Source organism: Heterodontus francisci, chromosome 34 (assembly GCF_036365525.1).
Source record: "Heterodontus francisci isolate sHetFra1 chromosome 34, sHetFra1.hap1, whole genome shotgun sequence".
NCBI classification, from domain to species: domain Eukaryota; kingdom Metazoa; phylum Chordata; class Chondrichthyes; order Heterodontiformes; family Heterodontidae; genus Heterodontus; species Heterodontus francisci.
This window is the reverse complement of record NC_090404.1, coordinates 22,018,975-22,079,463: the sequence shown is the minus strand read 5'-3', so window position 1 is coordinate 22,079,463 and position 60,489 is coordinate 22,018,975. Positions and strand designations below refer to the sequence as shown.

The following is a 60,489-nucleotide window of genomic DNA, read 5'->3' as shown; positions in this document are numbered from 1 at the left end:
CCATTCGGCCCAGCGTGCTTCTTTAACAGAGCCATTGTGATTGGTTGATCAGGAATGATGTGTGTGCCAGTTTGAACAGCAGGCAGAAAAATGTGTCCCATTCACACCCACATTTTCCTTGCACCATCATCCCTTCAGTCAGTATATCACTCTGTCTTGCAACATTTCACAGCCCTTTGCTTGCCGTCTTCCACTCCCCACGCTCTGCCTCGAATTGTTTTCAACTTGTTGCATTTCTGACCTCTGCAGCTCTGAAGAATAATCGTTGACCTAAAATGTCAATTCTGCCTTTCATTCCACATCCTGACAGAGGAGCTGAGCATCTTCACTGTTTATTCAGCAAGGATCTCATGTTGGTTTTGACAGTTCGCACAGCAGCAAGACCAGAGCATCCCGTGAATGGGATTGAACGGCGACCACAGTGATAAAAGCATAAAATCCTAACCACTAGACCACCAGGAAAACTGTTCTCAACTCCTGCTAGTTAATGACCGAATCTATTTTTTCCCATTACTTCACTTCAAGACACTTTCGCCACAGACTTGTTTGTCACACAAAATGATCTGTTTGTTTAGATCACAGAAGTCTTGTTCAGCCAATGAAAGCTCCGGTTGCTGTCGGGAGGAACATGAAATGGACACTGAGGTGAATTAGAAGGACAAGCTTTGAATGTACAAGTTCCATTTTCCATATTGCACCAACCTACTCAATGAGGCTCCTGTGAAATGTGCAAGGCAATGCACGGCCATCATTATTCAATAGAAACAACTGAGAGACTTCAAACTCTGCCAGTTTCACGTAACATCTCCTCCTGCCTCTGTCACTGCTCTCCCTCTGCTCCGCCAGCTCCCAGGCGGATTACAGTTTGATGAAACCCAGTCGGGAGTGGGAATGAAAGATGTTGGACATTGAGAAGTGATGGGCTTTGCAGATAACAGGATAAATAGATAAATTCCTGCTTCTTCCAGTTACTGAATGCATTAATGTGCAAGAGTGGTTCCCATTATCACTTATCAACAGTCACACTCTCCTTCCAACCTCGGTCACATGGCTTAGCTTTGAAACTGTTCATATTTTCTCACTGGTTTTCAATGTGAAGGAAGTGGAGCTGTGAGAAGCTAATGTTGTTCAGCAGATGTAGCTCAGGAAGATACCGAACACGCCTGTGACAACAGTGAATGTTTTGATCAGGTGAGCTGCAGTGAAGGGTCGGCACATTTAAAATGGTATTCAGCGTCAGTGTCTTGACTTCAAAAGACCAGGACACAAGCTGCTGTTTCTGTATTATACGGGCCTGAAAGGGTTAATGTTTGGACAGTGAGAGTAAACATCTCCCACTTTAGTGTTCACGATGTTCTCGTCAGTTGGGTGCTCGGCTTTGGAAGAAGGTAGAAGCAACACCATGTGTGCTGGCTGGATAGGCTTGTGGAAAGTATAAATAATTATATGGATATAATAAACGAGTAATTCTTTAGCCCTACAGAGACTCCTGAGACTCTATAAACAATGCTCTACCTACAATACAGTCAAAACACAACAGCACCTACTAATAGAATGCAGAAAATAACCAGTCTTTACTGCATGAAAATGTATTTCTTCTTGATGGATCATCACACTTCCACATGCCTGTGCTTCAATCTCCAACATTCAAACCCGTCTCATCTCTCAGATTATTCCTTCCACCTTTAATACTGACTTGCTTCTATTTCATTTTCTGTGGCTTATCCGACTGTAACATTCACTTTCATGTTCTTAAAGCCTTTAACATTGCTCGGTTCCCACCGCTGTTTCTGGGTTGCACATGTTCCATTCGCACCAATTTGGGCCTTGAACTCAATCCATACATTTAGGTCTGAGTGACCGCTCGGCAGAGACACACTGCAGAAACAGGGCTCGGGCTTTGGAAGGACAACGGCGGGTTGTTGACAATATTTCTTTGAGGAATCTTCTGAGACAAGGGATGTGAACTGAGGAACTGGGTTTTGTTTTCATGGCAGTTCGTGCTTTTCTCATGAAATGTGTTCTTTGATGAAGTAACGGAGAAAGTTGATGAGGATAGCGGTCATGTGATTGATGCTTTGCACATGGACTTTCAAAAGGCATCCGGTGAAATACCACATAATCGAGCTGTTAGAAAAATTAAAGCTTTGGAATTAAAGGACCAGGGCCAGCGTGGTTACATAATTTGCTGAGGGACATAAAACGGAGAACAGCGACAAGAGAAGAGGATGAGTTTCCAGGGTGATGGGGAAAAAGCTGGATTGTGGGATTAAACTGACAGTTCTTTCAAAGAACCGGCACAGACTCGGAGTGTGGACAGGCTTCCTTCTGTGCTGTAAAATTCACTGATTCCATCATGTTCATTTTCACATCAACTGGAAGGTGCAACAGAACTCAAGGCTCAAAGACAATGATTCTCCACAATATGTCAAAATCACTAATGCTTTGTATGGACAATTTAATCACAGCTCCACAGCTGTGATGGCCGAGTGGTTAAGGCGTTGGACTTGAAATCCAATGGGGTTTCCCTGCGTAGGTTTGAGCCCTGCTCACAGCGAGTTTTTATCAGTTTTAAGCAGTTGGCTTTCTGGCGACATCACCAAATTTTTCACCAATGAAACATCCATGTGCTGCAGTCTGCTGACTTGACTGATCATTTCGCTGATTGGAAATATTCGCATTGATTGGCATCAGTGAGATATTGCAGATTTCTTCGAAACCAAAGGTAATATGGATGAGGAATGAAAATATCCAGAAAATGTCTTTTAATAGAGATCCTTGCAATGTGTTGAAGGCAATCGAACCTTCAGTGAATGAGTGGGAACGCCCTTTGGTTTCGTTAATTTGAACCAGATTTCTGTGTCAAATGACCACGGCAGAACTGGAATCTTCACAGAATCAGAGAAATTTCCTGCTAAAAGTGGAAAAATGGGAAAAGCAAATAACCTGAAAAGGCACTGCCGATCTTCACTCGTGCTCGAGTGGTTAGGATTGAGTGCACTTACTGCCAAAGCCTGGGTTTGATTCCTGATCAGAAAATGATACCTTTATGCTGCTATGGCAACTCTCACAAACATGATTTACTCGCGAAATGAAGGTACTCAGCACATCTGGCGCTAACAGTGGAGAGAAAAACACAATTAAAGCTCTAGATCAGTGATTATTCATCAGAGATGGAGAAGTCAGAGATGTAACAGATCGATAACAATTACAGAGAAAGAACAAGGGGACTGAATTGGAACACGTGAAGGGTTGTGAAAAGTTACAACACAGAGTGATGGACTGATAAAAGGGATGATGGTGCAAGGAAAATGTGGTTGGTAATGGGACAGCTATTTCTGCCTGCTGTTCCGTCTGCCAGACTTCACTGAAAGTTAGCTGATCCACGCTATTTTTGCTATTTCTTCACTTCAGGCCACTTTCACCACAGACTAGTTTCTCATTTTTAAAAAAAACTAACGTTTACCTCGACCACAAAAGTCAAGGACAGCACCGAGTGTGTTGACATGAGCATAAAACTGCAGGTGCACAAGTTTCAATTTCCAAAATGCACCAACCTAATCAATGTGGCTCCTGTGAAATGTGCAAGGCAATGCACGGCCATCAAACATCAATAGAAACAACTGACACACAGCAAATTCTACCACTTTCATGTGGCATCTCCTTCTGCTTCTGTCACTGCTTATCCTCCAGCTCCCTCTGCTCCTCCAGCTCCCAGGTGAATTAGCTGCTTTATGCAAACACACCGAATTCATGAAACCCAACTTTCCCTGGAAAGCAGGGAATGGGAATGAAAGATACAGGACATTGAGAAGGGATGGGTTTTGCAGATAACAGGATAAATAAACACTGTGATCTCATCTTCCTGCTACTTCCGGATACTGAATACAGGAATGTGCAAGAGTTGTTCCCATTCACAATTATCAACAGTCACACTCTCCTTCCAATCTTGTACACGTTGCTTCGATTTCAAACTGTGCATAATTTCTCACTGGTTTTCAATGTGAAGAAAGCGGAGCTACTTGAAGCTAATGTTGTTCAGCAGATACACCAGAATGTGCAAGAAGATACCGAACAGGCCGATGATAACAGTGAATGTTTTGTTGAGCTGAGCTGCAGTGAAGGGTTGGCACCATTTAAAATGTCATTCAGGAGGTCTGGTTCCAAATCTGGTGATAGAAATGACAAGAAAAACTCTCACTGAATTTCCTCAGAGTCATGAGATCAAAAGGCAATAATACAAGGTACGAAAGTGTATTTGTCTGTAATGGATTGTAAGATGTCAGAATGACTGTGAAGGCAGCAGCAGTGATGTTGAGAAACATACAATTATAGAAAAGTACAGCACAGAAGGAGGCCATTCGGCCCAGCGTGCTTCTTTAACAGAGCCATTGTGATTGGTTGATCAGGAATGATGTGTGTGCCAGTTTGAACAGCAGGCAGAAAAATGTGTCCCATTCACACCCACATTTTCCTTGCACCATCATCCCTTCAGTCAGTACATCACTCTGTCTTGCAACATTTCACAGCCCTTTGCTTGCCGTCTTCCACTCCCCACGCTCTGCCTCGAATTGTTTTCAACTTGTTGCATTTCTGACCTCTGCAGCTCTGAAGAATAATCGTTGACCTAAAATGTCAATTCTGCTTTTCATTCCACATCCTGACAGAGGAGCTGAGCATCTTCACTGTTTATTCAGCAAGGATCTCATGTTGGTTTTGACAGTTCGCACAGCAGCAAGACCAGAGCATCCCGTGAATGGGATTGAACAGAGATAAAAGCACCAAATCCTAACCACTAGACCACCAGGAAAACTGTTCTCAACTCCTGCTCGTTAATGACCGATGCTATTTTTTCCCATTACTTCACTTCAAGATACTTTCGCCACAGACTTGTTTGTCACACAAAATGATCTGTTTCGTTAGATCACAGAAGTCTTGTTCAGCCAATGAAAGCACCGAGTGCTGTCAGGAGGAACATGAAATGGACACTGAGGTAAAATAGAAGGACAAGCCTTGAATGTACAAATTTCAATTTCCATATTGCACCGACCTGCTCAATGAGGCTCCTGTGAAATGTGCAAGGCAATGCACGGCCATCATTATTCAATAGAAACAACTGAGAGACTTCAAACTCTGCCAGTTTCACGTGACATCTCCTCCTACCTCTGTCACTGCTCTCCCTCTGCTCCTCGAGCTCCCAGGCGGATTACAGTTTGATGAAACCCAGTCGGGAGTGGGAATGAAAGATGTTGGACATTGAGAAGTGATGGGCTTTGCAGATAACCGGATAAATAGATAAATTCCTGCTTCTTCCAGGTACTGAATGCATTAATGTGCAAGAGTTATTCCCATTAGCAATTATCAACCGTCACACTCTCCTTCCAATCTCGGACACGTGGCTTAGCTTTGAAACTGTTCATATTTTCTCACTGGTTTTCAATGTGAAGGAAGTGGAGCTGCGAGAAGCTAATGTTGTTCAGCAGATGTAGCTCAGGAAGATACCTAACAGGCCTGTGACAACAGTGAATGTTTTGATGAGGTGAGCTGCAGTGAAGGGTCGGCACATTTAAGATGGTATTCACTGTCAGTGTCTTGACTTCAAAAGACCAGGACACAAGCTGCTGTTTCTGTATTATAAGGGCCTGAAAGGGTTAATGGTTGGACAGTGGGAGTAAACATCTCCCACTTAGTGTTCATGATGTTACTGTCACTTGGGTGCTCGGCTTTGGAAGAAGGCAGAAGCAACACCATGTGTGCTGGCTGGATAGGCTTGTGGAAAGTATAAATAATTATATGGATATGATAAACGAGTAATTCTTTAGCCCTACAGAGACTCCTGTGACTCTATAAACAATGTTCTACCTACAATACAGTCAAAACACAACAGCACCTACTAATAGAATGCAGAAAATAACCAATCTTTACTGCATGAAAATGTATTTCTTCTCGATGGATCATCACACTTACACATGCCTGTGCTTCAAAGTCCAACATTCAAACCCGCCTCATCTCTCAGATTATTCCTTCCACCTTTCATACTGACTTGCTTCTATTTCATTTTCTGTGGCTCATCCGACTGTAACATTCACTTTCATGTTCTTAAAGCCTTTAACATTGCTCGGTTCCCACCGCTGTTTCTGGGTTGCACATGTTCCATTCGCACCAATTTGGGCCTTGAACTCAATCCATACATTTAGGTCTGAGTGACCGCTCGGCAGATACACACTGCAGAAACAGGGCTCGGGCTTTGGAAGGACAACGGCGGGTTGTTGACAATATTTCTTTGAGGAATCTTCTGGGACAAGGGATGTGAACTGAGGAACTGGGTTTTGTTTTCATGGCAGTTCGTGCTTTTCTCATGAAATGTGTTCTTTGATGAAGTAACGGAGAAAGTTGATGAGGATAGCGGTCATGTGATTGATGCTTTGCACATGGACTTTCAAAAGGCATCCGGTGAAATACCACATAATCGAGCTGTTGGAAAAATTAAAGCTTTGGAATTAAAGGACCAGGGCCAGTGTGGATACATAATTTGCTGAGGGATATAAAACAGAGAATAGCGACCAGAGAAGAGGATGAGTTTCCAGGGTGATGGGAAAAAGCTGGATTGTGGGATTAAACTGACAGATCTTTCAAAGAACCGGCACAGACTCGGCGGGTGGACAGGCTTCCTTCTGTGCTGTAAAATTCACTGATTCCATCATGTTCATTTTCACATCAACTGGGAGATGCAACAGAACTCAAGACTCAAAGACAATGATTCTCCACAATATGTCAAAATCACTAATGCTTTGTATGGACAATTTAATCATAGAGCCGCAGCTGTGATGGCCGAGTGGTTAAGGCGTTGGACTTGAAATCCAATGGGGTTTCCCCGCGCAGGTTCAAGCCCTGCTCACAGCGAGTTTCTATCAGTTTTAAGCAGTTGGCTTTCTGGCGACATCACTGACTTGTTCACCAATGAAACATCCATGTGCTGCAGTCTGCTGACTTGACTGATCATTTTGCTGATTGGAAATATTCGCTTTGATTGGCATCAGTGAGATATTGCAGATTTCTTCGAAACCAAAGGTAATATGAATGAGGAATGAAAATATCCAGAACAGGTCTTTTAATAGAGATCCTTGCAATGTGTTGAAGGCAATCGAACCTTCAGTGAATGAGTGGGAACGCCCTTTGGTTTTGTTAATTTGAACCAGATTTCTGTGTCAAATGACCACGGCAGAACTGGAATCTTCACAGAGTCAGAGAAATTTCCTACTGAAAGTGGAAAAATGGGAAAAGCAAATAACCTGAAAAGGCACTGCCGATCTTCACTGGTGCTCGAGTGGTTAGGATTGAGTGCACTTACTGCCATAGCCTGGGTTTGATTCCTGATCAGAAAATGATACCTTTATGCTGCTGTGGCAACTCTCACAAACATGATTTACTCGTGAAATGAAGGTATTCAGCACATCTGGCGCTAACAGTGGAGAGAAAAACACAATTAAAGCTCTAGATCAGTGATTATTCATCAGAGATGGAGAACAGATCGATAACAATTACAGAGAAAGAACAAGGGGACTGAATTGGAACACGTGAAGGGTTGTGAAAAGTTACAACACAGAGTGATGTACTGATAAAAGGGATGATGGTGCAAGGAAAATGTGGTTGGTAATGGGACAGCTATTTGTCCCTGCTGTTCCGTCTGCCAGACTTCACTGAAAGTTAGCTGATCCACGCTATTTTTGCTATTTCTTCACTTCAGGCCACTTTCACCACAGACTAGTTTCTCATTTTTAAAAAAAACTAACGTTTACCTCGACCACAAAAGTCAAAGACAGCACCGAGTGTGTTGACATGAGCATAAAACTGCAGGTGCACAAGTTTCAATTTCCAAAATGCACCAACCTAATCAATGTGGCTCCTGTGAAATGTGCAAGGCAATGCACGGCCATCAAACATCAATAGAAACAACTGACACACAGCAAATTCTACCACTTTCATGTGGCATCTCCTTCTGCTTCTGTCACTGCTTATCCTCCAGCTCCCTCTGCTCCTCCAGCTCCCAGGTGAATTAGCTGCTTTATGCAAACACACCGAATTCATGAAACCCAGCTTTCCCTGGAAAGCTTGGAATGGGAATGAAAGATACAGGACATTGAGAAGCGATGGGTTTTGCAGATAACAGGATAAATAAACACTGTGATCTCATCTTCCTGCTACTTCCGGATACTGAATACAGGAATGTGCAAGAGTTGTTCCCATTCACAATTATTAACAGTCACACTCTCCTTCCAATCTTGTACACGTTCCTTAGATTTCAAACTGTGCATAATTTCTCACTGGTTTTCAATGTGAAGAAAGCGGTGCTACTTGAAGCTAATGTTGTTCAGCAGATACACCAGAATGTGAAAGAAGATACCGAACAGGCCGATGATAACAGTGAATGTTTTGTTGAGCTGAGCTGCAGTGAAGGGTTGGCACCATTTAATATGTCATTCAGGAGGTCTGGTTCCAAATCTGGTGATAGAAATGACAAGAAAAACTCTCACTGAATTTCCTCAGAGTCATGAGATCAAAAGGCAATAATACAAGGTATGAAAGTGTATTTGTCTGTAATGGATTGTAAGATGTCAGAATGACTGTGAAGGCAGCAGCAGTGATGTTGAGAAACATACAATTATAGAAAAGTACAGCACAGAAGGAGGCCATTCGGCCCAGCGTGCTTCTTTAACAGAGCCATTGTGATTGGTTGATCAGGAATGATGTGTGTGCCAGTTTGAACAGCAGGCAGAAAAATGTGTCCCATTCACACCCACATTTTCCTTGCACCATTATCCCTTCAGTCAGTATATCACTCTGTCTTGCAACATTTCACAGCCCTTTGCTTGCCGTCTTCCACTCCCCACGCTCTGCCTCGAATTGTTTTCAACTTGTTGCATTTCTGACCTCTGCAGCTCTGAAGAATAATCGTTGACCTAAAATGTCAATTCTGCCTTTCATTCCACATCCTGACAGAGGAGCTGAGCATCTTCACTGTTTATTCAGCAAGGATCTCATGTTGGTTTTGACAGTTCGCACAGCAGCAAGACCAGAGCATCCCGTGAATGGGATTGAACAGAGATAAAAGCACCAAATCCTAACCACTAGACCACCAGGAAAACTGTTCTCAACTCCTGCTCGTTAATGACCGATGCTATTTTTTCCCATTACTTCACTTCAAGACACTTTCGCCACAGACTTGTTTGTCACACAAAATGATCTGTTTCGTTAGATCACAGAAGTCTTGTTCAGCCAATGAAAGCACCGAGTGCTGTCAGGAGGAACATGAAATGGACACTGAGGTAAAATAGAAGGACAAGCTGTGAATGTACAAGTTTCAATTTCCATATTGCACCGACCTACTCACTGAGGCTCCTGTGAAATGTGCAAGGCAATGCACGGCCATCATTATTCAATAGAAACAACTGAGAGACTTCAAACTCTGCCAGTTTCACATCTCCTCCTGCCTCTGTCACTGCTCTCCCTCTGCTCCGCCAGCTCCCAGGCGGATTACAGTTTGATGAAACCCAGTCGGGAGTGGGAATGAAAGATGTTGGACATTGAGAAGTGATGGGCTTTGCAGATAACAGGATAAATAGATAAATTCCTGCTTCTTCCAGTTACTGAATGCATTAATGTGCAAGAGTGGTTCCCATTATCAATTATCAACAGTCACACTCTCCTTCCAACCTCGGACACGTGGCTTAGCTTTGAAACTGTTCATATTTTCTCACTGGTTTTCAATGTGAAGGAAGTGGAGCTGCGAGAAGCTAATGTTGTTCAGCAGATGTAGCTCAGGAAGATACCGAACAGGCCTGTGACAACAGTGAATGTTTTGATGAGGTGAGCTGCAGTGAAGGGTCGGCACATTTAAAATGATATTCAGCGTCAGTGTCTTGACTTCAAAAGACCAGGACACAAGCTGCTGTTTCTGTATTATAAGGGCCTGAAAGGGTTAATGTTTGGACAGTGAGAGTAAACATCTCCCACTTTAGTGTTCACGATGTTCTCGTCAGTTGGGTGCTCGGCTTTGGAAGATGGTAGAAGCAACACTATGTGTGCTGGCTGGATAGGCTTGTGGAAAGTATAAATAATTATATGGATATAATAAACGAGTAATTCTTTAGCCCTACAGAGACTCCTGAGACTCTATCAACAATGCTCTACCTACAGTACAGTCAAAACACAACAGCACCTACTAATAGAATGCAGAAAATAACCAATCTTTACTGCATGAAAATGTATTTCTTCTTGATGGATCATCACATTTACACATGCCTGTGCTTCAATCTCCAACATTCAAACCCGCCTCATCTCTCAGATTATTCCTTCCACCTTTAATACTGACTTGCTTCTATTTCATTTTCTGTGGCTTATCCGACTGTAACATTCACTTTCATGTTCTTAAAGCCTTTAACATTGCTCGGTTCCCACCGCTGTTTCTGGGTTGCACATGTTCCATTCGCACCAATTTGGGCCTTGAACTCATTTAGGTCTGAGTGACCGCTCGGCACATGCACACTGCAGAAACAGGGCTCGGTCTTTGGAAGGACAACGGCGGGCTGTTGACAATATTTCTTTGAGGAATCTTCTGGGACAAGGGATGTGAACTGAGGAACTGGGTTTTGTTTTCATGGCAGTTCGTGCTTTTCTCATGAAATGTGTTCTTTGATGAAGTAACGGAGAAGGTTGATGAGGATAGCGGTCATGTGATTGATGCTTTGCACATGGAATTTCTAAAGGCGTCTGGTGAAATACCACATAATCGAGCTGTTAGAAAAATTAAAGCGGTGGAATTAAAGGACCAGGGCCAGCGTGGTTACATAATTTGCTGAGGGACATAAAACGGTGAATAGCGACCAGAGAAGAGGATGAGTTTCCAGGGTGATGGGGAAAAACTGGATTGTGGGATTTAACCTGACAGTTCTTTCAAAGAGCCGGCACAGGCTCGGCGGGTGGACAGGCTTCCTTCTGTGCTGTAAAATTCACTGATTCCATCATGTTCATTTTCACATCAACTGGGAGATGCAACAGAACTCAAGACTCAAAGACAATGATTCTCCACAATATGGCAAAATCACTAATGCTTTATATGGGCAATTTAATCATAGAGTCACAGCTGTGATGGCCGAGTGGTTAAGGCGTTGGACTTGAAATCCAATGGGGTTTCCCCGCGCAGGTTCGAACCCTGCTCACAGCGAGTTTCATTCAGTTTTAAGCAGTTGGCTTTCTGGCGACATCACTGACTTGTTCACCAATGAAACATCCATGTGCTGCAGTCTGCTGACTTGACTGATCATTTCGCTGATTGGAAATATTCGCATTGATTGGCATCAGTGAGATATTGCAGATTTCTTCGTAACCAAAGGTAATATGGATGAGGAATGAAAATATCCAGAAAATGTCTTTTAATAGAGATCCTTGCAATGTGTTGAAGGCAATCGAACCTTCAGTGAATGAGTGGGAACGCCCTTTGGTTTTGTTAATTTGAACCAGATTTCTGTGTAAAATGTCCACGGCAGAACTGGAATCTTCACAGAATCAGAGAAATTTCCGACTGAAAGTGGAAAAATGGGAAAAGCAAATAACCTGAAAAGGCACTGCCGATCTTCACTGGTGCTCGAGTGGTTAGGATTGAGTGCACTTACTGCCATAGCCTGGGTTTGATTCCTGATCAGAAAATGATACCTTTATGCTGCTATGGCAACTCTCACAAGCATGATTTACTCGCGAAATGAAGGTACTCAGCACATCTGGCGCTAACAGTGGAGAGAAAAACACAATTAAAGCTCTAGATCAGTGATTATTCATCAGAGATGGAGAACAGATCGATAACAATTACAGAGAAAGAACAAGGGGACTGAATTGGAACACGTGAAGGGTTGTGAAAAGTTACAACACAGAGTGATGTACTGATAAAAGGGATGATGGTGCAAGGAAAATGTGGTTGGTAATGGGACAGCTATTTGTGCCTGCTGTTCCGTCTGCCAGACTTCACTGAAAGTTAGCTGATCCACGCTATTTTTGCTATTTCTTCACTTCAGGCCACTTTCACCACAGACTAGTTTCTCATTTTTTAAAAAAACTAACGTTTACCTCGACCACAAAAGTCAAAGACAGCACCGAATGTGTTGACATGAGCATAAAACTGCAGGTGCACAAGTTTCAATTTCCAAAATGCACCAACCTAATCAATGTGGCTCCTGTGAAATGTGCAAGGCAATGCACGGCCATCAAACATCAATAGAAACAACTGACACACAGCAAATTCTACCACTTTCGTGTGGCATCTCCTTCTGCTTCTGTCACTGCTTATCCTCCAGCTCCCTCTGCTCCTCCAGCTCCCAGGTGAATTAGCTGCTTTATGCAAACACACCGAATTCATGAAACCCAACTTTCCCTGGAAAGCTTGGAATGGGAATGAAAGATACAGGACATTGAGAAGGGATGGGTTTTGCAGATAACAGGATAAATAAACACTGTGATCTCATCTTCCTGCTACTTCCGGATACTGAATACAGGAATGTGCAAGAGTTGTTCCCATTCACAATTATCAACAGTCACACTCTCCTTCCAATCTTGTACACGTTCCTTACATTTCAAACTGTGCATAATTTCTCACTGGTTTTCAATGTGAAGAAAGCGGAGCTACTTGAAGCTAATGTTGTTCAGCAGATACAGCAGAATGTGAAAGAAGATACCGAACAGGCCGATGATAACAGTGAATGTTTTGTTGAGCTGAGCTGCAGTGAAGGGTTGGCACCATTTAAAATGTCATTCAGGAGGTCTGGTTCCAAATCTGGTGATAGAAATGACAAGAAAAACTCTCACTGAATTTCCTCAGAGTCATGAGATCAAAAGGCAATAATACAAGGTACGAAAGTGTATTTGTCTGTAATGGATTGTAAGATGTCAGAATGACTGTGAAGGCAGCAGCAGTGATGTTGAGAAACATACAATTATAGAAAAGTACAGCACAGAAGGAGGCCATTCGGCCCAGCGTGCTTCTTTAACAGAGCCATTGTGATTGGTTGATCAGGAATGATGTGTGTGCCAGTTTGAACAGCAGGCAGAAAAATGTGTCCCATTCACACCCACATTTTCCTTGCACCATTATCCCTTCAGTCAGTATATCACTCTGTCTTGCAACATTTCACAGCCCTTTACTTGCCGTCTTCCACTCCCCACGCTCTGCCTCGAATTGTTTTCAACTTGTTGCATTTCTGACCTCTGCAGCTCTGAAGAATAATCGTTGACCTAAAATGTCAATTCTGCTTTTCATTCCACATCCTGACAGAGGAGCTGAGCATCTTCACTGTTTATTCAGCAAGGATCTCATGTTGGTTTTCACAGTTCGCACAGCAGCAAGACCAGAGCATCCCGTGAATGGGATTGAACAGAGATAAAAGCACCAAATCCTAACCACTAGACCACCAGGAAAACTGTTCTCAACTCCTGCTCGTTAATGACCGATGCTATTTTTTCCCATTACTTCACTTCAAGACACTTTCGCCACAGACTTGTTTGTCACACAAAATGATCTGTTTCTTTAGATCACAGAAGTCTTGTTCAGCCAATGAAAGCACCGAGTGCTGTCGGGAGGAACATGAAATGGACACTGAGGTAAAATAGAAGGACAAGCTGTGAATGTACAAGTTTCAATTTCCATATTGCACCGACCTACTCAATGAGGCTCCTGTGAAATGTGCAAGGCAATGCACGGCCATCATTATTCAATAGAAACAACTGAGAGACTTCAAACTCTGCCAGTTTCACATGACATCTCCTCCTGCCTCTGTCACTGCTCTCCCTCTGCTCCGCCAGCTCCCAGGCGGATTACAGTTTGATGAAACCCAGTCGGGAGTGGGAATGAAAGATGTTGGACATTGAGAAGTGATGGGCTTTGCAGATAACAGGATAAATAGATAAATTCCTGCTTCTTCCAGTTACTGAATGCATTAATGTGCAAGAGTGGTTCCCATTATCAATTATCAACAGTCACACACAGCCACATTGAGGGCCGAAGGGCTTGTACTGCGCTGTAATGTTCTAATTCCTTCCAATCTCGGACACGTGGCTTAACTTTGAAACTGTTCATATTTTCTCACTGGTTTTCAATGTGAAGGAAGTGGAGCTGTGAGAAGCTAATGTTGTTCAGCAGATGTAGCTCAGGAAGATACCGAACAGGCCTGTGACAACAGTGAATGTTTTGATGAGGTGAGCTGCAGTGAAGGGTCGGCACATTTAAAATGGAATTCAGCGTCAGTGTCTTGACTTCAAAAGACCAGGACACAAGCTGCTGTTTCTGTATTATAAGGGCCTGAAAGGGTTAATGTTTGGACAGTGAGAGTAAACATCTCCCACTTTAGTGTTCACGATGTTCTCTTCAGTTGGGTGCTCGGCTTTGGAAGAAGGTAGAAGCAACACCATGTGTGCTGGCTGGATAGGCTTGTGGAAAGTATAAATAATTATATGGATATAATAAACGAGTAATTCTTTAGCCCTACAGAGACTCCTGAGACTCTATAAACAATGCTCTACCTACAATACAGTCAAAACACAACAGCACCTACTAATAGAATGCAGAAAATAACCAATCTTTACTGCATGAAAATGTATTTCTTCTCGATGGATCATCACACTTACACATGCCTGTGCTTCAATCTCCAACATTCAAACCCACCTCTTCTCTCAGATTATTCCTTCCACCTTTAATACTGACTTGCTTCTATTTCATTTTCTGTGGCTTATCCGACTGTAACATTCACTTTCATGTTCTTAAAGCCTTTAACATTGCTCGGTTACCACCGCTGTTTCTGGGTTGCACATGTTCCATTCGCACCAATTTGGGCCTTGAACTCAATCCATACATTTAGGTCTGAGTGACCGCTCGGCAGAGACACACTGCAGAAACAGGGCTCGGTCTTTGGAAGGACAACGGCGGGTTGTTGACAATATTTCTTTGAGGAATCTTCTGAGACAAGGGATGTGAACTGAGGAACTGGGTTTTGTTTTCATGGCAGTTCGTGCTTTTCTCATGAAATGTGTTCTTTGATGAAGTAACGGAGAAAGTTGATGAGGATAGCGGTCATGTGATTGATGCTTTGCACATGGACTTTCAAAAGGCATCAGGTGAAATACCACATAATCGAGCTGTTAGAAAAATTAAAGCGGTGGAATTAAAGGACCAGGGCCAGCGTGGTTACATAATTTGCTGAGGGATATAAAACAGAGAATAGCGACCAGAGAAGAGGATGAGTTTCCAGGGTGATGGGGAAAAACTGGATTGTGGGATTAAACTGACAGTTCTATCAAAGAGCCGGCACAGGCTCGGCGGGTGGACAGGCTTCCTTCTGTGCTGCAAAATTCACTGATTCCATCATGTTGATTTTCACATCAACTGGGAGATGCAACAGAACTCAAGACTCAAAGACAATGATTCTCCACAATATGTCAAAATCACTAATGCTTTGTATGGACAATTTAATCATAGAGGCACAGCTGTGATGGCCGAGTGGTTAAGGCGTTGGACTTGAAATCCAATGGGGTTTCCCCGCGCAGATTCAAACCCTGCTCACAGCGAGTTTCATTCAGTTTTAAGCAGTTGGCTTTCTGGCGACATCACCGACTTGTTCACCAATGAAACATCCATGTGCTGCAGTCTGCTGACTTGACTGATCATTTCGCTGATTGGAAATATTAGCATTGATTGGCATCAGTGAGATATGGCAGATTTCTTCGAAACCAAAAGTAATATGGATGAGGAATGAAAATATCCAGAAAATGTCTTTTAATAGAGATCCTTGCAATGTGTTGAAGGCAATCGAACCTTCAGTGAATGAGTGGGAACGCCCTTTGGTTTTGTTAATTTGAACCAGATTTCTGTGTCAAATGACCACGGCAGAACTGGAATCTTCACAGAATCAGAGAAATTTCCTACTGAAAGTGGAAAAATGGGAAAAGCGAATAACCTGAAAAGGCACTGCCGATCTTCACTGGTGCTCGAGTGGTTAGGATTGAGTGCACTTACTGCCATAGCCTGGGTTTGATTCCTGATCAGAAAATGATATCTTTATGCTGCTATGGCAACTCTCACAAACATGATTCACTCGCGAAATGAAGGTACTCAGCACATCTGGCGCTAACAGTGGAGAGAAAAACACAATTAAAGCTCTAGATCAGTGATTATTCATCAGAGATGGAGAAGTCAGAGATGTAACAGATCGATAACAATTACAGAGAAAGAACAAGGGGAGCGAATTGGAACACGAGAAGGGTTGTGAAAAGTTACAACACAGAGTGATGTACTGATAAAAGGGATGATGGTGCAAGGAAAATGTGGTTGGTAATGGGACAGCTATTTCTTCCTGCTGTTCCGTCTGCCAGACTTCACTGAAAGTTAGCTGATCCACGTTATTTTTGCTATTTCTTCACTTCAGGCCACTTTCACCACAGACTAGTTTCTCATTTTAAAAAAAAACTAACGTTTACCCAGACCACAAAAGACAATGACAGCACCGAGTGTGTTGACATGAGCATAAAACTGCAGGTGCACAAGTTTCAATTTCCAAAATGCACCAACCTAATCAAGTGGCTCCTGTGAAATGTGCAAGGCAATGCACGGCCATCAAACATCAATAGAAACAACTGACACACAGCAAATTCTACCACTTTCATGTGGCATCTCCTTCTGCTTCTGTCACTGCTTATCCTCCAGCTCCCTCTGCTCCACCAGCTCCCAGGTGAATTATCTGCTTTATGCAAACACACCGAATTCATGAAACCCAACTTTCCCTGGAAAGCAGGGAATGGCAATGAAAGATACAGGACATTGAGAAGGGATGGGTTTTGCAGATAACAGGATAAATAAACACTGTGATCTCATCTTCCTGCTTCTTCCAGATACTGAAAGAGGAATGTGCAAGAGTTGTTCCCATTCACAATTATTAACAGTCACACTCTCCTTCCAATCTTGTACATGTTGCTTCGATTTCAAACTGTGCATAATTTCTCACTGGTTTTCAATGTGAAGAAAGCGGAGCTACTTGAAGCTAATGTTGTTCAGCAGATACACCAGAATGTGAAAGAAGATACCGAACAGGCCGATGATAACAGTGAATGTTTTGTTGAGCTGAGCTGCAGTGAAGGGTTGGCACCATTTAAAATGTCATTCAGGAGGTCTGGTTCCAAATCTGGTGATAGAAATGACAAGAAAAACTCTCACTGAATTTCCTCAGAGTCATGAGATCAAAAGGCAATGATACATGGTATGAAAGTGTATTTGTCTGTAATGGATTGTAAGATGTCAGAATGACTGTGAAGGCAGCAGCAGTGATGTTGAGAAACATACAATTATAGAAAAGTACAGCACAGAAGGAGGCCATTCGGCCCAGCGTGCTTCTTTAACAGAGCCATTGTGATTGGTTGATCAGGAATGATGTGTGTGCCAGTTTGAACAGCAGGCAGAAAAATGTGTCCCATTCACACCCACATTTTCCTTGCACCGTCATCCCTTCAGTCAGTACATCACTCTGTCTTGCAACATTTCACAGCCCTTTGCTTGCCGTCTTCCACTCCCCACACTCTGCCTCGAATTGTTTTCAACTTGTTGCATTTCTGACCTCTGCAGCTCTGAAGAATAATCGTTGACCTAGAATGTCAATTCTGCTTTTCATTCCACATCCTGACAGAGGAGCTGAGCATCTTTACTGTTTATTCAGCAAGGATCTCATGTTGGTTTTGACAGTTCACACAGCAGCAAGACCAGAGCATCCCGTGAATGGGATTGAACAGAGATAAAAGCACCAAATCCTAACCACTAGACCACCAGGAAAACTGTTCTCAACTCCTGCTCATTAATGACCGATGCTATTTTTTCCCATTACTTCACTTCAAGATACTTTCGCCACAGACTTGTTTGTCACACAAAATGATCTGTTTCGTTAGATCACAGAAGTCTTGTTCAGCCAATGAAAGCACCGAGTGCTGTCGGGAGGAACATGAAATGGACACTGAGGTAAAATAGAAGGACAAGCTGTGAATGTACAAGTTTCAATTTCCACATTGCACCAACCTACTCAATGAGGCTCCTGTGAAATGTGCAAGGCAATGCACGGCCATCATTATTCAATAGAAACAACTGAGAGACTTCAAACTCTGCCAGTTTCACATGACATCTCCTCCTGCCTCTGTCACTGCTCTCCCTCTGCTCCTCCAGCTCCCAGGCGGATTACAGTTTGATGAAACCCAGTCGGGAGTGGGAATGAAAGATGTTGGACATTGAGAAGTGATGGGCTTTGCAGATAACAGGATAAATAGATAAATTCCTGCTTCTTCCAGGTACTGAATGCATTAATGTGCAAGAGTTATTCCCATTAGCAATTATCAACAGTCACACTCTCCTTCCAATCTCGGACACGTGGCTTAGCTTTGAAACTGTTCATATTTTCTCACTGGTTTTCAATGTGAAGGAAGTGGAGCTGCGAGAAGCTAATGTTGTTCAGCAGATGTAGCTCAGGAAGATACCTAACAGGCCTGTGACAACAGTGAATGTTTTGATGAGGTGAGCTGCAGTGAAGGGTCGGCACATTTAAGATGGTATTCACTGTCAGTGTCTTGACCTGAAAAGACCAGGACACAAGCTGCTGTTTCTGTATTATAAGGGCCTGAAAGGGTTAATGTTTGGACAGTGAGAGTAAACATCTCCCACTTACTGTTCATGATGTTACTGTCACTTGGGTGCTCGGCTTTGGAAGAAGGCAGAAGCAACACCATGTGTGCTGGCTGGATAGGCTTGTGGAAAGTATAAATAATTATATGGATATGATAAACGAGTAATTTTTTAGCCCTACAGAGACTCCTGAGACTCTATCAACAATGTTCTACCTACAATACAGTCAAAACACAACAGCACCTACTAATAGAATGCAGAAAATAACCAATCTTTACTGCATGAAAATGTATTTCTTCTTGATGGATCATCACACCTACACATGCCTGTGCTTCAATCTCCAACATTCAAACCCGCCTCATCTCTCAGATTATTCCTTCCACCTTTAATACTGACTTGCTTCTCTTTCATTTTCTGTGGCTTATCTGACTGTAACATTCACTTTCATGTTCTTAAAGCCTTTAACATTGCTCGGTTCCCACCGCTGTTTCTGGGTTGCACATGTTCCATTCGCACCAATTTGGGCCTTGAACTCAATCCATACATTTAGGTCTGAGTGACCGCTCAGCAGAGACACACTGCAGAAACAGGGCTCGGTCTTTGGAAGGACAACGGCGGGTTGTTGACAATATTTCTTTGAGGAATCTTCTGAGACAAGGGATGTGAACTGAGGAACTGGGTTTTGTTTTCATGGCAGTTCGTGCTTTTCTCATGAAATGTGTTCTTTGATGAAGTAACGGAGAAAGTTGATGAGGATAGCGGTAATGTGATTGATGCTTTGCACATGGACTTTCAAAAGGCATCCGGTGAAATACCACATAATCGAGCTGTTAGAAAAATTAAAGTGATGGAATTAAAGGACCAGGGCCAGCGTGGTTACATAATTTGCTGAGGGACATAAAACAGAGAATAGCGACCAGAGAAGAGGATGAGTTTCCAGGGTGATGGGAAAAAGCTGGATTGTGGGATTAAACTGACAGATCTTTCAAAGAACCGGCACAGACTCGGCGGGTGGACAGGCTTCCTTCTGTGCTGCAAAATTCACTGATTCCATCATGTTCATTTTCACATCAACTGGGAGATGCAACAGATCTCAAGGCTCAAAGACAATGATTCTCCACAATATGTCAAAATCACTAATGCTTTGTATGGACAATTTAATCATAGAGTCACAGCTGTGATTGCCGAGTGGTTATGGCGTTGGACTTGAAATCCGATGGGGTTTCCCTGCGCAGCTTCAAACCCTGCTCACAGCGAGTTTTAAGCAGTTGGCTTTCTGGCCACATCACTGACTTGTTCACCAATTAAACATCTATGTGTTGCAGTCTGCTGACTTGACTGATCATTTTGCTGATTGGAAATATTCGCATTGATTGGCATCAGTGAGATATTGCAGATTTCTTCGAATCCAAAGGTAATTTGGATGAGGAATGAAAATATCCAGAAAATGTCTTTTAATAGAGATCCTTGCAATGTGTTGAAGGCAATCGAACCTTCAGTGAATGAGTGGGAACGCCCTTTGGTTTTGTTAATTTGAACCAGATTTCTGTGTAAAATGACCACGGCAGAACTGGAATCTTCACAGAATCAGAGAAATTTCCTACTGAAAGTGGAAAAATGGGAAAAGCAAATAACCTGAAAAGGCACTGCTGATCTTCACTGGTGCTCGAGTGGTTAGGATTGAGTGCACTTACTGCCATAGCCTGGGTTTGATTCCTGATCAGAAAATGATATCTTTATGCTGCTATGGCAACTCTCACAAGCATGATTTACTCGCGAAATGAAGGTACTCAGCACATCTGGCGCTAACAGTGGAGAGAAAAACACAATTAAAGCTCTAGATCAGTGATTATTCATCAGAGATGGAGAAGTCAGAGATGTAACAGATCGATAACAATTACAGAGAAAGAACAAGGGGAGCGAAATGGAACACGTGAAGGGCTGTGAAAAGTTACAACACAGAGTGATGTACTGATAAAAGGGATGATGGTGCAAGGAAAATGTGGTTGGTAATGGGACAGCTATTTGTCCCTGCTGTTCCGTCTGCCAGACTTCACTGAAAGTTAGCTGATCCACGCTATTTTTGCTATTTCTTCACTTCAGGCCACTTTCACCACAGACTAGTTTCTCATTTTTAAAAAAAACTAACGTTTACCTAGACCACAAAAGTCAAGGACAGCACCGAGTGTGTTGACATGAGCATAAAACTGCAGGTGCACAAGTTTCAATTTCCAAAATGCACCAACCTAATCAATGTGGCTCCTGTGAAATGTGCAAGGCAATGCACGGCCATCAAACATCAATAGAAACAACTGACACACAGCAAATTCTACCACTTTCATGTGGCATCTCCTTCTGCTTCTGTCACTGCTTATCCTCCAGCTCCCTCTGCTCCTCCAGCTCCCAGGTGAATTAGCTGCTTTATGCAAACACACCGAATTCATGAAACCCAACTTTCCCTGGAAAGCAGGGAGTGGCAATGAAAGATACAGGACATTGAGAAGGGATGGGTTTTGCAGATAACAGGATAAATAAACACTGTGATCTCATCTTCCTGCTTCTTCCAGATACTGAAAGAGGAATGTGCAAGAGATGTTCCCATTCACAATTATTAACAGTCACACTCTCCTTCCAATCTTGTACACGTTGCTTCGATTTCAAACTGTGCATAATTTCTCACTGGTTTTCAATGTGAAGAAAGCGTAGCTACTTGAAGCTAATGTTGTTCAGCAGATACAGCAGAATGTGAAAGAAGATACAGAACAGGCCGATGATAACAGTGAATGTTTTGTTGAGCTGAGCTGCAGTGAAGGGTTGGCACCATTTAAAATGTCATTCAGGAGGTCTGGTTCCAAATCTGGTGATAGAAATGACAAGAAAAACTCTCACTGAATTTCCTCAGAGTCATGAGATCAAAAGGCAATGAAACATGGTACGAAAGTGTATTTGTCTGTAATGGATTGTAAGATGTCAGAATGACTGAAGGCAGCAGCAGTGATTTTGAGAAACATACAATTATAGAAAAGTACAGCACAGAAGGAGGCCATTCGGCCCAGCGTGCTTCTATAACAGAGCCATTGTGATTGGTTGATCAGGAATGATGTGTGTGCCAGTTTGAACAGCAGGCAGAAAAATGTGTCCCATTCACACCCACATTTTCCTTGCACCATCATCCCTTCAGTCAGTATATCACTCTGTCTTGCAACATTTCACAGCCCTTTGCTTGCCGTCTTCCACTCCCCACGCTCTGCCTCGAATTGTTTTCAACTTGTTGCATTTCTGACCTCTGCAGCTCTGAAGAATAATCGTTGACCTAAAATGTCAATTCTGCCTTTCATTCCACATCCTGACAGAGGAGCTGAGCATCTTCACTGTTTATTCAGCAAGGATCTCATGTTGGTTTTGACAGTTCACACAGCAGCAAGAACAGAGCATCCCGTGAATGGGATTGAACGGCGACCACAGTGATAAAAGCATAAAATCCTAACCACTAGACCACCAGGAAAACTGTTCTCAACTCCTGCTAGTTAATGACCGAATCTATTTTTTCCCATTACTTCACTTCAAGACACTTTCGCCACAGACTTGTTTGTCACACAAAATGATCTGTTTCGTTAGATCACAGAAGTCTTGTTCAGCCAATGAAAGCACCGGTTGCTGTCGGGAGGAACATGAAATGGACACTGAGGTGAATTAGAAGGACAAGCTGTGAATGTACAAGTTTCAATTTCCATATTGCACCAACCTACTCAATGAGGCTCCTGTGAAATGTGCAAGGCAATGCACCGCCATCATTATTCAATAGAAACAACTGAGAGACTTCAAACTCTGCCAGTTTCACATAACATCTCCTCCTACCTCTGTCACTGCTCTCCCTCTGCTCCTCCAGCTCCCAGGCGGATTACAGTTTGATGAAACCCAGTCGGGAGTGGGAATGAAAGATGTTGGACATTGAGAAGTGATGGGCTTTGCAGATAACCGGATAAATAGATAAATTCCTGCTTCTTCCAGGTACTGAATGCATTAATGTGCAAGAGTTATTCCCATTATCAATTATCAACAGTCACACTCTCCTTCCAATCTCGGACACGTGGCTTAGCTTTGAAACTGTTCATATTTTCTCACTGGTTTTCAATGTGAAGGAAGTGGAGCTGCGAGAAGCTAATGTTGTTCAGCAGATGTAGTTCAGGAAGATACCTAACAGGCCTGTGACAACAGTGAATGTTTTGATGAGGTGAGCTGCAGTGAAGGGTCGGCACATTTAAGATGGTATTCACTGTCAGTGTCTTGACCTGAAAAGACCAGGACACAAGCTGCTGTTTCTGTATTATAAGGGCCTGAAAGGGTTAATGTTTGGACAGTGAGAGTAAACATCTCCCACTTAGTGTTCATGATGTTACTGTCACTTGGGTGCTCGGCTTTGGAAGAAGGCAGAAGCAACACCATGTGTGCTGGCTGGATAGGCTTGTGGAAAGTATAAATAATTATATGGATATGATAAACGAGTAATTTTTTAGCCCTACAGAGACTCCTGAGACTCTATCAACAATGTTCTACCTACAATACAGTCAAAACACAACAGCACCTACTAATAGAATGCAGAAAATAACCAATCTTTACTGCATGAAAATGTATTTCTTCTTGATGGATCATCACACCTACACATGCCTGTGCTTCAATCTCCAACATTCAAACCCGCCTCATCTCTCAGATTATTCCTTCCACCTTTAATACTGACTTGCTTCTCTTTCATTTTCTGTGGCTTATCTGACTGTAACATTCACTTTCATGTTCTTAAAGCCTTTAACATTGCTCGGTTCCCACCGCTGTTTCTGGGTTGCACATGTTCCATTCGCACCAATTTGGGCCTTGAATTCAATCCATACATTTAGGTCTGAGTGACCGCTCAGCAGAGACACACTGCAGAAACAGGGCTCGGTCTTTGGAAGGACAACGGCGGGTTGTTGACAATATTTCTTTGAGGAATCTTCTGAGACAAGGGATGTGAACTGAGGAACTGGGTTTTGTTTTCATGGCAGTTCGTGCTTTTCTCATGAAATGTGTTCTTTGATGAAGTAACGGAGAAAGTTGATGAGGATAGCGGTAATGTGATTGATGCTTTGCACATGGACTTTCAAAAGGCATCCGGTGAAATACCACATAATCGAGCTGTTAGAAAAATTAAAGTGATGGAATTAAAGGACCAGGGCCAGCGTGGTTACATAATTTGCTGAGGGACATAAAACAGAGAATAGCGACCAGAGAAGAGGATGAGTTTCCAGGGTGATGGGAAAAAGCTGGATTGTGGGATTAAACTGACAGATCTTTCAAAGAACCGGCACAGACTCGGCGGGTGGACAGGCTTCCTTCTGTGCTGCAAAATTCACTGATTCCATCATGTTCATTTTCACATCAACTGGGAGATGCAACAGATCTCAAGGCTCAAAGACAATGATTCTCCACAATATGTCAAAATCACTAATGCTTTGTATGGACAATTTAATCATAGAGTCACAGCTGTGATGGCTGAGTGGTTAAGGCGTTGGACTTGAAATCTGATGGGGTTTCCCCGCGCAGCTTCAAACCCTGCTCACAGCGAGTTTTAAGCAGTTGGCTTTCTGGCCACATCACTGACTTGTTCACCAATTAAACATCTATGTGTTGCAGTCTGCTGACTTGACTGATCATTTTGCTGATTGGAAATATTCGCATTGATTGGCATCAGTGAGATATTGCAGATTTCTTCGAATCCAAAGGTAATTTGGATGAGGAATGAAAATATCCAGAAAATGTCTTTTAATAGAGATCCTTGCAATGTGTTGAAGGCAATCGAACCTTCAGTGAATGAGTGGGAACGCCCTTTGGTTTTGTTAATTTGAACCAGATTTCTGTGTAAAATGACCACGGCAGAACTGGAATCTTCACAGAATCAGAGAAATTTCCTACTGAAAGTGGAAAAATGGGAAAAGCAAATAACCTGAAAAGGCACTGCTGATCTTCACTGGTGCTCGAGTGGTTAGGATTGAGTGCACTTACTGCCATAGCCTGGGTTTGATTCCTGATCAGAAAATGATATCTTTATGCTGCTATGGCAACTCTCACAAGCATGATTTACTCGCGAAATGAAGGTACTCAGCACATCTGGCGCTAACAGTGGAGAGAAAAACACAATTAAAGCTCTAGATCAGTGATTATTCATCAGAGATGGAGAAGTCAGAGATGTAACAGATCGATAACAATTACAGAGAAAGAACAAGGGGAGCGAAATGGAACACGTGAAGGGCTGTGAAAAGTTACAACACAGAGTGATGTACTGATAAAAGGGATGATGGTGCAAGGAAAATGTGGTTGGTAATGGGACAGCTATTTGTCCCTGCTGTTCCGTCTGCCAGACTTCACTGAAAGTTAGCTGATCCACGCTATTTTTGCTATTTCTTCACTTCAGGCCACTTTCACCACAGACTAGTTTCTCATTTTTAAAAAAAACTAACGTTTACCTAGACCACAAAAGTCAAGGACAGCACCGAGTGTGTTGACATGAGCATAAAACTGCAGGTGCACAAGTTTCAATTTCCAAAATGCACCAACCTAATCAATGTGGCTCCTGTGAAATGTGCAAGGCAATGCACGGCCATCAAACATCAATAGAAACAACTGACACACAGCAAATTCTACCACTTTCATGTGGCATCTCCTTCTGCTTCTGTCACTGCTTATCCTCCAGCTCCCTCTGCTCCTCCAGCTCCCAGGTGAATTAGCTGCTTTATGCAAACACACCGAATTCATGAAACCCAACTTTCCCTGGAAAGCAGGGAGTGGCAATGAAAGATACAGGACATTGAGAAGGGATGGGTTTTGCAGATAACAGGATAAATAAACACTGTGATCTCATCTTCCTGCTTCTTCCAGATACTGAAAGAGGAATGTGCAAGAGATGTTCCCATTCACAATTATTAACAGTCACACTCTCCTTCCAATCTTGTACACGTTGCTTCGATTTCAAACTGTGCATAATTTCTCACTGGTTTTCAATGTGAAGAAAGCGTAGCTACTTGAAGCTAATGTTGTTCAGCAGATACAGCAGAATGTGAAAGAAGATACAGAACAGGCCGATGATAACAGTGAATGTTTTGTTGAGCTGAGCTGCAGTGAAGGGTTGGCACCATTTAAAATGTCATTCAGGAGGTCTGGTTCCAAATCTGGTGATAGAAATGACAAGAAAAACTCTCACTGAATTTCCTCAGAGTCATGAGATCAAAAGGCAATGAAACATGGTACGAAAGTGTATTTGTCTGTAATGGATTGTAAGATGTCAGAATGACTGAAGGCAGCAGCAGTGATTTTGAGAAACATACAATTATAGAAAAGTACAGCACAGAAGGAGGCCATTCGGCCCAGCGTGCTTCTTTAACAGAGCCATTGTGATTGGTTGATCAGGAATGATGTGTGTGCCAGTTTGAACAGCAGGCAGAAAAATGTGTCCCATTCACACCCACATTTTCCTTGCACCATCATCCCTTCAGTCAGTATATCACTCTGTCTTGCAACATTTCACAGCCCTTTGCTTGCCGTCTTCCACTCCCCACGCTCTGCCTCGAAATGTTTTCAACTTGTTGCATTTCTGACCTCTGCAGCTCTGAAGAATAATCGTTGACCTAAAATGTCAATTCTGCTTTTCATTCCACATCCTGACAGAGGAGCTGAGCATCTTCACTGTTTATTCAGCAAGGATCTCATGTTGGTTTTGACAGTTCACACATCAGCAAGACCAGAGCATCCCGTGAATGGGATTGAACAGAGATAAAAGCAGCAAATCCTAACCACTAGACCACCAGGAAAACTGTTCTCAACTCCTGCTCGTTAATGATCGATGCTATTTTTTCCCATTACTTCACTTCAAGATACTTTCGCCACAGACTTGTTTGTCACACAAAATGATCTGTTTCGTTAGATCACAGAAGTCTTGTTCAGCCAATGAAAGCACCGGTTGCTGTCGGGAGGAACATGAAATGGACACTGAGGTGAATTAGAAGGACAAGCTGTGAATGTACAAGTTTCAATTTCCATATTGCACCAACCTACTCAATGAGGCTCCTGTGAAATGTGCAAGGCAATGCACGGCCATCATTATTCAATAGAAACAACTGAGAGACTTCAAACTCTGCCAGTTTCACATGACATCTCCTCCTGCCTCTGTCACTGCTCTCCCTCTGCTCCTCCAGCTCCCAGGCGGATTACAGTTTGATGAAACCCAGTCGGGAGTGGGAATGAAAGATGTTGGACATTGAGAAGTGATGGGCTTTGCAGATAACCGGATAAATAGATAAATTCCTGCTTCTTCCAGGTACTGAATGCATTAATGTGCAAGAGTTATTCCCATTAGCAATTATCAACAGTCACACTCTCCTTCCAATCTCGGACACGTGGCTTAGCTTTGAAACTGTTCATATTTTCTCACTGGTTTTCAATGTGAAGGAAGTGGAGCTGCGAGAAGCTAATGTTGTTCAGCAGATGTAGTTCAGGAAGATACCTAACAGGCCTGTGACAACAGTGAATGTTTTGATGAGGTGAGCTGCAGTGAAGGGTCGGCACATTTAAGATGGTATTCACTGTCAGTGTCTTGACCTGAAAAGACCAGGACACAAGCTGCTGTTTCTGTATTATAAGGGCCTGAAAGGGTTAATGTTTGGACAGTGAGAGTAAACATCTCCCACTTACTGTTCATGATGTTACTGTCACTTGGGTGCTCGGCTTTGGAAGAAGGCAGAAGCAACACCATGTGTGCTGGCTGGATAGGCTTGTGGAAAGTATAAATAATTATATGGATATGATAAACGAGTAATTTTTTAGCCCGACAGAGACTCCTGAGACTCTATCAACAATGTTCTACCTACAATACAGTCAAAACACAACAGCACCTACTAATAGAATGCAGAAAATAACCAATCTTTACTGCATGAAAATGTATTTCTTCTTGATGGATCATCACACCTACACATGCCTGTGCTTCAATCTCCAACATTCAAACCCGCCTCATCTCTCAGATTATTCCTTCCACCTTTAATACTGACTTGCTTCTCTTTCATTTTCTGTGGCTTATCTGACTGTAACATTCACTTTCATGTTCTTAAAGCCTTTAACATTGCTCGGTTCCCACCGCTGTTTCTGGGTTGCACATGTTCCATTCGCACCAATTTGGGCCTTGAACTCAATCCATACATTTAGGTCTGAGTGACCGCTCGGCAGAGACACACTGCAGAAACAGGGCTCGGTCTTTGGAAGGACAACGGCGGGTTGTTGACAATATTTCTTTGAGGAATCTTCTGGGACAAGGGATGTGAACTGAGGAACTGGGTTTTGTTTTCATGGCAGTTCGTGCTTTTCTCATGAAATGTGTTCTTTGATGAAGTAACAGAGAAAGTTTTGATGAGGATAGCGGTCATGTGATTGATGCTTTGCACATGGACTTTCAAAAGGCATCCGGTGAAATACCACATAATCGAGCTGTTGGAAAAATTAAAGCTTTGGAATTAAAGGACCAGGGCCAGTGTGGATACATAATTTGCTGAGGGATATAAAACAGAGAATAGCGACAAGAGAAGAGAATGAGTTTCCAGGGTGATGGGGAAAAAGCTGGATTGTGGGATTCAACTGACAGATCTTTCAAAGAACCGGCACAGACTCGGCGGGTGGACAGGCTTCCTTCTGTGCTGTAAAATTCACTGATTCCATCATGTTCATTTTCACATCAACTGGGAGATGCAACAGAACTCAAGACTCAAAGACAATGATTCTCCACAATATGGCAAAATCACTAATGCTTTATATGGACAATTTAATCATCGAGTCACAGCTGTGATGGCCGAGTGGTTAAGGCGTTGGACTTGAAATCCAATGGGGTTTCCCCGCGCAGGTTCGAACCCTGCTCACAGCGAGTTTCATTCAGTTTTTAGCAGTTGGCTTTCTGGCGACATCACCGACTTGTTCACCAATTAAACATCCATGTGCTGCAGTCTGCTGACTTGACTGATCATTTCGCTGATTGGAAATATTCGCTTTGATTGGCATCAGTGAGATATTGCAGATTTCTTCGTAACCAAAGGTAATATGGATGAGGAATGAAAATAGCCAGAAAATGTCTTTTAATAGAGATCCTTGCAATGTGTTGAAGGCAATCAAACCTTCAGTGAATGAGTGGGAACGCCCTTTGGTTTCGTTAATTTGAACCAGATTTCTGTGTCAAATGACCACGGCAGAACTGGAATCTTCACAGAATCAGAGAAATTTCTGACTGAAAGTGGAAAAATGGGAAAAGCAAATAACCTGAAAAGGCACTGCCGATCTTCACTGGTGCTCGAGTGGTTAGGATTGAGTGCACTTACTGCCATAGCCTGGGTTTGATTCCTGATCAGAAAATGATATCTTTATGCTGCTATGGCAACTCTCACAAGCATGATTTACTCGCGAAATGAAGGTACTCAGCACATCTGGCGCTAACAGTGGAGAGAAAAACACAATTAAAGCTCAAGATCAGTGATTATTCATCAGAGATGGAGAACAGATCGATAACAATTACAGAGAAAGAACAAGGGGACTGAATTGGAACACGTGAAGGGTTGTGAAAAGTTACAACACAGAGTGATGTACTGATAAAAGGGATGATGGTGCAAGGAAAATGTGGTTGGTAATGGGACAGCTATTTGTCCCTGCTGTTCCGTCTGCCAGACTTCACTGAAAGTTAGCTGATCCACGCTATTTTTGCTATTTCTTCACTTCAGGCCACTTTCACCACAGACTAGTTTCTCATTTTTAAAAAAAACTAACGTTTACCTCGACCACAAAAGTCAAAGACAGCACCGAGTGTGTTGACATGAGCATAAAACTGCAGGTGCACAAGTTTCAATTTCCAAAATGCACCAACCTAATCAATGTGGCTCCTGTGAAATGTGCAAGGCAATGCACGGCCATCAAACATCAATAGAAACAACTGACACACAGCAAATTCTACCACTTTCGTGTGGCATCTCCTTCTGCTTCTGTCACTGCTTATCCTCCAGCTCCCTCTGCTCCTCCAGCTCCCAGGTGAATTAGCTGCTTTATGCAAACACACCGAATTCATGAAACCCAACTTTCCCTGGAAAGCTTGGAATGGGAATGAAAGATACAGGACATTGAGAAGCGATGGGTTTTGCAGATAACAGGATAAATAAACACTGTGATCTCATCTTCCTGCTACTTCCGGATACTGAATACAGGAATGTGCAAGAGTTGTTCCCATTCACAATTATCAACAGTCACACTCTCCTTCCAATCTTGTACACGTTGCTTCGATTTCAAACTGTGCATAATTTCTCACTGGTTTTCAATGTGAAGAAAGCGGAGCTACTTGAAGCTAATGTTGTTCAGCAGATACACCAGAATGTGCAAGAAGATACCGAACAGGCCGATGATAACAGTGAATGTTTTGTTGAGCTGAGCTGCAGTGAAGGGTTGGCACCATTTAAAATGTCATTCAGGAGGTCTGGTTCCAAATCTGGTGATAGAAATTACAAGAAAAGCTCTCACTATATTTCCTCAGTGTCATGAGATCAAAAGGCAATAATACAAGGTATGAAAGTGTATTTGTCTGTAATGGATTGTGAGATGTCAGAATGACTGTGAAGGCAGCAGCAGTGATGTTGAGAAACATACAATTATAGAAAAGTACAGCACAGAAGGAGGCCATTCGGCCCAGCGTGCTTCTTTAACAGAGCCATTGTGATTGGTTGATCAGGAATGATGTGTGTGCCAGTTTGAACAGCAGGCAGAAAAATGTGTCCCATTCACACCCACATTTTCCTTGCACCATCATCCCTTCAGTCAGTACATCACTCTGTCTTGCAACATTTCACAGCCCTTTGCTTGCCGTCTTCCACTCCCCACGCTCTGCCTCGAATTGTTTTCAACTTGTTGCATTTCTGACCTCTGCAGCTCTGAAGAATAATCGTTGACCTAAAATGTCAATTCTGCCTTTCATTCCACATCCTGACAGAGGAGCTGAGCATCTTCACTGTTTATTCAGCAAGGATCTCATGTTGGTTTTGACAGTTCACACAGCAGCAAGAACAGAGCATCCCGTGAATGGGATTGAACGGCGACCACAGTGATAAAAGCATAAAATCCGAACCACTAGACCACCAGGAAAACTGTTCTCAACTCCTGCTAGTTAATGACCGAATCTATTTTTTCCCATTACTTCCCTTCAAGACACTTTCGCCACAGACTTGGTTATCACACAAAATGATCTGTTTGTTTAGATCACAGAAGTCTTGTTCAGCCAATGAAAGCACCGGTTGCTGTCGGGAGGAACATGAAATGGACACTGAGGTGAATTAGAAGGGCAAGCTGTGAATGTACAAGTCTCAATTTCCATATTGCACCAACCTACTCAATGAGGCTCCTGTGAAATGTGCAAGACAATGCACGGGCATCATTATTCAATAGAAACAACTGAGAGACTTCAAACTCTGCCAGTTTCACATGACATCTCCTCCTGCCTCTGTCACTGCTCTCCCTCTGCTCCGCCAGCTCCCAGGCGGATTACAGTTTGATGAAACCCAGTCGGGAGTGGGAATGAAAGATGTTGGACATTGAGAAGTGATGGGCTTTGCAGATAACAGGATAAATAGATAAATTCCTGCTTCTTCCAGTTACTGAATGCATTAATGTGCAAGAGTGGTTCCCATTATCAATTATCAACAGTCACACTCTCCTTCCAACCTCGGACACGTGGCTTAGCTTTGAAACTGTTCATATTTTCTCACTGGTTTTCAATGTGAAGGAAGTGGAGCTGTGAGAAGCTAATGTTGTTCAGCAGATGTAGCTCAGGAAGATACCGAACAGGCCTGTGACAACAGTGAATGTTTTGATGAGGTGAGCTGCAGTGAAGGGTCGGCACATTTAAAATGATATTCAGCGTCAGTGTCTTGACTTCAAAAGACCAGGACACAAGCTGCTGTTTCTGTATTATAAGGGCCTGAAAGGGTTAATGTTTGGACAGTGAGAGTAAACATCTCCCACTTTAGTGTTCACGATGTTCTCGTCAGTTGGGTGCACGGCATTGGAAGATGGTAGAAGCAACACTATGTGTGCTGGCTGGATAGGCTTGTGGAAAGTATAAATAATTATATGGATATAATAAACGAGTAATTCTTTAGCCCTACAGAGACTCCTGAGACTCTATCAACAATGCTCTACCTACAGTACAGTCAAAACACAACAGCACCTACTAATAGAATGCAGAAAATAACCAATCTTTACTGCATGAAAATGTATTTCTTCTTGATGGATCATCACACTTACACATGCCTGTGCTTCAATCTCCAACATTCAAACCCGCCTCATCTCTCAGATTATTCCTTCCACCTTTAATACTGACTTGCTTCTATTTCATTTTCTGTGGCTTATCCGACTGTAACATTCACTTTCATGTTCTTAAAGCCTTTAACATTGCTCGGTTCCCACCGCTGTTTCTGGGTTGCACATGTTCCATTCGCACCAATTTGGGCCTTGAACTCAATCCATACATTTAGGTCTGAGTGACCGCTCGGCAGATACACACTGCAGAAACAGGGCTCGGTCTTTGGAAGGACAACGGCGGGTTGTTGACAATATTTCTTTGAGGAATCTTCTGAGACAAGGGATGTGAACTGAGGAACTGGGTTTTGTTTTCATGGCAGTTCATGCTTTTCTCATGAAATGTGTTCTTTGATGAAGTAACGGAGAAAGTTGATGAGGATAGCGGTCATGTGATTGATGCTTTGCACATGGACTTTCAAAAGGCATCCGGTGAAATACCACATAATCGAGCTGTTAGAAAAATTAAAGTGATGGAATTAAAGGACCAGGGCCAGCGTGGTTACATAATTTGCTGAGGGATATAGAACAGAGAATAACGACCAGAGAAGAGGATGAGTTTCCAGGGTGATGGGTAAAAACTGGATTGTGGGATTAAACTGACAGTTCTATCAAAGAGCCGGCACAGGCTCGGCGGGTGGACAGGCTTCCTTCTGTGCTGTAAAATTCACTGATTCCATCATGTTCATTTTCACATCAACTGGGAGATGCAACAGAACTCAAGGCTCAAAGACAATGATTCTCCACAATATGTCAAAATCACTAATGCTTTGTATGGACAATTTAATCGTAGAGTGACAGCTGTGATGGCCGAGTGGTTAAGGCGTTGGACTTGAAATCCGATGGGGTTTCCCCGCTCAGGTTCAAACCCTGCTCACAGCGAGTTTCATTCAGTTTTAAGCAGTTGGCTTTCTGGCGACATCACTGACTTGTTCACCAATGAAACATCCATGTGCTGCAGTCTGCTGACTTGACTGATCATTTCGCTGATTGGAAATATTCGCATTGATTGGCATCAGTGAGATATCGCAGATTTCTTCGAAACCAAAGGTAATATGGATGAGGAATGAAAATAGCCAGAAAATGTCTTTTAATAGAGATCCTTGCAATGTGTTGAAGGCAATCGAACCTTCAGTGAATGAGTGGGAACGCCCTTTGGTTTCGTTAATTTGAACCAGATTTCTGTGTCAAATGACCACGGCAGAACTGGAATCTTCACAGAATCAGAGAAATTTCCTACTGAAAGTGGAAAAATGGGAAAAGCAAATAACCTGAAAAGGCACTGCCGATCTTCACTCGTGCTCGAGTGGTTAGGATTGAGTGCACTTATTGCCATAGCCTGGGTTTGATTCCTGATCAGAAAATGATATCTTTATGCTGCTATGGCAACTCTCACAAACATGATTTACTCGCGAAATGAAGGTACTCAGCACATCTGGCGCTAACAGTGGAGAGAAAAACACAATTAAAGCTCTAGATCAGTGATTATTCATCAGAGATGGAGAAGTCGGAGATGTAACAGATCGATAACAATTACAGAGAAAGAACAAGGGGAGCGAATTGGAACAAGAGAAGGGTTGTGAAAAGTTACAACACAGAGTGATGTACTGATAAAAGGGATGATGGTGCAAGGAAAATGTGGTTGGTAATGGGACAGCTATTTGTCCCTGCTGTTCCGTCTGCCAGACTTCACTGAAAGTTAGCTGATCCACGCTATTTTTGCTATTTCTTCACTTCAGGCCACTTTCACCACAGACTAGTTTCTCATTTAAAAAAAAAACTAACGTTTACCTAAACCACAAAAGTCAAGGACAGCACCGAGTGTGTTGACATGAGCATAAAACTGCAGGTGCACAAGTTTCAATTTCCAAAATGCACCAACCTAATCAAGCGGCTCCTGTGAAATGTGCAAGGCAATGCACGGCCATCAAACATCAATAGAAACAACTGACACACAGCAAATTCTACCACTTTCATGTGGCATCTCCTTCTGCTTCTGTCACTGCTTATCCTCCAGCTCCCTCTGCTCCTCCAGCTCCCAGGTGAATTAGCTGCTTTATGCAAACACACCGAATTCATGAAACCCAACTTTCCCTGGAAAGCAGGGAATGGGAATGAAAGATACAGGACATTGAGAAGCGATGGGTTTTGCAGATAACAGGATAAATAAACACTGTGATCTCATCTTCCTGCTACTTCCGGATACTGAAAGAGGAATGTGCAAGAGTTGTTCCCATTCACAATTATCAACAGTCACACTCTCCTTCCAATCTTGTACACGTTGCTTCGAATTCAAACTGTGCATAATTTCTCACTAGTTTTCAATGTGAAGAAAGCGGAGCTACTTGAAGCTAATGTTGTTCAGCAGATACACCAGAATGTGCAAGAAGATACCGAACAGGCCGATGATAACAGTGAATGTTTTGTTGAGCTGAGCTGCAGTGAAGGGTTGGCACCATTTAAAATGTCATTCAGGAGGTCTGGTTCCAAATCTGGTGATAGAAATGGCAAGAAAAACTCTCACTATATTTCCTCAGTGTCATGAGATCAAAAGGCAATAATACAAGGTATGAAAGTGTATTTGTCTGTAATGGATTGTAAGATGTCAGAATGACTGTGAAGGCAGCAGCAGTGATGTTGGGAAACATACAATTATAGAAAAGTACAGCACAGAAGGAGGCCATTCGGCCCAGCGTGCTTCTTTAACAGAGCCATTGTGATTGGTTGATCAGGAATGATGTGTGTGCCAGTTTGAACAGCAGGCAGAAAAATGTGTCCCATTCACACCCACATTTTCCTTGCACCATCATCCCTTCAGTCAGTATATCACTCTGTCTTGCAACATTTCACAGCCCTTTGCTTGCCGTCTTCCACTCCCCACGCTCTGCCTCGAATTGTTTTCAACTTGTTGCATTTCTGACCTCTGCAGCTCTGAAGAATAATCGTTGACCTAAAATGTCAATTCTGCTTTTAATTCCACATCCTGACAGAGGAGCTGAGCATCTTCACTGTTTATTCAGCAAGGATCTCATGTTGGTTTTGACAGTTCACACAGCAGCAAGAACAGAGCATCCCGTGAATGGGATTGAACGGCGACCACAGAGATAAAAGCATAAAATCCTAACCACTAGACCACCAGGAAAACTGTTCTCAACTCCTGCTAGTTAATGACCGAATCTATTTTTTCCCATTACTTCACTTCAAGACACTTTCGCCACAGACTTGGTTGTCACACAAAATGATCTGTTTGTTTAGATCACAGAAGTCTTGTTCAGCCAATGAAAGCACCGGTTGCTGTCGGGAGGAACATGAAATGGACACTGAGGTGAATTAGAAGGACAAGCTGTGAATGTACAAGTTTCAATTTCCATATTGCACCAACCTACTCAATGAGGCTCCTGTGAAATGTGCAAGGCAATGCACGGCCATCATTATTCAATAGAAACAACTGAGAGACTTCAAACTCTGCCAGTTTCACGTGACATCTCCTCCTGCCTCTGTCACTGCTCTCCCTCTGCTCCTCCAGCTCCCAGGCGGATTACAGTTTGATGAAACCCAGTCGGGAGTGGGAATGAAAGATGTTGGACATTGAGAAGTGATGGGCTTTGCAGATAAGAGGATAAATAGATAAATTCCTGCTTCTTCCAGTTACTGAATGCATTAATGTGCAAGAGTGGTTCCCATTATCAATTATCAACAGTCACACTCTCCTTCCAACCTCGGTCACATGGCTTAGCTTTGAAACGGTTCATATTTTCTCACTGGTTTTCAATGTGAAGGAAGTGGAGCTGTGAGAAGCTAATGTTGTTCAGCAGATGTAGCTCAGGAAGATACCGAACAGGCCTGTGACAACAGTGAATGTTTTGATGAGGTGAGCTGCAGTGAAGGGTCGGCACATTTAAAATGGTATTCAGCGTCAGTGTCTTGACTTCAAAAGACCAGGACACAAGCTGCTGTTTCTGTATTCTAAGGGCCTGAAAGGGTTAATGTTTGGACAGTGAGAGTAAACATCTCCCACTTTAGTGTTCACGATGTTCTCATCAGTTGGGTGCTCGGCTTTGGAAGAAGGCAGAAGCAACACCATGTGTGCTGGCTGGATAGGCTTGTGGAAAGTATAAATAATTATATGGATATGATAAACGAGTAATTTTTAGCCCTACAGAGACTCCTGAGACTCTATAAACAATGTTCTACCTACAATACAGTCAAAACACAACAGCACCTACTAATAGAATGCAGAAAATAACCAATCTTTACTGCATGAAAATGTATTTCTTCTTGATGGATCATCCCACTTACACATGCCTGTGCTTCAATCTCCAACATTCAAACCCGCCTCATCTCTCAGATTATTCCTTCCACCTTTAATACTGACTTGCTTCTATTTCATTTTCTGTGGCTTATCCGACTGTAACATTCACTTTCATGTTCTTAAAGCCTTTAACATTGCTCGGTTCCCACCGCTGTTTCTGGGTTGCACATGTTCCATTCGCACCAATTTGGGCCTTGAACTCAATCCATACATTTAGGTCTGAGTGACCGCTCGGCAGAGACACACTGCAGAAACAGGGCTCGGTCTTTGGAAGGACAACGGCGGGTTGTTGACAATATTTCTTTGAGGAATCTTCTGAGACAAGGGATGTGAACTGAGGAACTGGGTTTTGTTTTCATGGCAGTTCGTGCTTTTCTCATGAAATGTGTTCTTTGATGAAGTAACGGAGAAAGTTGATGAGGAGCGCGGTAATGTGATTGATGCTTTGCACATGGACTTTCAAAAGGCGTCTGGTGAATTACCACATAATCGAGCTGTTAGAAAATTTAAAGCGGTGGAATTAAAGGACCAGGGCCAGCGTGGTTACATAGTTTGCTGAGGGACATAAAACAGAGAATAGCGACAAGAGAAGAGGATGAGTTTCCAGGGTGATGGGGAAAAACTGGATTGTGGGATTAAACTGACAGCTCTTTCAAAGAACCGGCACAGACTCGGCGGGTGGACAGGCTTCCTTCTGTGCTGTAAAATTCACTGATTCCATCATGTTCATTTTCACATCAACTGGGAGATGCAACAGAACTCAAGGCTCAAAGACAATGATTCTCCACAATATGTCAAAATCACTAATGCTTTGTATGGACAATTTAATCATAGCTTCACAGCTGTGATGGCCGAGTGGTTCAGGCGTTGGACTTGAAATCCAATGGGGTTTCCCCGCGCAGGTTCGAACCCTGCTCACAGCGAGTTTGTCTCAGTTTTAAGCAGTTGGCTTTCTGGCGACATCACCGACTTGTTCACCAATGAAACATCCATGTGCTGCAGTCTGCTGACTTGACTGATCATTTCACTGATTGGAAATATTCGCATTGATTGGCATCAGTGAGATATTGCAGATTTCTTCGAAACCAAAGGTAATATGGATGAGGAATGAAAATATCCAGAAAATGTCTTTTAATAGAGATCTTTGCAATGTGTTGAAGGCAATCGAACCTTCAGTGAATGAGTGGGAACGCCCTTTGGTTTTGTTAATTTGAACCAGATTTCTGTGTCAAATGACCACGGCAGAACTCGAATCTTCACAGAATCAGAGAAATTTCCTACTGAAAGTGGAAAAATGGGAAAAGCGAATAACCTGAAAAGGCACTGCCGATCTTCACTGGTGCTCGAGTGGTTAGGATTGAGTGCACTTACTGCCATAGCCTGGGTTTGATTCCTGATCAGAAAATGATATCTTTATGCTGCTATGGCAACTCTCACAAACATGATTCACTCGCGAAATGAAGGTACTCAGCACATCTGGCGCTAACAGTGGAGAGAAAAACACAATTAAAGCTCTAGATCAGTGATTATTCATCAGAGATGGAGAAGTCGGAGATGTAACAGATCGATAACACTTACAGAGAAAGAACAAGGGGAGCGAAATGGAACACGTGAAGGGTTGTGAAAAGTTACAACACAGAGTGATGTACTGATAAAAGGGATGATGGTGCAAGGAAAATGTGGTTGGTAATGGGACAGCTATTTGTGCCTGCTGTTCCGTCTGCCAGACTTCACTCAAAGTTAGCTGATCCACGCTATTTTTGCTATTTCTTCACTTCAGGCCACTTTCACCACAGACTAGTTTCTCATTTTTAAAAAAAACTAACATTTACCCAGACCACAAAAGTCAAGGACAGCACCGAGTGTGTTGACATGAGCATAAAACTGCAGGTGCACAAGGTTCAATTTCCGAAATGCACCAACCTAATCAAGTGGCTCCTGTGAAATGTGCAAGGCAATGCAAGGCCATCAAACATCAATAGAAACAACTGACACACAGCAAATTCTACCACTTTCATGTGGCATCTCTTTCTGCTTCTGTCACTGCTTATCCTCCAGCTCCCTCTGCTCCTCCAGCTCCCAGGTGAATTATCTGCTTTATGCAAACACACCGAATTCATGAAACCCAACTTTCCCTGGAAAGCAGGGAATGGCAATGAAAGATACAGGACATTGAGAAGGGATGGGTTTTGCAGATAACAGGATAAATAAACACTGTGATCTCATCTTCCTGCTTCTTCCAGATACTGAAAGAGGAATGTGCAAGAGTTGTTCCCATTCACAATTATTAACAGTCACACTCTCCTTCCAATCTTGTACATGTTGCTTCGATTTCAAACTGTGCATAATTTCTCACTGGTTTTCAATGTGAAGAAAGCGGAGCTACTTGAAGCTAATGTTGTTCAGCAGATACACCAGAATGTGAAAGAAGATACCGAACAGGCCGATGATAACAGTGAATGTTTTGTTGAGCTGAGCTGCAGTGAAGGGTTGGCACCATTTAAAATGTCATTCAGGACGTCTGGTTCCAAATCTGGTGATAGAAATGACAAGAAAAACTCTCACTGAATTTCCTCAGAGTCATGAGATCAAAAGGCAATGATACATGGTACGAAAGTGTATTTGTCTGTAATGGATTGTAAGATGTCAGAATGACTGTGAAGGCAGCAGCAGTGATGTTGAGAAACATACAATTATAGAAAAGTACAGCACAGAAGGAGGCCATTCGGCCCAGCGTGCTTCTTTAACAGAGCCATTGTGATTGGTTGATCAGGAATGATGTGTGTGCCAGTTTGAACAGCAGGCAGAAAAATGTGTCCCATTCACACCCACATTTTCCTTGCACCGTGATCCCTTCAGTCAGTATATCACTCTGTCTTGCAACATTTCACAGCCCTTTGCTTGCCGTCTTCCACTCCCCACACTCTGCCTCGAATTGTTTTCAACTTGTTGCATTTCTGACCTCTGCAGCTCTGAAGAATAATCGTTGACCTAAAATGTCAATTCTGCTTTTCATTCCACATCCTGACAGAGGAGCTGAGCATCTTTACTGTTTATTCAGCAAGGATCTCATGTTGGTTTTGACAGTTCACACAGCAGCAAGACCAGAGCATCCCGTGAATGGGATTGAACAGAGATAAAAGCACCAAATCCTAACCACTAGACCACCAGGAAAACTGTTCTCAACTCCTGCTCATTAATGACCGATGCTATTTTTTCCCATTACTTCACTTCAAGATACTTTCGCCACAGACTTGTTTGTCACACAAAATGATCTGTTTCGTTAGATCACAGAAGTCTTGTTCAGCCAATGAAAGCACCGAGTGCTGTCGGGAGGAACATGAAATGGACACTGAGGTAAAATAGAAGGACAAGCTGTGAATGTACAAGTTTCAATTTCCATATTGCACAAACCTACGCAATGAGGCTCCTGTGAAATGTGCAAGGCAATGCACGGCCATCATTATTCAATAGAAACAACTGAGAGACTTCAAACTCTGCCAGTTTCACGTGACATCTCCTCCTGCCTCTGTCACTGCTCTCCCTCTGCTCCTCCAGCTCCCAAGCGGATTACAGTTTGATGAAACCCAGTCGGGAGTGGGAATGAAAGATGTTGGACATTGAGAAGTGATGGGCTTTGCAGATAACCGGATACATAGATAAATTCCTGCTTCTTCCAGGTACTGAATGCATTAATGTGCAAGAGTGGTTCCCATTATCAATTATCAACAGTCACACTCTCCTTCCAACCTCGGTCACGTGGCTTAGCTTTGAAACTGTTCATATTTTCTCACTGGTTTTCAATGTGAAGGAAGTGGAGCTGCGAGAAGCTAATGTTGTTCAGCAAATGTAGCTCAGGAAGATACCGAACACGCCTGTGACAACAGTGAATGTTTTGATGAGGTGAGCTGCAGTGAAGGGTCGGCACATTTAAAATGGTATTCAGCGTCAGTGTCTTGACTTCAAAAGACCAGGACACAAGCTGCTGTTTCTGTATTATAAGGGCCTGAAAGGGTTAATGTTTGGACAGTGAGAGTAAACATCTCCCACTTAGTGTTCATGATGTTACTGTCACTTGGGTGCTCGGCTTTGGAAGAAGGCAGAAGCAACACCATGTGTGCTGGCTGGATAGGCTTGTGGAAAGTATAAATAATTATATGGATATGATAAACGAGTAATTCTTTAGCCCTACAGAGACTCCTGAGACTCTATAAACAATGTTCTACCTACAATACAGTCAAAACACAACAGCACCTACTAATAGAATGCAGAAAATAACCAATCTTTACTGCATGAAAATGTATTTCTTCTTGATGGATCATCACACTTACACATGCCTGTGCTTCAATCTCCAACATTCAAACCCGCCTCATCTCTCAGATTATTCCTTCCACCTTTAATACTGACTTGCTTCTATTTCATTTTCTGTGGCTTATCCGACTGTAACATTCACTTTCATGTTCTTAAAGCCTTTAACATTGCTCGGTTCCCACCGCTGTTTCTGGGTTGCACATGTTCCATTCGCACCAATTTGGGCCTTGAACTCAATCCATACATTTAGGTCTGAGTGACCGCTCGGCAGAGACACACTGCAGAAACAGGGCTCGGTCTTTGGAAGGACAACGGCGGGTTGTTGACAATATTTCTTTGGGGAATCTTCTGAGACAAGGGATGTGAACTGAGGAACTGGGTTTTGTTTTCATGGCAGTTCGTGCTTTTCTCATGAAATGTGTTCTTTGATGAAGTAACGGAGAAAGTTGATGAGGAGCGCGGTAATGTGATTGATGCTTTGCACATGGACTTTCAAAAGGCGTCTGGTGAATTACCACATAATCGAGCTATTAGAAAATTTAAAGCGGTGGAATTAAAGGACCAGGGCCAGCGTGGTTACATAATTTGCTGAGGGACATAAAACAGAGAATAGCGACAAGAGAAGAGGATGAGTTTCCAGGGTGATGGGGAAAAACTGGATTGTGGGATTAAACTGACAGCTCTTTCAAAGAACCGGCACAGACTCGGCGGGTGGACAGGCTTCCTTCTGTGCTGCAAAATTCACTGATTCCATCATGTTCATTTTCACATCAACTGGGAGATGCAACAGAACTCAAGGCTCAAAGACAATGATTCTCCACAATATGTCAAAATCACTAATGCTTTGTATGGACAATTTAATCAAAGCTCCGCAGCTGTGATGGCCGAGTGGTTAAGGCGTTGGACTTGAAATCCAATGGGGTTTCCCCGCGCAGGTTCGAACCCTGCTCACAGCGAGTTTGTCTCAGTTTTAAGCAGTTGGCTTTCTGGCGACATCACCGACTTGTTCACCAATGAAACATCCATGTGCTGCAGTCTGCTGACTTGACTGATCATTTAGATGATTGGAAATATTCGCATTGATTGGCATCAGTGAGATATTGCAGATTTCTTCGAAACCAAAGGTAATATGGATGAGGAATGAAAATATCCAGAAAATGTCTTTTAATAGAGATCCTTGCAATGTGTTGAAGGCAATCGAACCTTCAGTGAATGAGTGGGAACGCCCTTTGGTTTTGTTAATTTGAACCAGATTTCTGTGTAAAATGACCACGGCAGAACTCGAATCTTCACAGAATCAGAGAAATTTCCTACTGAAAGTGGAAAAATGGGAAAAGCGAATAACCTGAAAAGGCACTGCCGATCTTCACTGGTGCTCGAGTGGTTAGGATTGAGTGCACTTACTGCCATAGCCTGGGTTTGATTCCTGATCAGAAAATGATATCTTTATGCTGCTATGGCAACTCTCACAAACATGATTCACTCGCGAAATGAAGGTACTCAGCACATCTGGCGCTAACAGTGGAGAGAAAAACACAATTAAAGCTCTAGATCAGTGATTATTCATCAGAGATGGAGAAGTCGGAGATGTAACAGATCGATAACAATTACAGAGAAAGAACAAGGGGAGCGAAATGGAACACGTGAAGGGTTGTGAAAAGTTACAACACAGAGTGATGGACTGATAAAAGGGATGATGGTGCAAGGAAAATGTGGTTGGTAATGGGACAGCTATTTGTCCCTGCTGTTCCGTCTGCCAGACTTCACTGAAAGTTAGCTGATCCACGCTATTTTTGCGATTTATTCACTTCAGGCCACTTTCACCACAGACTAGTTTCTCATTTTTTAAAAAACTAACGTTTACCTAGACCACAAAAGTCAAGGACAGCACCGAGTGTGTTGACATGAGCATAAAACTGCAGGTGCACAAGTTTCAATTTCCAAAATGCACCAACCTAATCAATGTGGCTCCTGTGAACTGTGCAAGGCAATGCACGGCCATCAAACATCAATAGAAACAACTGACACACAGCAAATTCTACCACTTTCATGTGGCATCTCCTTCTGCTTCTGTCACTGCTTATCCTCCAGCTCCCTCTGCTCCTCCAGCTCCCAGGTGAATTAGCTGCTTTATGCAAACACACCGAATTCATGAAACCCAACTTTCCCTGGAAAGCAGGGAGTGGCAATGAAAGATACAGGACATTGAGAAGCGATGGGTTTTGCAGATAACAGGATAAATAAACACTGTGATCTCATCTTCCTGCTTCTTCCAGATACTGAAAGAGGAATGTGCAAGAGTTGTTCCCATTCACAATTATTAACAGTCACACTCTCCTTCCAATCTTGTACACGTTGCTTCGATTTCAAACTGTGCATAATTTCTCACTGGTTTTCAATGTGAAGAAAGCGGAGCTACTTGAAGCTAATGTTGTTCAGCAGATGTAATGCAAGAAGATACTGAACAGGCCGATGATAACAGTGAATGTTTTGTTGAGCTGAGCTGCAGTGAAGGGTTGGCACCATTTAAAATGTCATTCAGGAGGTCTGGTTCCAAATCTGGTGATAGAAATGACAAGACAAACTCTCACGATATTTCCTCAGTGTCATGAGATCAAAAGGCAATGAAACATGGTACGAAAGTGTATTTGTCTGTAATGGATTGTAAGATGTCAGAATGACTGTGAAGGCAGCAGCAGTGATGTTGAGAAACATACAATTATAGAAAATTGCAGCACAGAAGGAGGCCATTCGGCCCAGCGTGCTTCTTTAACAGAGCCATTGTGATTGGTTGATCAGGAATGATGTGTATGCCAGTTTGAACAGCAGGCAGAAAAATGTGTCCCATTCACACCCACATTTTCCTTGCACCATCATCCCTTCAGTCAGTATATCACTCTGTCTTGCAACATTTCACAGCCCTTTGCTTGCCGTCTTCCACTCCCCACGCTCTGCCTCGAATTGTTTTCAACTTGTTGCATTTCTGACCTCTGCAGCTCTGAAGAATAATCGTTGACCTAAAATGTCAATTCTGCTTTTCATTCCACATCCTGACAGAGGAGCTGAGCATCTTCACTGTTTATTCAGCAAGGATCTCATGTTGGTTTTGACAGTTCGCACAGCAGCAAGAACAGAGCATCCCGTGAATGGGATTGAACAGAGATAAAAGCACCAAATCCTAACCACTAGACCACCAGGAAAACTGTTCTCAACTCCTGCTAGTTAATGACCGATGCTATTTTTTCCCATTACTTCACTTCAAGATACTTTCGCCACAGACTTGTTTGTCACACAAAATGATCTGTTTTGTTAGATCACAGAAGTCTTGTTCAGCCAATGAAAGCACTGGTTGCTGTCGGGAGGAACATGAAATGGACACTGAGGTGAATTAGAAGGACAAGCTTTGAATGTACAAGTTCCATTTTCCATATTGCACCAACCTACTCAATGAGGCTCCTGTGAAATGTGCAAGGCAATGCACGGCCATCATTATTCAATAGAAACAACTGAGAGACTTCAAACTCTGCCAGTTTCACGTAACATCTCCTCCTGCCTCTGTCACTGCTCTCCCTCTGCTCCGCCAGCTCCCAGGCGGATTACAGTTTGATGAAACCCAGTCGAGAGTGGGAATGAAAGATGTTGGACATTGAGAAGTGATGGGCTTTGCAGATAAGAGGATAAATAGATAAATTCCTGCTTCTTCCAGTTACTGAATGCATTAATGTGCAAGAGTGGTTCCCATTATCAATTATCAACAGTCACACACAGCCACATTGAGGGCCGAAGGGCTTGTACTGCGCTGTAATGTTCTAATTCCTTCCAATCTCGGACACGTGGCTTAACTTTGAAACTGTTCATATTTTCTCACTGGTTTTCAATGTGAAGGAAGTGGAGCTGCGAGAAGCTAATGTTGTTCAGCAGATGTAGCTCAGGAAGATACCGAACACGCCTGTGACAACAGTGAATGTTTTGATGAGGTGAGCTGCAGTGAAGGGTCGGCACATTTAAGATGGTATTCAGTGTCAGTGTCTTGACTTCAAAAGACCAGGACACAAGTTGCTGTTTCTGCGTTATAAGGGCCTGAAAGGGTTAATGTTTGGACAGTGAGAGTAAACATCTCCCACTTTAATGATCACGATGTTCTCGTCAGTTGGGTGCTCGGCTTTGGAAGAAGGTAGAAGCAACACCATGTGTGCTGGCTGGATAGGCTTGTGGAGAGTATAAATAATTTTTGGATATAATAAACGAGTAATTCTTTAACCCTACAGAGACTCCTGAGACTCTATAAACAATGCTCTACCTACAATACAGTCAAAACACAACAGCATCTACTAATGGAATGCAGAAAATAAGCAATCTTTTCTGCATGAAAATGTATTTATTCTCGATGGATCATCAGACTTACACATGCCTGTGCTTCAATCTCCAACATTCAAACCCGCCTCATCTCTCAGATTATTCCTTCCACCTTTAATACTGACTTGCTTCTATTTCATTTTCTGTGGCTTATCCGACTGTAACACTCACTTTCATGTTCTTAAAGCCTTTAACATTGCTCGGTTACCACCGCTGTTTCTGGGTTGCACATGTTCTATTTGCACCAATTTGGGCCTTGAACTCAATCCATACATTTAGGTCTGAGTGACCGCTCGGCAGAGACACACTGCAGAAACAGGGCTCGGTCTTTGGAAGGACAACGGCGGGTTGTTGACAATATTTCTTTGAGGAATCTTCTGAGACAAGGGATGTGAACTGAGGAACTGGGTTTTGTTTTCATGGCAGTTCGTGCTTTTCTCATGAAATGTGTTCTTTGATGAAGTAACGGAGAAAGTTGATGAGGATAGCGGTCATGTGATTGATGCTTTGCACATGGACTTTCAAAAGGCATCCGGTGAAATACCACACAATCGAGCTGTTAGAAAAATTAAAGTGATGGAATTAAAGGACCAGGGCCAGCGTGGTTACATAATTTGCTGAGGAATATAAAACAGAGAATAGCGACCAGAGAAGAGGATGAGTTTCCAGGGTGATGGGAAAAAGCTGGATTGTGGGATTAAACTGACAGATCTTCCAAAGAACCGGCACAGGCTCGGCGGGTGGACAGGCTTCCTTCTGTGCTGTAAAATTCACTGATTCCATCATGTTCATTTTCACATCAACTGGGAGATGCAACAGAACTCAAGACTCAAAGACAATGATTCTCCACAATATGTCAAAATCACTAATGCTTTGTATGGACAATTTAATCAAAGCTCCGCAGCTGTGATGGCCGAGTGGTTAAGGCGTTGGACTTGAAATCCAATGGGGTTTCCCCGCGCAGGTTCGAACCCTGCTCACAGCGAGTTTCTCTCAGTTTTAAGCAGTTGGCTTTCTGGCGACATCACCGACTTGTTCACCAATGAAACATCCATGTGCTGCAGTCTGCTGACTTGACTGATCATTTCGCTGATTGGAAATATTCGCATTGATTGGCATCAGTGAGATATTGCAGATTTCTTCGAAACCAAAAGTAATATGGATGAGGAATGAAAATATCCAGAAAATGTCTTTTAATAGAGATCCTTGCAATGTGTTGAAGGCAATCGAAACTTCAGTGAATGAGTGGGAACGCCCTTTGGTTTTGTTAATTTGAACCAGATTTCTGTGTCAAATGAGCACGGCAGAACTGGAATCTTCACAGAATCAGAGAAATTTCCTACTGAAAGTGGAAAAATGGGAAAAGCAAATAACCTGAAAAGGCACTGCCGATCTTCACTCGTGCTCGACTGGTTAGGATTGAGTGCACTTACTGCCATAGCCTGGTTTTGATTCCTGATCAGAAAATGATACCTTTATGCTGCTATGGCAACTCTCACAAACATGATTTACTCGTGAAATGAAGGTACTCAGCACATCTGGCGCTAACAGTGGAGAGAAAAACACAATCTAGATCAGTGATTATTCATCAGAGATGGAGAAGTCAGAGATGTAACAGATCGATAACAATTACAGAGAAAGAACAAGGGGAGCGAAATGGAACACGTGAAGGGTTGTGAAAAGTTACAACACAGAGTGATGTACTGATAAAAGGGATGATGGTGCAAGGAAAATGTGGTTGGTAATGGGACTGCTATTTGTCCCTGCTGTTCCGTCTGCCAGACTTCACTGAAAGTTAGCTGATCCACGCTATTTTTGCTATTTCTTCACTTCAGGCCACTTTCACCACAGACTAGTTTCTCATTTTTAAAAAAAACTAACGTTTACCTCGACCACAAAAGTCAAGGACAGCACCGAGTGTGTTGACATGAGCATAAAACTGCAGGTGCACAAGTTTCAATTTCCAAAATGCACCAACCTAATCAAGCGGCTCCTGTGAAATGTGCAAGGCAATGCACGGCCATCAAACATCAATAGAAACAACTGACACACAGCAAATTCTACCACTTTCATGTGGCATCTCCTTCTGCTTCTGTCACTGCTTATCCTCCAGCTCCCTCTGCTCCTCCAGCTCCCAGGTGAATTAGCTGCTTTATGCAAACACACCGAATTCATGAAACCCAACTTTCCCTGGAAAGCAGGGAGTGGCAATGAAAGATACAGGACATTGAGAAGCGATGGGTTTTGCAGATAACAGGATAAATAAACACTGTGATCTCATCTTCCTGCTACTTCCGGATACTGAATACAGGAATGTGCAAGAGTTGTCCCCATTAGCAATTATCCACAGTCACACTCTCCTTCCAATCTTTTACACGAAGCTTCGATTTCAAACTGTGCATAATTTCTCACTGGTTTTCATTGTGAAGAAAGCGGAGCTACTTGAATCTAATGTTGTTCAGCAGATACAGCAGAATGTGCAAGAAGATACCGAACATGCCGATGATAACAGTGAATGTTTTGTTGAGCTGAGCTGCAGTGAAGGGTTGGCACTGTTTAAAATGTCATTCAGACAGAGCAGTTGTGCTTAGTTGATCAGGGACAATATTTCTGACAGATTGAACAGCAGGCATAAAAGTCTGTCCAATTGCCACCCACATTTATCCTTGCACCAGCATCTCTTCTGTCAGTATATCACTCCGTCTTGCCACTTTTCACAGCCCTTCCCTTGTTTTCTTTCACACCCCTAGCTCTGGCTCTGTACGTGCTTTCAACCTGTTCCATGTCTGACTTCTCCAGATGTGATGAATCACATTTTTCTCAAAGTTTCTCACTTTTCAGATGTAACAAGAGCTGTTGAGTGTTTTCTCTGCACTATTAATATCCCAGTCTGTATTCGGATATTTTAAATCCCCCATTAGAGCTACTCTGTAGTTCTTGCACCTCTCTGTAATTTCAGATTTGCATATTTGTTTCTCTATAGCTTTCTGACTATTTCCTGCCCTCTGGAACACACCCAGCAATCTAATTATACCTCCATTGTTTCTTAGCTTGAACCAAGTACTATGCCACTACTTCCCTCCCATTCTTCTGGCTCTGCTTCTAAGGGACCAACGTTTACCTTAGCTACTGTCGCCCTTTTTATATACCTATAAAAGTTCTTACAAGCTGTATATTACTGGACAGTTTACTCCCATATACTATTTCCTTTCTCTTTTCTCAACTTTTTGGTGGCCCTTTACTGGTTTCTGAAACATTCCCAATCATCAGAATTGCTACTCCTTTTTTTATTCATTCATGGGATGTGGGCGTCGCTGGCTAGGCCAGCATTTTTTTTTTGCCCTAGCCTTAGTTGCTCTTGAGAAGGTGGGGGTGAGCCACCTTCTTGAACTGCTGCAGTCCATGTGATGGAGGTACACCCACAGTGTTGATAGGGAGGGGGTTCCAGGATTGTGACCCGGTGACAGTGAAAGAACGATGATATCGCACCCAAGTCAGGGTGGTGCGTGGTTTGGAGGGGGACTTGTAGGGTTAGAGAGGTTATGATGTTGTCTATCACGTGACACAGAAGTTGGAATGTGTTCGTTGACCAAGCAAGACACACTAGTAAGAGCTCTCCAGCAATATTTATATACTAATATAATCTTCAGATAAAGAACTCACGGTATAGGTTACCAGTCCTATCTGCGTGATTTGCGAGTTTGTGTTTGAAGGATAGAGGAAACACAATATGGTCGAAGATTTTGAGCTTTTAAGGCACATTGGGAAAGCATCAGATTCAGCTTGGGACTACAGCAGCATTCTGTGAGGGGAGCAGAAGCTGTCAACAGAGCTCCGAGAGGTGAAGCACTATCAGCAGACAGTGTTCCATTGGGAACGTGAGTAACTGTACTGAGGGGCCAGCGGTTCAGTAGCAAAGGGGTGTGATTAGTTGATTTGGTTCAGGCCAGTGCAGGTTGATTCAAAGGCAGGCTTAAAAGAAAATGCTGAAAAAAGTCATTGCAGCCATTACAACTATTTCCATCATGGTGCCGTTCGTGCCAAAACACCGCTTTGTGGATAGTGTCTGAAAAAGCGTGCGAAGGGGAGCAACAGGGCCACAGACCCGCAGTGCCACAGAGTTCAGAAAGAGGTGATGGCAAGTAAAAGTATTGCAGGCAGCCAGATCGGCAGCACATTGAAACCCTCCTGTGGAGGAAAGCAGGAAAGCTTCTTCCTGCTTAGGAAATCGCAGAAAATCCCAGGAACGTCAGCAAGATGTTGGTAAAATTCCTATGTACGAATTGGAAAGCCACAATCCTCTTCCAAAATTCAAACTTTTCAAACAAATGCTAGAGCTATGGTTCTTTGATTTGGCTGCATCAGAAGCAGATAAACTAGCAGTTCAAATGAAGATAGCTATCGGAATCGAAGGTTTTCATAGGCTGAATACCTCAGGTTTATCGCAAGATGATCAGAAAGACACGAAGAAAATATAGAGCACTCTAGAAGAACAAATCCATGTGAAAGTCAATTTCAGGAGACCGCAGTTGAAATTTATGTGATATTGACAGCAGTGAAAAGAGAGAATGGACCAATTTATCAATTGCTTTAGGGACAATGGCAGGGATTGACACTTTTCTAAAGTTCAGTTATCTGAAAGAAGGAATCTGAAGAAGGAATTTTCCTCCACACAAGATCAGGGGGCAGGTTGTTCAACCTTGCCCGTCTAAGAGCGAAGTCCAAAGTACGGAAAGTCCTCATCAGAGAACTCCTCTTTGCTGACGATGCTGCTTTAACATCTCATACTGAAGAATGCCTGCAGAGTCTCATCGACAGGTTTGCGTCTGCCTGCAATGAATTTGGCCTAACCATCAGCCTCAAGAAAACGAACATCATGGGGCAGGATGTCAGAAATGCTCCATCCATCAATATTGGCGACCACGCTCTGGAAGTGGTTCAAGAGTTCACCTACCTAGGCTCAACTATCACCAGTAACCTGTCTCTAGATGCAGAAATCAACAAGCGCATGGGTAAGGCTTCCACTGCTATGTTCAGACTGGCCAAGAGAGTGTGGGAAAATGGCGCACTGACACGGAACACAAAAGTCCGAGTGTATCAGGCCTGTGTCCTCAGTACCTTGCTCTACGGCAGCGAGGCCTGGACAACGTATGCCAGCCAAGAGCGACGTCTCAATTCATTCCATCTTCGCTGCCTTCGGAGAATACTTGGCATCAGGTGGCAGGACTATATCTCCAAAACAGAAGTCCTTGAAGCGGCCAACACCCCCAGCTTATACACACTACTGAGTCAGCGGCGCTTGAGATGGCTTGGCCATGTGAGCCGCATGGAAGATGGCAGGATCCCCAAAGACACATTGTACAGCGAGCTCGCCACTGGTATCAGACCCACCGGCCGTCCATGTCTCCGTTATAAAGACGTCTGCAAACGCGACATGAAATCGTGTGACATTGATCACAAGTCGTGGGAGTCAGTTGCCAGCATTCGCCAGAGCTGGCGGGCAGCCATAAAGACAGGGCTAAATTGTGGCGAGTCGAAGAGACTTAGTAGTTGGCAGGAAAAAAGACAGAGGCGCAAGGGGAGAGCCAACTGTGCAACAGCCCCAACAAACAAATTTCTCTGCAGCACCTGTGGAAGAGCCTGTCACTCCAGAATTGGCCTTTATAGCCACTCCAGGCGCTGCTTCACAAACCACTGACCACCTCCAGGCGCGTAACCATTGTCTCTCGAGATAAGGAGGCCCAAAAGAAAAGAAAAGAAAGTTATCTGAAAGAATTGCAGAGCTGTTAATAGTATTGACACTCATTAAAGCTTTTCAAAATGCCCTCATAGAAGGTCTTGACATTGAAGCTTTACTAAAACACAAGTAACAACACAAAGCTATCCATGCAGGCCGACAGAGTCTGAGAGCAGTCGTCGTAGCTTGAAATATTGGCACAGTAGCCAAGGTGGTGAAACTGAACATGCTGTGTGGAAGATGTGGACTTCTTCATCCAGCAAGAAGCTGTTCAGCAGGATCACTATGCCCAAAACAACACTGGACTCAAACTCAAAACCTTAATCCGGTGCCTTAGATCACTCACCACGCTAGCACACAGCTAGCCTACTGTCTGCTAAACAATTGATTGCTGATTAAAAGGTGCTTCTCTTCAAAATTATCCTGTGAATCGAGGTCTTTGCTTTGGAAGATGGAAGTGAGATGAAATTCCACGCACAATTTATTCAAACTGCAGGCCGAGTGGCTGCCTTGTCGTATTGGTCATCCAGGGTTCCCGGAGAAATCAACTTTGGCAAAGCCATTGAAACATAGAAAATGAAAGAAAAATTCTGTGCGTGCTGGGAATCTGAAATAAAAACTGTAAGTGCTGGAAATACTCAGCATCTGTGGAATGAGAAACAGAAACAAAACAAAAAGTGCTGGAAATACTCAGCAGGTCTGGCAGCGAAAGTGGAGAGAGAAGCAAAGCTAACATCTCAGGTCTGTGACCTTTCATCAGAACTCCACCCAAATGAGAGAGAAACAGAGGTCTGATGAAAGGTCACAGAACTGAAACATTAGCATTAATACACAAATTGCACGTTGAGCCTTATTAGCTCAGTTGGTTAGAGCATGGTGCTATTAATGCCAGGTTCCTGGGTTTAATCCCCATATAGGCCCATGCTTTAACCAGAGATGCTGTAAATGCCTCATTTGAGTACATGAATCTGTTTTGGGCTGTCCACTGCACTTATAATCTACAGGCCACGGCTTGCATGCAGGGGCTGTGAGCTCAAAATCTCACCATAACAGCAGCTGCTGCATTAACTAATGCAAATATAGCACTTTTCAACTCTGCACAGTGAAGGCGGTATGAAACTATCATCGATTGCTGGAAAACCTCATCTGGTTCACTAATGTCAATTCCGGAAGAAAATCTGCTGAACTTACAGGTACAGCCTCCAACTGACTCCAGACCCATAACCGTCCTCTGAAATGGCAGCACAAGCCACTGGCTTTTCAAGGGCAAATAGGGATGGACAATATCACTGCCAGTGATACCCACATCCCATGAAAGAATAAAAGAAAAGTTTGAGTCTATTTGGAAATTGCTTCGGAAGTCTTTTCTGGCTTACCTTTGTTCAAATTAGCAAATAACTGAGTGCCACCCAGGAGAATTGAGGTTCTTAGATGTTCCCGTTTATGTTCATTCATGGGATGTGAGCATCGCTGGCCCATCAATAATTGTTCTTGAGAAGATGGTGGTGAACCCTCTTCTTGAACCATCGCAGTCTGTGCGGTGTAGGTACACCCACAGTGTTGTCAGGGAGGGATTTCCAGGATTGTGACCCAGTGACAGTAAAAGGACAGTGATATAATTCCATGTCAGGAAGGTGCGTGGTTTGGAGGGGAACTTGCAGGTAGTGGTGTTCCCATGCGTCTGTTGCTCCAGTCCTTCAAGGTGGTAGAGGTGACGGGTTTGGCAGGTGCTGTCGAAGGAGGCTTGGCTTTATGGGTGACAATGAAGAGAAAGCTGTAGACTGCAGGAAGATATCACTGGACGAGTGACATTGGCAGAACAGTGGCAACTGGAATTCAAACCAGAGAGCTTGAGGTAATGCATTTGGGGAAGGCTAACTGGGCAAGGGAATACACAATATTTGGAAGAAGTAGAGAGGAATACAGGGACTTTGGAGTGCAGGTCCACAGATCCCTGACAGTGGCTGCTGTTGCAGTACATCTTTAAGTGTGTATGACCGTAATTTGCATACATCATCAGGGAGGATATGATGTCTATCACGTGACACAACAGTTGAAATGTGTTAGTTGATCAAGCAAGATGGTCTAGTAAGAGCTCTCCAGCAATATTCATATACTAAGGTAAACTTCAAATAAATAACTCACAATATAGTTTACCAGACCGATCAGTCTGATTGGTAAGTTTGTGGTTGAAGGATAGCGGAGACACAATATGGTTGCAGTGAATAATTTGTCAAAGATTTTGAGCTTTTAAGGCACATTGGGAGAGCATCGGATTCAGTTTGGGACTACAGCAGCATTTTGCAAGGGGAGCAGAAGCTGTCAACAGAGCTCGGAGAGGTGAAGCACTATCAGAAGGCAACACTCCCTTGGGAACAGTGAGTAACTGTATTGAGGGGCCAACGGTTCAGTAGCAAAGGGGTGTAATCAGTTGATTTGGATCGGGTCAGTGAAAGTGAATTCAAAGGCAGGCTTTAAAAAGGTGGAAAAAGCCAGTGCAGATCGATTCAAAGATAGGTTTAAAATAAAATGCTGAAAAAAGCCAATATAGCTATTTGAGGTATCATGGTGCCATTCGCACCTAAATTCTGCTTTGTGGACAGTCCCTGAAAAACTGTGTGAAGGGGAGCAACAGGGGCACAGTAAAGGCCTGCTCAGGTCATGAAAAAAATACACAACCCAAACCCAACAGAACCATATCGGACCCAAGCCCGACCCTGCCCAAGTTCCTCCATTTTTTTTCCCGCGCCGGACTTGACCTGAGCCCGACCCGACTGGAATCTGTAGGAAGCTGCAGCATGAGCATGATGACGTCATAGAGACGCTCACTCCCTGTGCAGACTCAGAGTTTCCCTCTTTGACCTCCCGGACTCCCAGCTCAGCTAGTTTTTTTTACTTTTAACACTTCTGGCTGTGCGTGTCCGACCTGGACCCGGACCGACCCGGACCCAGTCTGACCTGACCCGAGCCTGAAAGCCAGACCCGGAAGAGCGACCCGACCCGACCTAAACCCTACACATGTCGTCGGCTCCCGTCGGGTTCGGATCGGGTAGCAGGCCTTTAAGCCGCAGACCCACAGTGCCATAGAGTTCCGAAATAGGTGGTGGCAAGTGAAGGTACTGCAGGCAACCAGATCTGCAGCACATTGAAACCTTCCCGTGGAGGAAAGCAGGAAAGCTTCTTCCTACCTAGGAAATCATGGAAATGTCAGCAAGATGTCGGATAAATTCCCATGTATGAATTGGAAAGCAGTGATACTCTTCCCAAATTCAAACTTTTCAAACAAAGGCTAGAACTGTGGTTCCTTGATTTGGCTGCTGCAGAACCAGATGCACTAGCAGTTAAAATTAAGATGGCTATTGGAATCGCAAGTCTTCATAGGCTGAATACCTCAGGCTTATTGGATGATAATCAGAAAGACCCCAAGAAAATATGTACCACGCTAGTGGATCAAATCCATGTGAAACTCAAATTCAGGAGACATCAGTTGGAATTTATGTCATATAGACAGCAGTGAAAAGAGAGAATGGAGCAATTTGTCAGTCTCTGTAGGGACAATGACAGGGATTGAGACTTTTCTGAAGCTAAGTGATCTTAAAGAATTACAGAGCTGCTATTAGCATTGACACTTTTCATAATGCCCTCGTAGAAAAGGCAAAGGTGTCGACATTGACGCTTTATTAAAAGACTAGCGTAAATGCAACACTATCCTTGTAGGCCAACAGAGTTTATAAACACTAGCCATGGCTTCAAATATTGGCATAGTAGCCAAGGTGGAGAAACTGAACAGGCTGTGTGGAAGATGTGGACTTCTTCATCCAGCAACAAGTTGTCCAGCATAGCAGGATCACTGTGTGCAAAACAACTCTTGGACTAAACGTCTGGCACCAGTGGGACTTTGAACCCACGCCTCCACAGAGACTAGAGCCTTAATCCTGCACCTTAGACCGCTCAGCCATGCTACAACAGCCCTGACTGCTGAGCTGTTGATTGCTCATTAAAGGGTGCTTTTCCTCAGACTTATGCTGTGAATTGATATCATTGCTTTGGAAGGTGGAAGTGAGACGAATTTCCAAGCACAATTCATTCAAACTGCAGGCCGAGTGGTTTAATTGTTGAATTGGTAATCCAGGGACTCTGGATAAATCGACTTTGGCATAGAAATAAAAGCAAAATTCTTTGGATGCTGGAAATATGAAATAAAAACAGTAAGTTCTGTAAATACTCAGCAGGTCTGGCAAAACATCATGAAGGCCTAGTCTTCAATAGTCAAAAATGTGCATCACATTGACTTTTTCAATGCTAATTGTTTGGATCCTAGCAAATTGAAGGACATCCACTCCATTCTTACTTCACAGGACAGGGAAGATCTACAGCATTGTCTGGGATTATTTAACTTCCTCACACTGTATATTCCATCTTTGCTCAGAAGGAATTGTCACACAGTGAGCTGTTGAGGAAGGAAGCACTATTCATATGGCAACAGGGCTGTCAGCACATGTTTGAGGTGTTAAAAAAGTCACAGTCAGAGGAAATGTCCTTACTCGATTTTTACGTCCCAAGGAAAGAAACCACCTTGGAGGTAGACGCATCGCAAAAGGGGGCTCTGCGTTTTTCTTCTGCCGAATGGAAAACCCACTGCATTAATATTGAAGAGCTTATCACCGGCACAAGCGTACTATTCCAATATAGAGTAGGAGATGCTCGCTCTATCATTTGACATAACATGATTTCATGCATATCTGTTTGAAAAGAGATTCATTGTGGAAACAGACCACAATCCCCTTGAAATGACATGGTGAAAACAATTGGTGAGTGCACTGCTTTGGTTACAACGATTGTTGATCAAAATTCAAGGATACAATTGTGATGTTCGCTACAATCAGGCAACTTGATGGTCATGTCAGACACCAGGAGCAGGTTGCTGAATCCAACAAAGTGTGCAGATGTTTCATTGGATCTGCAAGTCGATTCACCGGCTACAGAAACACAAAGATGTGTTACAGGTCAATTTCTTGAATTTTTGGCAAGACAAATGGCAACAATTGCAAGATGAGAAATCCAAAGATCCAGTATTCCAGGCACTATGGAAAGCCATAATCGAAGTTGGCCTGGTGCACTACAAGAAGTCCAGGAAACGATAAGATCATTTTGGGCCGAATGAGATGTATTAGGAATATCCAGAAGTGTTATATTCAAGGACAGACAGGCTGTAATACCTGAGTCACTCTGACCAGACATTCTGACACAATTACACCAGACGCGCATTGGCATTGAGCTCAGTAGATGCCTGGTGAGGGAACCTATACTAGCCAGGGATCAACAGTGATACAGAGAAGACTGAAAGTGGGCGAGGCATGGAAGGCACACCAGCCAAGCCAGTATTGATGCCACACGAGATTCCGTCACACCTGAGGACCAGAATTTCAACAGACCAATTTAGTGTTCGTCGTGATGATTTTCTACTAGTGGTGGTCGAGCTTTTCAAGTTTCCAATAATTTGACCAACTGCACAATACGTCAAGTGCCGTTTTGCAGTATGCTGAGTGTCATTGTTTGGGATGCCACAAAAAGTTGCCTCAGACAATGATCCTCGGTACACAGACAAACCATTTTAAGACATGTGTGGGAAGTGTGGCATTGATCGCATTACAATGTCACTACATTCTCCTCGGTTAAATGGCCTGGCAGAGCATATACGGTTCGTATTTTTAAGTCCTTGATTATTAAATGCCGGGAAACAAAGCAGGATTTCCAGGTCACACTGCTACATCTAAGGGCAACACCATTGTTTGCAAGTTTACCCTCACCTGCTGAGCTCACGATGGAAGGCAGGTTTGAACGACTCTTCCAAGCCACCACCTATTCAAGTTTCCAGTTGTCTGAGATGAGTTACTGGAAAAAAACAAAGGAGGATGACGGATATGCATGACCGGCTTGCAGGTAAAGAATTGCCAAGTTTGACCATAGGACAAAACGTTCAGGTTCTACATCTGACAGAGGGAACCGGATTTCCAGCTGAAATAGCTACGGTTTGTCGAGAACCAACATCGTATGAAGTAGCAACACCAAATCACCAAATGGAGCAACATTGTGCAAAAATCGATGCCAACTCAGGGAGATATCCAATTATACAACACCCAGCAGTCCTATCACAAATAGAACACGTTCAAAGGTGAAAACGAACATAGCACTGTGGAAGAACATGGTAAAGGCAATAAACGTGATGTTATTTTGCAAAAAAAAACAAACACACCTACGAATCAAGACATACTGTGATAACAGTCAGAGATCTGAAAAAAGTTTCATTGTGACCAGATCAGTTCATATTAGCAAACCACTTTTATGTTTCAGGGACTTGTAACTCAATGTTCTGAACACAAAATGAACACAAGTTTTACTATAATGTAAATAGTTTTTCTTTTCATTCTTTTATGTGATGTGGGTGTCACTGGCAAGGCCAGCATTTGTCGCCCATCCTTAAGTGCCCGGGACAACTGAATGGCTTGCTGGGCCATTTCAGAGGGCAGTTAAGAGTGAACCACATTGCTGTGCGTCTGGAGTCACATGTAGGGCAAACCAGATAAGGATAGCAGATTTCATTCTCTAAAGGGCATTAGTGAACCAACTTGTCCAAATCACATTGAAGCCTCTTTGCATCCTCCTCACAGCTGACACTCCTCCCCTCACCAAGCCTGCTTGTTCAGCACCCCATCCACCATCATAAACATTCACTCCCTCCTTCACTGGTGCACAATGGCAGCAGTGTGTACCATACACAAAATGCACTGCAGCAACTCACCAAACCTCTTCTCACAGCACCTTCTGAACCTGCGACCTTGATCATCCAGAAGGAGCAACAGACACATGGGAACACCATCATCTGCAATTCCCCTCCAAGCCACACACCATTCTGACTTGGAACTATATCACTGTTCCTTCACTGTTGCTAGGTCAAAGGCCTGGAACTCCCTAACAGCACTGTGGGGGTATCCACACCAGACGGCCTGCAGCAGTTCAAGGCGGTGGCTCACCATCACTTTCTCAAGGGCAATTAGGGATGGACAACAAATGCTGGCCTTGCCAGCGACAATCCCATCCCACGAAAAAAAATTCCAAGTCTGCAACCTTCAGCTGAGTCAGTGGTGGAGTTTCACTGCGGGTGTGATGTCAGAGTAACTGTCGGGATCGCACACCCGTAGATGTTCCGGGTCCTGTATCCTGCTGTTTAACACTAACACATCAATAGGGAATTCTTGGAAACACACTGCAGATCTTTCTTGCTCTGGAGATTAAATGACCGTTGTCTAATTGTACCAGGAGCGACGATGCAGAATCAAACCAATTTATTTTCGGGACTATTTTAAATGAGTTAATACCTGCCTTAAAATGGTAGACTCGGGATTATCTCACAAACATGTTCAACTTTTGTAGAATAATTACCACAGTCATGTTCAGACTGGAAACTTAAACCAGTCAGGAACAGATCACAGTTTTTCACCAATCTCTGATTTGACAGCATGTTTCCAGCATTCACCGTTGTTCTTCCTGACTCTAAACACAGTTGTAAAGGAGCCTTCTGTTCCGTGCCCAGGAGCTCTGAACCATGGAAGAGAGCGGCTGGGACACATTTCTTACAGGCCTCAGGATTAACCCACATGGGGACTTTGCTGCCAGTGAAGAGAGACGAGAAAGACCAAAGTGCCGCTTGTCCCTCAGTGTGATCCTGAAGGACTGTGTTCAGGCTGAAGTTCTGTTCTTGTCATACAAAGACCAGAAGTCTAGTTTCACAAAGCTGCTCGGCCTTTCCACTGCCCCCAGGTGTTACCACCTGCCGGTTCATTTACATGTTCTCAATGACTGACTCCTTGTTTTACAATCCAAAAGTCTGGGAGGGTGAAACCCATTGTTCTTCAGGTGTTAGTGCTGTAGTCTTTGTTCTTCAGAAAACAGTCTTTGATCTGTTTCCTCTGTTGTCCTGGTAACCTTTTACAGAGTGGAGGTGAGGTCAGCTGATCTCCTGGATTCCATCATGAACTTTTAAAAAATCACATAGGGCTGTATTTTAAGAGCCCAAGAACACACCAGCAAGATCAAAAATGGCGGACCCGCGCAGTGGCTCATTTATTTTGCCAGGTAGACTGCCCCCCAATCACATGGAGGGAGGGGGTGGGCTGTCAGTCGCTGACAATGGTGTCAGCTGCCCGTGCGCAGGTATTGGCACAATTTTTAAAGGCAAATTTAAATTCTTTAAATGAACCCCCCCCCCACCCGCAAAATTTACAAAAATAAAATTGTAACGCCCCTCTCCACCACCGCTCCCCCCCCCATGAAAATTACAATATTTGCCCTTCCCCGCAAAACATTTACCTTTGAATTCTGACCTTAACCCCTCCCCCACCCATACTGCACAAAGTTGAAAGTTCACCCCTTCCCACTGTCCCCCCACCCCTGCAGTAAAAATCTTACCTCCTCCCCACCAGTGTTGCACCTGTTTTTCCCAGACGGGGAATTGAAGGTGCGGGAGTGTCGGCTGCTGCGCCGAAGATCCCAGAAGATTCAACGTAAGTTCATTTAAGTGCTAATGAGGGTAGGAATAGGAGGATTAGGCAAATGAATGCATTGCTGAAGAGCTGGCGTAGGCGGGAGGTTCTTCGGCTACTTGGATCATTGGGATCTCTTCTGGTGCAGAGGTGACCTGTACAAGATGGATGGGTTGCATCTAAACTGGAGGGGGACAAATATCCTTGCGGGGAGGTTTGCTAGCACTACTCGGGAGGGTTTAAACTAGTCTTGCAGGGGGGTGGGACCCAAAGTAGTAGTCTCTCAGATGAGGTAGTTGAGGCAAATGTAGAGGTTAAAGCAAGCAAGTCCAGTAGGCAAGCCGGGCAGGGGCAGGACAGGGAGCGTGGAATGTCTGGTAGGCTAAACTGCATTAACTTTAATGCAAGAAGCGTTACAGGTAAGGCAGATGAACTCAGAGCATGGATCGGTACATGGGATTGTGATATTATAGCTATTACGGAAATGTGGTTGAGGGATGGGCAGGACTGGCAGCTCAATGTTCCGGGGTACCGATCCTTCCGGCGTGACAGAGGTGGAGGTAAGAGAGGAGGGGGAGTTGCACTATTGATTAGGGAGGACATCACAGCAGTACTTAGATAGGATATCCCAGGGGGAATGTCCAGCGAGGCCATATGGGTCGAACTTAGAAATAAGAAAACGGTGATCACTTTGATGGGATTATACTATAGACCCCCCAATAGTCAGAGGGAAGTGGAGGAGCATATATTTAGGGAAATCACAGATAGGTGTAGGAATTATAGGGTTGTAATAGTAGGTGATGTTAACTTCCCTAATATTGAGTGGGACTGCCTTAGTGCTAAGGGATCAGATGGGGAAGAATTTGTTAAGTGTGTCCAGGATAGTTTTCTGAAGCAGTATGTGGATGGCCCTACTAGAGAAGGGGCTACACTTAACCTCCTCTTAGTAAATGAGGATGGGCAGGTGGTTGATGTGTCAGTGGGGGAGCACTTTGGGACCAGTGACCATAACTCTATTAGCTTCAAGATAGTTATGGAAAAGGATAGGACTGGTCCTCAGGTTGAAGTCCTAAATTGGGGGAAGGCTAATTTCAATCAGACAGGAACTCTCAAAAGTTGAATGGAAGGGGCTGTTTACAGG

The 60,489-nt window shown here is 43.3% G+C and overlaps 11 non-coding genes across 11 annotated transcripts; all 11 read left to right on the top strand.

Annotated features, from left to right (window-relative positions):
* The first annotated feature begins 2,475 nt into the window (after nt 1-2,475).
* On the top strand, nt 2,476-2,557 carry trnas-uga (transfer RNA serine (anticodon UGA)). Its single transcript has one exon. It is a non-coding gene; the product is annotated as a tRNA-Ser (tRNA).
* Nucleotides 2,558-6,821: 4,264 nt separating this feature from the next.
* Nucleotides 6,822-6,903, top strand: trnas-uga (transfer RNA serine (anticodon UGA)). Its single transcript has one exon. It is a non-coding gene; the product is annotated as a tRNA-Ser (tRNA).
* A 4,239-nt stretch (nt 6,904-11,142) lies between these two features.
* trnas-uga (transfer RNA serine (anticodon UGA)) lies at nt 11,143-11,224 on the top strand. Its single transcript has one exon. It is a non-coding gene; the product is annotated as a tRNA-Ser (tRNA).
* A 4,300-nt stretch (nt 11,225-15,524) lies between these two features.
* On the top strand, nt 15,525-15,606 carry trnas-uga (transfer RNA serine (anticodon UGA)). Its single transcript has one exon. It is a non-coding gene; the product is annotated as a tRNA-Ser (tRNA).
* Nucleotides 15,607-19,868: 4,262 nt separating this feature from the next.
* Nucleotides 19,869-19,950, top strand: trnas-uga (transfer RNA serine (anticodon UGA)). The gene has a single exon. It is a non-coding gene; the product is annotated as a tRNA-Ser (tRNA).
* A 4,260-nt stretch (nt 19,951-24,210) lies between these two features.
* Nucleotides 24,211-24,292, top strand: trnas-uga (transfer RNA serine (anticodon UGA)). Its single transcript has one exon. It is a non-coding gene; the product is annotated as a tRNA-Ser (tRNA).
* A 4,254-nt stretch (nt 24,293-28,546) lies between these two features.
* On the top strand, nt 28,547-28,628 carry trnas-uga (transfer RNA serine (anticodon UGA)). The gene has a single exon. It is a non-coding gene; the product is annotated as a tRNA-Ser (tRNA).
* A 4,261-nt stretch (nt 28,629-32,889) lies between these two features.
* trnas-uga (transfer RNA serine (anticodon UGA)) lies at nt 32,890-32,971 on the top strand. Its single transcript has one exon. It is a non-coding gene; the product is annotated as a tRNA-Ser (tRNA).
* A 4,271-nt stretch (nt 32,972-37,242) lies between these two features.
* On the top strand, nt 37,243-37,324 carry trnas-uga (transfer RNA serine (anticodon UGA)). The gene has a single exon. It is a non-coding gene; the product is annotated as a tRNA-Ser (tRNA).
* A 4,262-nt stretch (nt 37,325-41,586) lies between these two features.
* On the top strand, nt 41,587-41,668 carry trnas-uga (transfer RNA serine (anticodon UGA)). The gene has a single exon. It is a non-coding gene; the product is annotated as a tRNA-Ser (tRNA).
* A 4,303-nt stretch (nt 41,669-45,971) lies between these two features.
* trnas-uga (transfer RNA serine (anticodon UGA)) lies at nt 45,972-46,053 on the top strand. Its single transcript has one exon. It is a non-coding gene; the product is annotated as a tRNA-Ser (tRNA).
* The last annotated feature ends 14,436 nt before the right edge of the window (nt 46,054-60,489 follow it).